The sequence below is a fragment of the Lissotriton vulgaris genome, chromosome 4_1 (genome assembly GCF_964263255.1).
Source record: "Lissotriton vulgaris chromosome 4_1, aLisVul1.2, whole genome shotgun sequence".
NCBI lineage: Eukaryota > Metazoa > Chordata > Amphibia > Caudata > Salamandridae > Lissotriton > Lissotriton vulgaris.
In genome coordinates, this window is record NC_141691.1 from 785,126,420 (window position 1) to 785,198,508 (window position 72,089).

A 72,089-nucleotide genomic window follows, 5' to 3' on the forward strand; every position below is an offset into this window, starting at 1 on the left:
TTGTGTGATTGTATGCTGAGGAATAAAGACATCTGTTGCTGAGCTCCATGTGCGGTGTATTTTTTTGCATGCTCCAGGGCTGGGGAGGTTGTTGTAAATGGCAATGAGTCGGGGATACATGCCCTGAAGAAACAAGACTGCTCTCCCTGAGAGTTTGCAACAGTACAGCAAACTGCTTATGTATGCCTTGTGTGCCAAACCGGTAAAACGCAGTTTGAAGTTGATGTACGCGGAGTTGAAGTCCAGCTCCAGCCCAGACATGGCCCTTGAAGAAGGTGAAGGCCTTGTAGAGGAACACTGTTGGAAAGTCTGCCAGAAGCAGCTTGTAATGCTGAAGGGAGAGAGATTGAGCTGCTCCATAATATGGAAAAATGACTTGCATGAAACAAAAATACGACTGCAAAAACAACCAGGTTTGAGAAACAGAAAACTCACTCACCGTCAAGAATGAGAGAAGTGCTAATCGACCTCCGAGTGGGCATGAAGACCCAAGCTCGAGCACAAGGCTGGTGCGTTTAGAGGTGCTGATTCAGGTGCACAGTAAAAGCCATTGGAACAATACATACTCTCAATGGCAGTAGAAGGGATCGCGAAATGCACAGCAGCTGTGTTCCTGAAACTACCACTGCCGTTTGACACCACCAAAAAGCAGACTATTGGAACCAAATGGACTTCATTTATTCTGGTGTTCAATGGCTCCGTAGGTGGCCTGGAAGAAGTAGATGATAAGAAAATCATTAAATACTTAAAGAAACTTGCTGGTGATGGAGTAAAAGAAGAGCTGAATAATATCTTGCAGACTAATGCAATATCGTACCATCATATCAAAGAAGTATTCAGATCCAAGTTCAATCCAATGCCGAATGTCGACTATGAAAGGTACATTTTCAATCAAGTCAGACAGCAAGATGATGAAACGATGGATGAGTTTGTTGAGAGACTTGACCTGCTTATCAAACACTGTAAGTCAGTTTAATGACGAAGAAGCCATATGCCTCAGAATCATCATTGGCTATCTTTCAGACTCATTCAGTAGATGCATGTTAAGAGAGACGCTCAGTGTGGAGAAAGTACAAGGGCCGAAGAAAGACCAGATTGACAAGCTGCTGATATGGGAGCTGGAACAAAAAAAGTGATTCAGGGTTGGTCATGACAAGCAAGCACAAGTACAAGGTAAATACACACAAGTCGATCTCCAAAGAAGATAAAGTTGTGTTTCGGATGTGGGTTTTTGTTTCTCCATGAAGGTAAATGTCCAGCCATAGGACAGTCATTCAAGGGTTGTGGGAAGGAAAGCCACTTCATAACTGTTTGCAAGGCAAAAGAGAATCCAGCAGCGTCATTGCCAGAAGAGAAAATGGATTCCAGAAGACTCCGGAAGCAATCTTGTGATGCTCACAAGGCCAAAATGCAACTTCAGTTATGACAAGTAGAACCCCTATGGGGTTCCTCCGGGATCAGTTGTGAGTCCCCTGCTGTTTTACCTGTACGTAACCCCTCTTGCCCAGATTGCGGAAGAAACAGGTTTAAACATGTTTACTTATGCAGACGACTCACAGATTGTCTTTTCACTTTCTAAAGGAGATCAGAACGCTTCCTCTTGCCTTCAAATTGGCCTTAGAAAAATTGCAACTTGGATGAGTAATAACTTACTCAAGTTGAACGGCAACAAAACAGAGGTTCTAATTTTGGGTCCAGATCACCAACCTTTGGAACCCTAGACACTGGCCTCCCGAAATGGGTTCACTACCTACCCCGTCAAACCAAGTACGCAACCTAGGTATTATTATCGACAATGATCTAACTATGGAGCCACAGGTTAACCACGTAACTGCCACCTGCTTTACCATTCTGAGATGGCTCAGAAAAATTATCTGGATGCTGCCAGAAGACACGCAGAAGTCAGTGGTAAATGCACTGATTACCTCCCGTTTGGATTACGGCAACGTCCTATATCTGGGATCAACGCAAGCAGTCATGAGACGCCTCCAACTTGTCCAGAATGCCGCTGCCAGGCTGCTTTGCAAGTGTCCCAGAAGGGAAAGAATATCTGGACAAATCAAAGCACTCCACTGGTTGAAAATCGAAAATCGCGTTGTCGTAATTGGCCCGGCTGCATTAGCGATTAGCTGAACCTACACGTTGTCCTCCTTTAACTTGGCTATATACGATAACGCCATTTTGAATGTTGCAGCGGCCATCTTAGACCATGAGCGGCCTCGTGGCCGACGAGCCCTTTAGTCCTATGTCCATCCCACTGACCACTCTTGTCTGCCCAGCAACAGGCTATTTTTAGCACTGGTCAAGCCACACATGCGCAGTTCCCACTGACCCGTAAGCCTTCAGGAATGTGCCGCTAACTGACCAGTGGGTTTGAAACCCTCCAATGAGCTGGCAGTATTCCAAACCATGACCATATATGTCCCTAAAACTGTGTCTTACTTGTGCCGCCTATCTTTTATTGCCCCAAAATTGTATATAAACGGGGTCACACCGGTGTTCGGTGTGATACCTCTTGCATTACCGAAGGGTGCTGTTTGAGTGTACCACCACCCCATGGGGTCTTAATAAACTTGTTCTTTGCATTTTACAGTTTCCGTGCCAACAGTTCTTGTGTGTAAGTGGGTAATCCTCGGAGCGTGTAGGCCTTGAGAACCCCGAAATACTTCAATTGGCGACCACGAAGGGACTCATCGGCGACTCGGATGCCCGAAGGAGAGGTCGTGACGAAGGCTTGGAAACCCGCCATGGGCGCGCGCTGCCACGAGTGACCCGAGTCTTGGCTGCCACGGTGTTTTTTCCTTTCCTTCCAATCTGACCTTCCAGGTGGCGCCGGTCTCCGACTGAGTCTTTGAAGTGTCTGCATCGCTGCGAAAGTGCCGTTTGGCTGATTTGGCTTACAAGACCTTGGCAGTTGGAATCTGGACAGTTGGGAATTTGGTAAGCTTTGTGTTCGGTAAGGTAGTCTTCGGACGCTTACTGAAGTTCTGCGATTTGTGTTCGGGAAGATAGTCTTCGGACGCTTACTGAAGTTCTGTGATTTGTGAGCGGTGAGGTAGTCTTCGGACGCTTGCCGAGTCCTATGATCTTTGATTTGAGTTAGCTAACATTGTGAATTTGTGATCTTTGAACTTATATGTGTAGTGCACTTCACATAGGCAGGCATGTAGAGATGTTTCTCTAACCCTTTTTTCCCTTTGAGCGGCACAATCGTGTGGAGAACTGTAAGTGCCATTTTGTTCGGTGTCACGCTTTCGTGATACCTTTTGAACATGCCTGTTTTCAGTACACTCCGCGGAATGTGTTGTTTAGGAGAAGGTGCCTTAATTAGGTTAGCGGAATCACAGCCGGCTCCCCCAGAGGGAACTCCAAATAGGGACATGTATATAAAGTTTGGCCTTCCACCTATTATGTACAGTAAATTATGGCATAAGTACACCAAGGCCGATCCTGAATTGCAATGGCCCCTACACGGGTCATACGATTTGAGTAAAATACAATTTGTAGAGCAATGTATGTTTCAACGCAGGTCTAGACAAAACATGTTTGATTGTGTGCGAATGTGGGAGAAAGCGGCGCGTGAGCGAATGAAGCGTGAGGTTGCCTTGGCGGACAAAGAGCAGCGCAAGGCTGCTCGGGATAAGGCTTTACAGCTTGAGGAAAAGGAGGCTCAGGAGAAGAAAGAAAGGGAGGAACGGGAACGTAATTTGCAAACGACTGGTCAATTTCCTATTCGCCGACCGCTTTATCCTGTCCTTAATAATGAAATTGATGATTTTTCTTTGTTAGATCGGTCACCGCCTCCGTACGTTACGCCGACGGCTCCAGCTGTGGATTCTGATGATGGCGGACAGGATAAGTCGGGCAAGAAGGGCGTATCTGCTCTCAGGTTTACTGCGGAGAGGTCCTCTCATCTACGTAGTTGGGCTCGTAAAGTGAATAAGCGTACTGTTACTCAGGATCAATTGATATCAGAAAAAACAGGGTGGACGGATCTCGAATTGATGTATTTTCTGTCTTCCTTGGCTGATGAGGTTGTGAGCGCATATCGTGACCTTTCTGATACGTTAGAACCCAAAGTGTTGTCAGTATATTGTGAAAATTTGACTAAAGGTGATTTTGATCTTTCAGATGTTGATGACCTGTTTGCGCAATTGATCAAGCTGCGGGATGAGACAACTCGATTGCGGGAGGAGCGGAAAAGGAAACAAAAGGAGTCTGAATTGGAGCATGATGGGCAGGCCAGAGAGTGTTCTCTCCGTGGTTCAGATAAGAGTTCTGCGTTGCATGTTATGCCTATGCGTGAAGCTGCGCCTTTGTATGTTCCACCAAAAGGGGAAGGTACGGATGATGATAAGTTGTCGAAGGATGCGAAAGGGTATTTTGTGTATAATTGGGTATATACGCCATGGAATAGAGCAGATGTCATGGCATTGAAAAATTCTTTACCTGATCTTCGGAAGAATCCGGCGGCATTTTATGAAGGGGTGGAGGGGGCTATATCGTCTTGTGTAATGACTCTTGTAGATATAGATTTGTTTTTTGGGCTAATTTTACCACCCGATATGTGGAGGCAAATTCGTAAAACTAATGATGAAACGATTTTGGGGGGGACATGGAAAGAAATAAATGCTGCAGATTTAGATAGAGAACCAGCATGTAAGCCTTGTCAGCTAATATTAGACCTTCCGGCAGCTATTTTGGATAAATTGAAAACGCTTGTTCCCTCCAAAAAGATTGATTGGACTATGTTAACGTCGTGTAAACAGAAACCTGATGAAACGGTTTCAGATTTCTTCACGCGCTTCGAGGAGGCCTTTCATGATTACAGTGGTCAATCTTTAACAGACGATACGGGTCGGCATTTGTTTGTAGATAAGTATGTGGCTAATCTCCTACCAGAGATTGCAAAGCGATTGAAGTCGAGTGAAAGTTCCTGGGCCACGGCGACCCCTGCGTCCTTGTTAACTATGGCTCAGTATTATGAGCGGCAGGAAGTGGAGGCTAAAGAAAGTGTAGAGAAGAAGGCGAAGGAATTGAAAACGAAGGTGATGTTGGCACAGGTTCGGGGAACACAGGGTAGAGGGAGTGATAGAGGTAGACGAGGTGGTGGAAACGCATCGTATGGTCGTACGGATATTGCGGAGGATCAGTGTGCCTATTGTAAGGAGTTTGGGCATTGGGCGGAAGATTGTCCGGTACTTCGTGAACAGCGTAGTCAGCGTGGTCGAGGCAGTGGAAGGTCAAGAGGAGGTTATACTGGACTGAGAGGTGGCGGAGGTGATCGTAGACAGATTGAGGAGAGGGGCCGTGGCCAGGACGAACGAAATACGTTTGATAGACGGAATCAATATCAGATTTCGGAAGGAGAGAATGTGGAACATCAGGATTATGTGCATGCATAGGATTGCGTAGGATGGGGTAAAGAATCAGTTGAAGTGCCGGTAGATCAGCAAGGTCCATATGTAACAGCGGGTATTTTGGGTTCTACTGATCAATTTCTAGTCGACACAGGAGCTACTCGTAGCGCTCTGTCGAAAAACTTGGTTCCGAGGGCTCCCCTGTCTGGCGAAATGATTACGTGTGTAGGGTTTGATGGCACACCCTCCCCCAGCCCATTGTCCAAGCCCCTTGCACTATGCATTGACAAATACTTTAGTTTTGGGCAATTTTTGTTATCACCCCATACCCCAGACAATATCCTGGGCATTGATTTGCTTAAATACTTCCGAGCGACAATACGCTGCGCTCCAGAGGGAGTGCGGGTTATTCTGAACGACAACTACCCTGACCCTGATGATTGCCCTGACCCTGACAGATTTTATGCCATTTTAGATATCCCTGCTTTGGCCTCTCTGCCGCACGCGTTGTGGGCGACATCAGATACGGATGTGGGAGAGATGCGCATTCCACCAATACACATTACTGTTAAGGAGGGGGCCCCTCTACCACGAGTACCACAGTATAAGATCTCGAAGGAAGGTGAAATTGCATTGACACATATTGTTCAGGATTTGATTTCTGCAGGGGTGGTGGAGGAGGTCCCTTATAATGTCTGTAACAGCCCTATTCTACCGATTCTTAAGAGAGACTCAGATGGCAAAATCTATCGGTTTATTATTGATTTGCGTGAAATAAATAAAATTGTCATTCCCCAATACCCAGTGGTGTCCGATATCACGACTTTGCTTACTTTGGTTCCACCGACGGCCACCACCTTTAGCATTATTGACTTAAAGAATGCGTTCTTTTCCATTCCTGTTCACCCAGATAGTAGATATCTGTTTGGTTTTACGCTCAATAATAAATCGTATAGATTTTGTCGTGTTCCCCAAGGATATACTGAAAGCCCTAGTATCTACAGCCAGGCTTTGAAACGACAACTAGATTCCTTTAAATTGCAGTCTGGCGTTGCGCTCATCCAGTACGTGGATGACCTTTTGCTCGCCGCTGACTCCTATGCGCAATGTGAACAGAGTACGCTTGCATTGCTTTCCTTTTTGGCACAAAACAATCACAAGGTTTCCAAGAAAAAACTTCAATACTGTAGACCCCAGGTGACCTACCTCGGTCATCTGTTGTCTAAGGAGGGGCGGGCATTAACATCTGACCGAATTCAAGCAATTTTAGACACACCAGTCCCCCGCACGCAGAGAGATGTGCGTGCCTTCATAGGGTTGACGTCCTTTTGTAGGCAATGGATCATGGGTTTTTCACATATCATAAAGCCTTTGCTAGCATTACTGTCCAAAGCCACACCGATGCCTCTTGAGTGGACAGATGAATGTCAGAGAGCTTTTGAACAGTTGAGGCAGGCCCTTTGTTCCGCACCCGTGTTAGGGACACCAGACTACACGAAACTTTTCACATTATACGCACACGAGAATGATGGGTGTGCGTTGTCAGTGTTAGTGCAGTTACACGGGGATAAGCAGAGACCATGTGCATACTTCTCTGCCATTTTGGATCCTGTAGCACGAGGGCTGCCTGGGTGTTTTCGAGCAGTAGCGGCAACAGCAGTAGCCATACGACAGAGTGAGGGCATAGTGTTATCACACAAATTGTTGGTGTTAGTCCCCCACGCGGTAGATGCCCTGTTAAACCAAACAAAGACCCAATACCTCACGAGTGCACGACTTACAGGATACGAGCTGACACTCTTAGCGCCACACATAACATTGAAAAGATGCGCTACTTTGAACCCTGCGACTTTATTGCCCTATCCGGCCGAGGAGGGTCAGGAAGAAAAACATCATGATTGTGTTTTCCTGACTGAGGAACAGACAAAGGGTCGTGTTGACTTACAGGATGTGCCACTTCCAGATGTGGATGGGGAACTGTGGGTGGATGGATCGTGTTTGAGGCTGCCAGATGGTACGACTTCCGCAGCATATGCGATCACGACTCTTAAGACGGTGGTCGAAACAGCTAGAATACCACAAAAATCGGCTCAGGCAGCAGAGCTGATAGCTTTAACAAGAGCCTGCGAATTGAGTGCTGGCCTATGTGTGAACATATACACGGACAGCCGGTATGCCTTTGGAGTGGCCCATGACTTTGGGCTTCTCTGGAGGGAACGCGGGTTCCTGACATCACACGGGGAGCACATTATGCACGGAGAGCTAGTGCGTGATCTCCTGAATGCGTTGCTCAGTCCTAAAAAAGTAGCGATAGTAAAGTGCAGTGCCCATAAGAAGATTATGGATAAAGTGGGTCAAGGAAATGCCTTTGCAGACAGCATAGCAAGGCAGACGGCTATGTCCCGAACTAGCTCCCCTATGTACGTGGTACAATCACAGGCTGAGAGATGGAGTGACGCTAGAGCAGAGATACGGGATATTCAAAAATCAGCTACAGAATCTGAACTTGCGGCTTGGGCAGCAGATGGGGTACTAGATGACGAAGGTTGTTGGAGAAGCAAAGACATGGAGAAGTGGAAATTGCCTGCGGCTTACTTACAGGCGATGGTCCAGATGACTCATGGACTGGCCCATGTCGGAGCTCTTGCAATCACTCGTCTTTTAACACGAGTTTGGGAACATCCTGAGATTGCGAATACTGCAAAGAGAGTAGTGCAGACCTGCCTGGTATGTTTGCAACACAATCCTGGGAAGGGGACCCATACTCCGAAAGGAGGGTTCGTTCCACCTTCTGCACCGTTTGAAGTGCTTCAAATGGATTACATCCAACTCGAGCGCTGCAACAACCTGAAGTACGTCCTAGTGGTGGTGTGTGCGTTTAGCAAATGGGTTGAGGCCTACCCCACGAAAGACAATACGGCTTTGACAACAGCTAAGGTGTCGCTTAAGGAATTCTTTCCTCGCTTTGGAGTTTGTAAATTTTTGTGGAGCGATAATGGGCCCCATTTTGTTGGAAAGATTGTGGAATATGTACTGAAGGGGTTAGGGATTCAGCAAAAGTTCCACGCTGTATTCCACCCTCAGTCAGCAGGTTTGGTCGAGCGGTACAATGCCACGTTGAAGCTTAAGCTGGCCAAAATTGTGGCGTCTACATCGTTGAAGTGGCCAGATGCGTTGCCGCTAGCACTGCTATCTCTCAGATCAGTACCCCACTCACGAACCGGCCTTACGCCCTATGAGGTGGTGTTTGGCCGCCCTATGAATATCTGGGGGGTGCCCAAGCCGCGATTAATACATGATGTGCCTTGTGTTATGATGAATGATTATTTGGCACGATTAACAAATGATTTGCTCTCTATTCATCAACAGGTTCGAGAAGCGCTCCCTGATAACTCCACTGGAGAGGGCCACGATCTTCGTCCTGGGGACCATGTAATGGTCCGTTCGTTTGAAAGAGCAAGCAGTTTGGAGCCCAGGTGGAAGGGCCCCGAGCAGGTCCTCCTGGCGACCCGCACCGCAGTACGAGTGACGAACAGGAAGCGGTGGGTGCATTCGACACATTGTCGCCGTGTCTCTCCGGATCTGGTGACTCCTGCTGTGTTGACTGATTATAAGGAGATCTTGGAGAAAGAAAAGAGCCCAGCTGTGACGTCGGCCGAAGTGGAGGGAGCCTTCCCGGACCAATCTGCTACCGGAAGAGAGCGTTACGATCTACGCCCACGATGAGAAGATTTTTGTTCCTTTTTAATGACTGGTTGGTTACCGCTCCAGGTATGTGAAACGGAAACCGGGAATTCCAAGGGGGGGGGGATCAGTTCTGCCAGAGTAGCGACACCCGTCTTGGCCCGGAGAAGAAAACAACGGCTACCTCAGAGTTCAGCACCGCATTTTTCTTTTTTTTTTTAGGTATACACGCACGTGTATCTGAGACAATTTGTGAAAACATTGTGAATAATTTGTGCCGCTTGAGACTTTGCACTAACTTTCTTGAACTATGGCACCAAAGGCATCTCGTGACAAGAAAATATTGGGTGCCTTTCTCTTTGTCTTGACCATTGTGGTGATTGCTGTTATAGCCTGGGTAGTCGAACTTGTGGTGCCTGTACGTGAACATTTGCTGCCGACTACCCCGGCACCGTCTGAACATTTCCATTTTACATTGCCTTTCCATGAAGAGCGCCATCGCCAAACGTACTTAAATAACAGCTTCATTCAGATTCTTCACCACACGCATAATATGACCAATACCTCTAACTGCTGGGTGTGCGGAATGTTGCCTGGGCACCAGAAGAGAGGGGGCACCCCACTTATTCCACTCCCGTTTTCACACAATGGGTCATGCAATGCCTGGTACACCCTCCTCTTTACTCTGAGATGGCCAACCAAAGGGGGGGTGCTTTTCCGTTTGAATAAAGTATGTTCCCATGACAAGGATGGGTTTCCTCGGGCTGAGGGTACACGTTTCGAATGGGAAGAGTACAGGCCTGACAACGTATCTGCTCCACGGGTATATAGCAATTAGCGAAATGTGAATGTATCTAGCGCTCATGTTATAAATGTTATTGCTACAAAAGCCGATTTATGTATTAGAAACAAGGGCACGATTGCAGTGGGGAAAAGCGAATGTAACATTACTCTCACGTTTGATAGCCCGAATGGCATTTCATTTGTTGCATCTCGAAATACATACTTTATCTGTGGAACGAAGGGGTACCATCAGCTTCCAGTGGGGTGGTTGGGCACGTGCTATGTATCGTTTGTGCTACCTCCTGTATTCATTGCCCCTCCAATGTACCACAACGATTACACATTGTACCACGATTTCGTTTTGAACAGGGTTAAACGAACTGTTGCCCTAGAGGACATTGATCAAACGGACACTGCATTACAACAGTATGTGGATTTTAATTTGGGACTATTCTCCTTTGTGGGGGCTGCATTGAACAGTCGGAAAATTAGACGACTGACACGCGTTGTCGAGGCTGTTGTAAATGACACTGCCGTTGCCCTGGGGAATATTACCGAGGAACTACAGATTTCCAGAATTGTCACCCTCCAAAATCGAATGGTTTTGGATGTTGTTTTGGCTGATCGTGGGGGGGCATGTAGAATTATCGGAAGCAGCTGTTGCGTTTACGTCCCGGACAATTCCCCATCTGTGTATGATGCTATTTCCAAGCTGCATAAAATAGCTGCCGAAATACACCCGGACAATGGAACTTGGACACTTTCAGGATGGTTCTGGTCCATGATTGCAACTTGGGGCTGGAAACGGTTGACAATTCTCTGTATACTTGTGGGAGCAATGTTTTTATATGCTTATGTATTCAATGCGGCCCAGCTTTATGTTCAATGTGTCTATCAACTTGCCTACCATCACGACGAGCTCTTGCTCACGACAAAATAATGCTACACAAAGAGGTGACACAAATTATGTTAATAGACGTCGAGGACGAACATCCTGACTATGTTCATTATGAGGTAGATTCAGCTAAACGCTAAAAGGGTCGTCTGTCGTAATTGGCCCGGCCGCATTAGCGATTAGCTGAACCTACACGTTGTCCTCCTTTAACTTGGCTATATACGATAACGCCATTTTGAATGTTGCAGCGGCCATCTTAGACCATGAGCGGCCTCGTGGCCGACGTGCCCTTTAGTCCTTTGTCCATCCCACTGACCACTCTTGTCTGCCCAGCAACAGGCTATTTTTAGCACTGGTCAAGCCACACATGCGCAGTTCCCACTGACCCGTAAGCCTTCAGGAATGTGCCGCTAACTGACCAGTGGGTTTGAAACCCTCCAATGAGCTGGCAGTATTCCAAACCATGACCATATATGTCCCTAAAACTGTGTCTTACTTGTGCCGCCTATCTTTTATTGCCCCAAAATTGTATATAAACGGGGTCACACCGGTGTTCGGTGTGATACCTCTTGCATTACCGAAGGGTGCTGTTTGAGTGTACCACCACCCCATGGGGTCTTAATAAACTTGTTCTTTGCATTTTACAGTTTCCGTGCCAACAGTTCTTGTGTGTAAGTGGGTAATCCTCGGAGCGTGTAGGCCTTGAGAACCCCGAAATACTTCAGCGTCAAATTCAAGACATTGAGCCTCATGCACAGAATCAAATGGGATAATGCCCCTATATATATACAGTCCCTCGTGCAAGCTTATATGCCGGCTCGCTGTCTCAGGTCTGCATCTCAATGTCTCTTTTGCGTGCCGAAAGTGCGTAGAGCAAAGATTGGAGGAAGGTCTTTCTACCTGCTGGGCCCTAAGCTATGGAACGCTCTCCCACTGAACTTACGTCTGGAAACCTGTTACAACCATTTCCGAAGAGCCATCAAAACGTGGCTCTTTAATCAGTAAAGTCGCTCCGGCCCCCTCTCAGAGTTGTACAATCTGCTTTCTAATATTGTGTCTCTCAGCGCCGGGAAACCCTTGTTGGGTAGCTGTTGCGCTTTAAAAAACTAACTAATAAATAAATAAGTTCATCCTGCAAAGCATCATCATTATCAGGTGCCAGTGAAGAAGAAGCATGTGCAATGATGGTATAAACCAGATACTCACAAGCACATGTAGGTTTGGCTGCTTACAGAGAAGAATAATGGAATAAGACAAACCAACAAACCAAAAAACTAAATTAATTTGGTCACTGCCCCAAAATTACAATAAAGGTCAAAGGTTGCCCAATAACATTTATCATAGAAAGTGATGTATATATTAACATCATGCCAATCAAAAAGTTTAAAGCCTGACTTCTTTGACATGCTTCAACAAGTCAAACACAAAGTTATATATGAGGGCTGCCGCCAAACCGTACCAGAGTCAAGGATCATTCAAAACAACTATGAGACATCCATGCAAGCCTGCTCAGTTTTGCCGCTGCTGCTGACATGGGACGGATATCCCTCAGATATAATCTTCCTACTCAATTCGAAATTGTGAATCAGTTCCCAAAGTTGATTCATGGCCAAGGAAAGTTTTAGAAAATTAAAGTGCAAATCAGATTAACATTTGCCCTGTTGCCCAGCAGCCCAGCAGTGTCACTTTTCAATTGGAAGCAGCAAGAACTGGAAATGCTGTTGAAGAAGGATTTCATTGAGCCCTCAACCAGCCCTACGCCGTGTACCTTACCCATAGTGGTAGTGCCAAAAAAGGAAAATGGAGGTGCAGCTCTACATCTAGAAGAGAGGGTCGAAAAATGCTTGTTCTAAGGCTTCTCCTTTGATATAACCCAGGGACATACCACTACTCCAAAGGGCAACAAACATAAAACTAACCATGCCGCCCCAATCAGCAAGGAATTCTCTTTCCTCAGCACAAACTGCTGCTCTCTCCCGTATCACAAAGCCGACATTTTTGACCTTTTGGCCAATGAACAACCAGATGCCATATTTCTCACGGAGAAATGGTTGCATGAGAGTTCTGGCCCTGATGTCGCTGCCACCTTACCTCCTTACTACGTAAGTAGTAAGGAGTGTGGCTCAATGATTATAGTGGCAGACCCTGATGCAGAGGTCTAGCCCGGGACCAGGGTTCAATTCCCTGCCTCGGTGGGTCTTGGGCTCAAAAATACCACGTACCTGATAATTCTCTCCTCGGTGCCTATTCCAATCATGGAGTCCCACTCTGCAACTCTGGGCAATAGCTTGCTTAATCTCCACAACGGCCCCCACAACGCTAAGAATGCCTGGCCTCCACCTTGGGGGTGCCCAGGAGAGGACACCTCACAGGGAAAGCCAGGATGGGTTCCAAAGCGGTATTCGTACAAGCGCCTTGAGACCCTTGCGGGTGAGTAGTGCACTATACAAGTATCAATTTACATTTTATCAATTTACAATTTTTTTTACTACGCTATAGTTAGAAAAGATCGGGGCTCTAAAATAGGTGGGGGTATTGCCATCATTTTTTTTAAAGACTGCCAGTGTAAATTCAAAGATTTATTGATCAAAACTGTGAGGCAGCATTATTGAAGTTGGCCCTGACCCCGAAATGTACCCTCTCTGGAATACTTGTGTACCGCCCTCCTGGGCCGTCCACTTCTTGGACTTCATCATTCCCCGGCCTGATAACCCCTCTGCTTATGAGTACTGCCAATTATTCAATTTTGGGTGATTTTAATTTACACTGGAAGATCCAACATGTAAAATCAGTACTAATCACATCTCTGATTTGGCAGCCAGGAACATTACCTTACACAATTCTGGCCCCACGCATGTGGCGGGCCACTTATTAGATCCCATTTGTTCCAGCTTATCTAGCATTCACTGCTCCCCAGCGCTTCCTTTATGCTGGTCTGACCATTTTATCACTAGGTTCCATCTGGTATCCCCAGATAACTCTGCGTCTGCTATTCCTACGTTGAGATCATTAACTAGAAACTGGAAAAGACTAGACTTGACTGCTTTAAATAATACTCTGTGCTCTAACATGGCCATCTCCAAACTAATGTTGGCCACTCTCTCGGACACCGTGCAAAAATGGCTTCTCAATGACATTGACACCTGTCTCCCTCTTTCCCAAAAAAGGATCAATAATCATTGTACCCCAGTGCCCTGGATTACTAAAACCCTGAAAACAGAGAAGGCCAAATGTAAGGCGCTGGAAAGAAGGTGGAGGAGGAACTATGTATCCGACTCCAAAACTATTTATAAAAAGGTCAAAAAAGAATATCACAATCTCTGCATGTCAGCTTGCGCGGAGTATGTATCAACAACCATTTTTGGTGCTCTGAACTGCTCCAAAACACTTTTCAGTATGGTTAAAGAGCTCGCTGGTTTCGAAACCCAATCTAGGCCCCTCACTAAATAAACAGCAATGTGAGGATGTGGCTACTTTTATTGTGTTTTATCTAGGAACCTGAATCAATATTGCTATTTGATGCCCTTGTACGGCTATAATCAATAATATCCCTATAATAGCATAGGAATCAGATCCATATTTAAGTGAATAGCCCTTGCAGTCCAAAGCACGGCAGAAGCTACTTCCTTGGATTCCTAGAAAGCACAACGAGTTCTTTCGACACACCAAACCTCCAGCAACCTGAAAAATCCCCATTTGCTTTTGTTTTGATTTGTCATTAAACTCCTGCGAACACTACAGGAACAGTCAGTTCTTAGTGACATCTTTATTGACGTCTTATATCCAAACCTTACGTCAAACTCGGCACCTTTCAGGTATAAATATACCAACGTTGCCTTAAGCAAACACACGGTGGTGGTTTTGGAGCCGAGCTGCCATCTACTTGCCCGAGAGCCCAGCTGATGCGAGAGCCCATGGACGCTGCCCCTCCTCTTTGACGCACTGAGAGAGACGCTGTCTTTTCTCCTGCCGAGAAATCCAACTCCGGTGTTCTCAGCCGCCTTCGCGGGCTGCTGAGATATCGAGTCCTGAAAGAGAGATACCAAACCTCCTGCATTCTATTACCCAGGTACGGAGCTGACTAAACCCTTAAAGAGAATTCTTGAATCAGATTCTTGGCAAAACCAACTTAACTTAAACTGCTACTTACTTACTCCTTCCCACGTATTAGGCTTAGGTCAGGTACACCGGGGTAGGCGTATCTAGAAGCACCAGTTGAGTACGTTAGTCAATGTATATATGTATGTATATATTTTATCCATTTTAAAGTATCTTATGGCTAAGAAACCATATCAATGCTTTTACAGTATTATTTCATAATACTCTTTTTACTGTATGCACTTTACTTTACATTAAGTATTGCAATAATGGCAATTCACTTCTCTTGCATGAGAAAGAAGACTGCTCAATAAATTACACCTTTTATTGAAAACGCCTTTCACTCTTTTCTCTGCACTCTGGTGAAACTAAGTGCGCACAATGACTGAGTGAAATAGCTGTCTATTGTTGTCACACGACTCTAGAGATACACTCTTGTTCTGAGGGAGCAAAGTTGTCATGTTATATGGTTGTCGGAAGCTAATCCCTTCTTGTCTATCCAGGGAGGTTAAACTCCTCCTAGTTTATTCGAGAAAGTTTCTAGTGACCTCTGAGCTAGCTGGCAAACCTTAATGCTAATATAGTCAGTAGAGACCTAGTCAACCTCAGTCCTACGTCTACACTGCTGAATATATTATTCCAATGCGCAGAGCCTATTGGGAATATAGGAACTACACTACATGCCGCCCAACATTTGGAAAGGCGATAAAACTAACGCAAGACGTTAGAGTAACTCAGTCGTGCTTTTTCACACAGACTCTTTTTCCCGTAAATACTCCAAAAGACGTCTGGAGTGGGTAAAAGGTTAAAATCCGCAGGAACTTAGTAGGAAGAGATTCCTATGTATAGTTTTTGCTTTAGTCAACGTTGAAGGATACAATGTTCCAAAATATTGTGCACCTAATCTTTGTTTCCTTGAAACTTGATCTGCAACAAAAACGTTCGACCAGTAAAAATGGTGGAAAGTGAAGAAGATAGGGAGGCAGCTCGAATAGCAGCTCAACTCCTAGAGGAAGACACGAGTCTCCTACAGAATGACCTGAATGCTATACTCATTCCGGTCAACATAAGAAAAACTATAACTCTTAAACTTATAGAAAACGGACTGACACCACAAGGTGGTGCAGTCATATTCGTGGTAGAGGCCCATGAATATCGGCAGGCAGAGGTATTCTATTCATTGATAAACTTTCCAGCAGCAAACGCTGCAACACACGAATTCCACTATTACAAAATAGAGGAACCTCCGGATGAATACACTCCTTTCGAGGACGTTGATATCCCACTAAATTACCAAGAGCACCTGCTCTGGTTTAAAGGCGCCCTAAAACATAATAATCACATAACCAGGCTCGGTCCACTAGGTAGACCAGGAGCAACGTGGCCGGAACTAGCCAGCTACACACCACTTCCAGACATCGAAAAAACGTCAGACCGGGAACTTTTAGCCCAGCTAAAAGTACTAATTAAAATACATAGACAATTAGTCCAATATGTAATGCAGACTTCAACAGTCCAACCAGCTATTAACATTCCACAGCTGATCCCTCTTCAGGGAAACATAAACAAAATTACAGAACATACAATCATGTCTTGGTAAAATACCCGCAAAACGGGAACAAATTCCATTCTGGCTAGCACAAAAAATAACTCAAATAGAGGCGGTATTTCCGAATACTACCCCTAATGAGAAACACAGAATTCGGACTATCTGCCTTCCAATGGGGGTCGCACCACATGTGGAGGATTGTGACACTTGGGGCACAGTCTTTGCTTCCATTTACATGAAAACACATGGTGTTCCGTCCATGGTAGTAATACCAGATGTACTAATACGGATTCAAAATGAATACTATCCAGAACCTGCTTTAACTCTGGGTATGAAATTACTGAAAGACGTCAAGCAGGTCTCGGCTGTATTATTAGCCAACATAAAAGGAGAAACAGCATCTGTGGCGATCCACCAGAAACTGAAGGAAACAGATATAGCAGAACAACCATTTGAACTTGCCAGAATCATAGAAAAATCCTATGAAGAGCTAGGAAGAGACAGTTTGGGTGGAAAACTGGAAAACCCCAACTAACTGAAAATCCTGAGAAGATATTCATTAAAAATAATCTAACCACTCCAAAAAAGAGCTGGGATGGAAATAAACAATCCACTCCCAAAGGAAAAAGATTCCAGTCCAGAGGAAGGTCTCCACAGCGTAGAGAGAGACCTCCAGGCCGAGAAGACAAGTCTCCCCAAAGGGAGCCCTCTGAAAAAAGATACAACCTTAGAGATAGGGATAAAATAAGAAAACCTGACAGATATCAAGATGTTGATACACGTCCCTCTCGATCCTTCTCACTCAATCTTTCTCGATCTTCCTCACAGAAATCGGAAAGAAGAGGACGGTCAGAACTAAGAGAAGAGCACGTCAAGTCCAAAGACAAGGAACCTGCTCAAAGTAAAAAATTACAATTTCAAAGAAAGAAGGTAGCCAGTATTAAAATAATCAAACATGCCGAGGATACTGAGGACACAGCTGAAAAACGGAGAGTGGGCCCAGACAATGCTAGACAGCGCAGCAGAAGTGACAATAGCTCTCAAGATCCTGATTAATCATCTAAAGACAGTGAACACGAATGAGTACATTCAGGTGGAAACTGCAGATACCTGAGTTAGCAAACCTCATAAAATATATGAAATAACATTACGTATAGAGGGAGATAAGACTAGGAAGGTAAGGGGTCTGTTTTGGGATAACCTTTCAAAAGGCTATGACATCCTATTAGCTGAGAAAGACTGGCCACCAGAGTTTGTCAGGGAGTGCCCTTGTGGTGAAGAAATGATTATGCCTGCTTTCTCAAATCATATTCCAATTCATAGAAAATACATATATGTAAGAAAATGGGCAGTAGCTCAAGCTCCTGTATTATATAAAAATCATGTAGGACTCTCCTCCTCACAAAATTCAGTTAAAATGTCAACCAACTACACAAAGGCAGTACCCAATTAAGCAAGAAGCTAAAAAACAAGTCAGGGAGATCTTAGATCAGCTTGAATACCAAGGGGTGATCGAAACATGCAACTCTCAAATGAACAATCCTTTGCTTCCTGTCTCCAAACCAGACAATTCATATCGTCTAGTCTTGGACTACAGACACCTTAACTCATGTTGCAAGACATTTGCTGTACAAAACTCACACAGTGCAGCACTAATGAATAACATCGTTCGCAAAAAATACAAAACAACATTAGACATCTCTAATGGTTTCTTTTGTCAAAATATTGCACCTGAAAGCAGGTATTTAACTGCTTTCTCAATAATGGGGTCACAGAAAAATTTCTGTTGACTCCCACAGGGATTCAAGAATAGCCCAGGATTATTCTCAGCAAGGGGAACAGAGTTACTACAAATATATGATGATGAGGCATTATCGTATGTCGATGACATCTATCTCACAGATGATGACCTGGATACTCACTTGAAAAGAGTGAACACCATAATACTTGGGTTCGCAGCAGAGGGTTACAAATTCAACTTTAAAAAGTCACGAATTGCCCATATAACTGTCCTGTTTTTAGGATATGAAATATCAAGTGAAGGCAAAAGCCTAGCAGACAACTTCTTAGAGAAGTGTGCTGTACTCCAAGCACCAAGAACGCTGAAGAACTTACAATCAATACTAGGTTTCCTGAATTTCGGAAGAACTTACATTCTAAATTATGCAGAGAGGGTTAAACCTCTCTATGAATTAATAAAACCTGATTTTAAACCAATCAATTGGATTCAGAAACACACAGAAATGTTGAGATCATTGCAAACAGACATGTTAGCTAAAAGAAAATTACAAACTCGCGACAACACTCGCAACCTTGTAATCAGAATCATCCCAGGAAGATGCGGATTCAGGTACCTGACCTCTAATGAGGGAGAAACGGTACCAATAGCTTACAAATCACATTTGTACACAAAAGCTGAAAAAACATTCGGTCTTACAGAGAATATTGTAAATACGGTTCAAACTATTGTAGCAAAAGAAAGAGCCCAAGCCCAAGGCAAAAGACTAACTGTTTTTACAGCAGAATCAGCCCATGAGGCATTATTAAACCCAGTTAATCTAAAAACGGTGGCATTAGATCCAAAATGGATACAGTGGGAAAATTCTCTTGCTGCAAAAGACGTGACATACTATTTTGACCCGAACATGAAAAAACTGAAAGATCTAAAATATGAAGAAGAATATACTCTGCCAATCGAAATTCTGCCTATCTAACAGTACTCTTGTGTAATCTATATGGACAGACTTGCACAACATTACGATGTGGATAATAAATCCTACAATGCAGCATGCGCGATTGTTAAAGGTTGCTAGCGCTGTGGTAAATTCCAACCAAAAATAACAAAAACTGAATCACTGATAAACTGTTCGGCTCAGCGAGCTGAAATCAGATCTTTAAAGATGGCGCTTGAAAATGCCGATCGTGAATTCCCGACACTAATAGTGTGCAATTCACATTTCTGCGTCAAATCTTACAAAAAAGACTTGCAGAGCTGGGTTCAAAATGATTACAAAGATGACACAGGTGCCACAATAAAGCATAAGAAGCTTTGGGAACAAGTAGATCTTTTACAGAAAGAACTACAAAAGACTCATGTGATACATACACTGAGTCATCAACGTGATGGCGTTCAAGTTGCAGGGAATTCATTGGCTAATACAGCCACAGCGGAAGCAACTAAACCGGCTTCCGTAGTCAGAAAAAAACGTTCAGAAAAATACATAGATGGGGAAACCATGCTGGCGGTAAAACGTCTTCAAAAGGCGACTGTGCAGCACTACCCGTGTACTATCCACTCAATTATACATACATAATTGATGCAAACTCTGTTCCTTTTGCTCGAATCCCTGGAGTGGGGGATAGAGTAATTCCAAACACGAACAGGAGAGTCTTATTAATAGCAGACACACACATGGGTGAAGATCTAAGGCACCAAGAGATCAAAGAATCTCTGAAAGAATTACAATCAGAATACTGGTGGCCGGGGATGAGCCTGCAACATTACAAATTTGTAAAGAGCTGTCCAAACTGCAACAGAGATCGCAGGAGTGAACCGACCGGAGTGTTGCCATGGCCATTCTTGTAGTTAGCATAAGGCTATCTATATGTAAAATCCAGCGTCCCATTAATTTCATTTTTAAGACTAGATTCACTTAAAAATACAGACACCAGCGCTCGTCTGACGCCAGAACTGTTATAAAAGATTTGCGAGTCTATATCGGCACATACGCAATTGGCATGCTACATTCTGACCAGGGTCCTGCTTTTATCTCTCGAGCTTATAAGGAGGCCATGACCAGCATGGGCATTACATTGCGGTACTCTTGTCCCTTCCATCCTGAGGGAAATGGGATTGTGGAAAGAAAAAACTGGGACATAAAGCAATCTATAACGGCGAGGGTATTAGGTTCGGGTGATGGGTAGGTCCAACATTTAACAAGTGTCCAACGTAGTCTTAACAATCTGCCAAGAAATTCTCTTAAAGGTTTCAGTCCGTACGAACAATTGTTCGGAACTAGAATGCATATTCAGGACTTAGATAGTCAGACTTCAGTGGTAGAAAGAAAATGCTTTGACATCAAAGACCTGAGCAACATAAAGTTAAAACTGCAGCCAACAGCCACTGAAGATAAACCACCTGTCCCAGCAAGGCCTGTCTGGATTAAAAAGATTGGTGATCTGGTCAGAGAGAAGATCGCAGTGAAGAAGGAATTTGGGCTTATCTTAACTGTCAGCGGGACAAGATCAGTAGTACTACCGCCCCTTGCTGGTAAAAAGGAGAGCCGAGTTGTATCCATCGAGCTGGTAAAACCACAATCATGTGGCCAATAATAAGTAGTAGGCCCAGTGGACTCCCAAGAAATAGCAGAATACCAAAATTTGCTACAATCCAAGAGGTTCAAACTGAGAGACTAATCACATTTGATAAACCTGCAGTGAATAAAAAAGGACTATGTAACAATGCCATGGAACTTGTGCCTCTGGAAACCCAAATAGAAACAGTTCGTCATGAAACACCTGTCTACAACGATGTAGCCTCAGACTATGCTAATGAAAGAAAAAATTAAAAAGCAAAAGAAAATTCGGAAGCAATTCCAACAATTGACAGAACTGCATCTGGCTACTTCATCAATTTTGATAACTTTTCTGAAGATCCAAGCGAACCTGAAGAAATGCCAATAACAAAAACTTTCAAAAACAAATTAACTGAACTTTTTCATCAACTCAAAGAAACCTATCTGATTTCTCCATGGATTGAATTTTGGATTGTGTTAGGTGTACTTTTCCTCCTGCTTTAGCTCATCATGGTACTTTGTTTGGGAAGATTCATTGAGGGAAAATACAGTACAATGGACACAGCAAGTCAGAACATCAACTTGGTCCTAAAGCCACACAAGTAATCTCACATCGAGAAAAGAGAACTATCATCAGTGAATGTCACAGCCATTCCAATACACGGTGGTGTAGCTTGGGACAAAACGGATTACGAAATCTATGGCCCGGTTGAACTCTTGAAATATCCACATCAGTTCAAGGTTTCATTAAGTGACTTTGTAAAACCAAGTACATTCTTTGATGATTGGGACTTTGAAAGCATACATAATATGATGTCAGATTTAGTATTGTCAGCAAAATTTACAGAACATGATTATTTACAGGGTTCATCGAACTATGAACAAATGTACTGTTACAACCACTTTGCACATCACTATTTGCATAAATCTGCCCAACCTAGAGATGTTTTTAATTATAATCAATGGGAACATTGTGCAACTCCACCAAAAGTCAGTTCAAAAACATTTTATGAGAAATTCCCATACTTCTCATGGTTTAACACAAGTGATTCAGAAACGTTTTATTTTAAACTGTTAAATAAGACAGGGATGAAAACAATGTTGACAAATACTAAATTGATTTATTCTGAAACATTTTATGAAAAAATGATTACGTTTGGTTTTAATTTCTGGAAAGACAACATTGGAACAAAAACCATCTGGGGTACAAAAATGTGGCAGGTCCAAGGTTTAGAAGCAATATTTAGAGCCTGCATGATCCCCGAACAAATAATATTTCTGAATGACACCATCAACAGACTACTTGTCTTGGCCTAGCTAAGATTAAAGACTTAGGAGGGGGCGTGGCCAACAGCATGGCCGACTAGACGTGCCGTGCCGGAGCTCCGGCCGAGTTGCACCAATATCCGACTTACATCCCTGCCATCGAGGAAACAAGACATACCAGCCTGAAGCATAATCATTCCGGACACTGCAGAGCGAGCGGCCAGGGCGGCGGTGCAGTCTTTCCCTGGATTTCGGCGAACCCGGAGACTGCATCGGGGTGAGGACGGCCACGATGGCGGCCGCGTGGGGCGGAGGACGGCGACAACACTGAAGCTGAGCCGGACGGGCTGGCTGAAGGGTCGAGCGACAGAGCACCCAGGGACCCCCCCCCCCGAGGTCTGGGACTGCGACGCACGGCGGAGAGAGCAATCCGGTTCCGCACTGGACACTCGACGGAGCACTGTCCCATCCCAAGATGGCGGCCGGCGGAGAGCGTTGAGCTGCGGCGCTGCCCTGCGGGGACGGAGGTGAGCTACACGCCGGCGCGGGGCCCGGCCGGCTGCCTGAAGGATCGAGAGACTGAACACCCGGAGACCCCCTCCCCCCCCCCCCCCCGTGGTCTGGGACGGCAGCGTGGGCTGGGAGAGCAGTATTGATCCGCGCTGAATACTCGGTGGAGAGCATTCCCAACCTGAGGAGGCAGCCGGCGGAGGACTGTGGCGCTGCCCTGCGGGGAACGGAGGTGAGCCGGGGAACAAGCCGCACTTGTAGAAAAAGGTAGGGCTAGGACCTTTCTCAAGATTTGCCCGGCGCTAACCGCCCTTGTACCATTCAAGTTTACCAAGCAATGAGGCAGGCGCCGGAGACCAGAAGGCAGGAAACAGAAGTTTATTCCGACGGAGCAGAACACATCAGATCAGACAACAAGGTATCGTCTCGAGGTGCTCTAACAACTGAGCTGAGACTCAGCCTTTTATACCTTACAAAACACTTGGCATTACAGTCACAGCATTGTGAAACAAAGAAAAGATAACCCCATAATCCTCGTGTCCATCCTACCCCACATGTGTTCATAATAGGGACCCTTGACCTGCTGATAAGAGAGGGGGCAATGACGCAGCTGAATGTTCCGCTGATTATTTGGATGTGTGCGCCTGATCGTAGCCCAGGGGGTGGGGAGACCAGGATCAATAGTGGGTCCTTTGAAGAGGAGTGACTTCATACAATAAAGTGCAGTAAATGGTATCCTCTGGCTTAGGCGATGGCCTCGGACATGTGTGGTCAGTCGGACTCGGGGGAAGGGGTCATCAAAGGAGTGGTATTCATGCTGCGTGGACAATCGAGCGCGGAGGGAAGGCTTGTCAACAGAGGGGCATTCATGGAAGGGAAGGAGGTGTTGGTCAGGCGCGGCCGTGACTCCCAAGGACAGGGTCTTGCAGAGGAGGAAGGTTTATGACTTGTCCATGTGAGGGAGAAGGAGGGGGGTCAGGGTGCGCGCAGGGTCAGAGTCGCACAGAGAGAGAGAGGTCTTATGACCCGTACATGAGAGAACAGGGGCAGTCAGATACAGCTGGGGGGCTATGTCAGCTGAGGCGAAGGATGCTTCTTCAAGAGGGAAATGGGGGGGGGGTGCCTGGGTCAAGCAGGAGGGTTGCCTTTCATAGCAGGGTCGCGCAGAGTGCTGGGTTTCATGGTCTATGCATGTGAGAGTGGGAGGGGGGTGCTCAAATGCGCGCAGGAGAGAAGCCGGGGATTCCAATGGGTAAAAGGCCATGGTGCCTAGAATGGTTGTGCATATGCATATAGGTATGGGCTCTTACTGGCAGAGTGACACGGTCAATAGTTTACGGTATTCATGGTGCTCACAGGGAGAGGAGTGGGGGAAGAAGGGAAATGAATGCTGTTTATGTACATCAATTACTTCAATTTCCACAGTCGCCCCTTTTACATTACAGTGTTCATTTTTGCAATTGAGGGGGTTACAGATAGACAGGCATCGTTGAAGAATTAGCATTCGTTGATATTAACATTTTGGCGTACAATCATAGACAGTTGAGGTGATGGGCAGAATGCAGCACATAGGAAATTGCATTTCGTTGACAATTAAACGCACTACATAGCATAAATCTTCCTAACTTAAAAATGTGACCAATGAACAGTTTTGACCAGGTAGTTGAGAGCGGAATTCAGTTCAATACACAAGATCTCTTCGTCCCAGTGTCTTTTTATCAGTGAGCCATCACTGGTAGGCTCTAGTCCGGGTACTTTCGTTGGCGCTGTTGAGCACCGGCGGTGGAGCTATAGGTCCAGCTCGGTTCTATCCTTACGCGTTGCAGGGTGCGGTCAGTCCTCTGCTGTTAGACCACAGTCCTGTTCCCTAAACAATCCGTTTGGCGGCGCCTTATGCTCGGCACCTATATTTTCCGTGGCAACACCCTATTCCCATATGAATGCAGTTCTTCCTTTTGGCAAAAAGTCACGTGGAAAAGAAGGTGAGGGTGGTTCAAATAGTCGATAGGAGAGAGAGCGGAGTTGGGTCAGAGTTCCTGGGACACACAAAAGGGACCAAGGGAGCAAAGGATAACAAGCAGGCAGGCCCATCAATCGGGCCCAAAGAAGGGGGACGGAGACTCCAGGCACACGTGGGTTAGCAGACGGAGGGCTTCAAGGCGGCCCGTCATTTTTCATTTTCCACGTTGAAATTGCGGTCTCGTCCCGTATCTTGTTGCTCTGCAGCTCCACCTTTGGTCGAGGTCACACGTGTCCCAAGATCTGCAGTCAGGCTGTACGTCACATCTGACCCATCTCCTTCGGTGATCGTGAATCCTTGAATAGGTACAAGACAAGGTTTTAGAGAAATGGCAGAAGAAGATATCTACGCATGTGAATTCCTCCCTCAATTCTACGCATTGGAGAGTTATGCTCATCGGTCACAGTCAGAGGTCTATTACCAAGCAGTGCATGTGTCAGCATTCCTACTGAGTTTATGGCAGGTTTATTCATCGTCCTATTTATAACTCAAGTGAGGATAAATGAGATTCCCATCAACTGTGCATTACATCATATTCAACATTACGGAGCATTTCCCTTCAGGACTGGCTAACCTTTTCAAACAGGGCGGGGGTGCCATCATCGAGAGTCAGGCAAAACAAGGTTTTCTCGAGGGTCAACAGTTACTCATGGTCATCATGTTTATATCCGGGACAGCAACTGGGGTCTATCAAAATGGGGCGGGGATGCTTCGGGCGCTCGCGCTTGGGTGCAAAAAGGGGGTGGGGCAATCTGGGCATTGGGGGTCAATCTAGACGTTGGCGTTCGTCTCTGAAGAACAGACATAAGGTGCCATGGACATACAGTTCCCCTATAAATGGCCAGATTTGGGGGACTTTAGTCGTCTTACCTGTCCTTTCCTTCTCAGCCAATTCAAGTTCATTCATTTTGCAGAAAGGAGAGGCAGTAATATGGCGAGATACAATCATTTTAGTTTCGGTCAATTTCGCTGAACACCTTCGCGTTCAATATGTATCAAATCAGACTGGTGCCGGTGGGGCACAATTTTACCAAAAAGAGGGATAGAAAATATGGAGACTCTCATAGAGAGTGAGAGTCGTCCGCAATCTAAACGAGCCATTCGGTACACGTATGACATGTAGAGAGAGGGAGAGAGAGAGAGAGAGAGAGATAAGGGGGTGGTGAGAGAGAGAGAGAGAGAGAGAGAGAGAGAGAGAGAGAGAGAGAGAGAGAGAGAGAGAGAGACGTGTACGAAAATAGGTCATTTAGTGCGCTCACAACACAGAACAGCAAAGGTCAGGTAACACGCAAATACAGACAGAGGGAAGACATAAATCCGTACGTTACACACACACAAACTCAGACAGGGAAGACAGCACATGCATTACACATATATAAGACATTCACGACAAGACAGGAAACAATTGTTAGCCAACAAGATCTGTTTTGTATCCTACGTATCTTTACTATCCTATTTATCTACGTGCTTAGCTCTTTTTACCCTTCCCTCCTTTTCTTTCTCGCCCGTCATCTCTGTGAGTGTTCTCAATTGCCAATACTTACACCTCGGTTGATCGGTCAGAAATTAACCTGGTCGCGCTATTTACCCATGGTTGGATCTTAAACCATTTTTCAGTTCCTTCCTTTGGTGGGAAGTTCTCCAGGCTGAGGCAACGGCAAGTATTGATCGGGAGAACAGTCGGACAGCTTGGCTATATCTATAAGAGTGTGAGAAAGGGGGGGGTAGTGCATTTTGAACATCACCAACATTTCTAACTTCCCAGACGGGTGGTGCCATGGTAACCCTTACCCGTATATTTTTCTTTGTCCTTTCCCTACCTAGTCAAACGTCCAGTTACATTATTTAACGCGTCATTTCTAGTCAATTTTTCGTCATTCAGTACCTGTCCAGTTTCTATATCAGTCCATCCTCTCAGTCGTTATGTCCTAAGGAGGAACAGTCATGTTAAGCCTACGTCTTTTTAAAAACTTATCGTTATAACGACTACACACATATTCCCTCTTTCCCTTTCTCGTCGGTGGTCCGACCGTCGCTCCTCCATACTTCAGCCGACGTTCTGACGTGACCTGCAGAAGGGAGGAAAAGAAGGGGTGGGGGGGCAGCATTCAAAGCACATCATCATGCGGTAATCCGAAAATGTTTTTACCTACCACATACTCGCCCTATCTCCTCGTACTGCATTCCCTTGCCATCTCGGCGTTTAAGCCCAGAGGGACCAGTGGTGTCAGATAGATAATCATTGACGATCTGCGTATCTACATGAGCTACTTGGTCGTAACCCTCTTTATCGGGTGCAAGGGTGACGGTCAGGTGGCATTTCTGTGGTGTCATTTTAAGGGTGTCTGAAACACTTTTCCGGCTGCTTGTGACACATAATGTAGCTGCTAAATATCTGATCCCTTCTGATCTACATCCTTCATCATACTTATTCTTCGCTCACAGTAGTAAGGCATCCAAAACTCATTAATGCAACTGCTACAACCATGCTTTCTTCTTCAAAATACTTTTAATAAACGAAATTGGTGGCAGTTCATTGCATAAAGTGCAGCAGTGCAATAGAATCGTATTAAAATTTTCTTACAGAGCAAGTATGATGCATGTCAAGAATTCAGTTTTAATTAATTCATAAATTCATTATCCGATACTCATTCTTTATCTAAATTACACCAATTCATTTTCCAAATCGTAATCAGTACCCACCCTAAGTCAGTTCATTATCCAAGCACATACTCAACATCCTTCATATCTACTTTCATTATCCAAAAACTGCATATAGATCTCGGGACAACAAGCTGCGCAATCAGGGTGCAACAAAGTTTATTCAAAACGTCTCATTTTGTGTCGGCGCCATTTTGGGAGGGGTCAGGCGAGTTCCAGCATAGTCAGAAAGTCTCTAGTCTCGCGTGGTTGGCCCAGAACTTTCCGTTGGCAGTTCAAAAAGTTTTGTGCTATGTGGTTAACAGTCTATCAAATATGGACCATGAGTCAAAGAGTGGGAAGGGCGGCAACAATTTTCCTACCGGGTCATCCTGGTGTTCCTCCGGAACTGAACAAGTCTGTCCGCGGCTGCATTTTAGCCATTTCCAATCCGAGGCTGGTGCCGGCAGGAGTTGCACCGGTGTCGTGGTTCCCAGTGAAGGGGGCGGGGGCACCCATGCGGAGGGATCGGGGTGCCCCCCGGCTCTTATAGAATCTTCAAGGTTGAGGGGAGAAGGCATGGAGCGTGTGCCCGTCCTGGGCAGAAGACCGCTTTTTGATGTTGACCCTCTTTAAGTAAGAGCATTGGGGTGTCGCTGGAAGCCTCCACCTGGAGGGAGGTGGGGGAGGCTCGTTCGCGTCACCTCCCCCTTCCAGCGACCCCGCGCCGTTCCTCGGCTCCGTCGCTTCGATATTGGCCGTGCTGGCTATTGAAGATGGGGGGGGTGGTCGGCGGCTGAGGCAAGACAGCCCCCCCTTTTCTCTTGACATGTGGCGGGACTACCTGGAACTGTCCAGGCGTCGACATGTGGCGGCACTACCTGTAACTATCCAGGAATTTGACATGTGGCGGGACTACCTGTAAGCGGCGCCGTTCTCGCTTTTGGCTTCGGCCTTCTTTGCGGGTCGGACCAGGCGAGAGACAGAGGGGGGGGGGGGGTGGTCGGTGGCTGAGGCAAGACAGCCCCCCCCGTGGCCTGCAGGGCAGCAGAAGAGGAGAGGAGTAGAGGCCATCACGGTTTTCTGGGCCGTCCGCCCCACAGCCTCCCCTTCCGACTGCGGCCAGACGAGCCCTGCACGCATCGAGGCCTCGCCTTCCGGATGGGCGTAACCGCGGACCTGTTGTACTTCGGGAGCTTCCGGAATGGGGGTAGGTACCTATTGAATTGTTTCTATTTCATGTGACCGTTATTTGGGCGTGGTGGGCAATGAGGCAGACATGTTTAGGGCAGGAATAGGCAACGGAATCTAGCTACCTCGTGGCTTGCCTGCTGTCAAACTTGTCTTCCCTCGCCATTTGTATGTTTCTTATTACGGGTTGTTTCTAGCGTTTCTTATTTTATTTTTAGCGAAGTTGATAACTCCTCAGTGGCCTACTGATTTCGCTCAACTCCTTTTCTTGTATTTTTATGCCATAACCTATTATAAGCTAAAGCGACTAGTCCATGCTTAGTGAACATGTCCTTATTAGGGGTGCCCTCCAGTGGAGCTGGATGGTTCATCTCTAATAAGCGGTCCGGGCTAAACAGGCTACCAACCAGTGGGGAGAAGACAGGCATGACGGATTACAACGGGGACAAAAGTCTGCACTACCTATCTTATCACGGCGGGCAAAGACTAGACAGAATATTTCTATTCTCCGTTGTTTGCCGGAGGTGAATACCTCAAACGAACCAATACCGAATAATCGGCCAATCAAACAATTCAGTGGGGAGAATAAGTGGGCACGAAAAGTTATCGCTACCCACTCTTTCTCTACCTGCAAAGAGAGACCTTGTTCTTCCCTGTTTGCAGACAAAGAATCTCCAGACAATAATCCACGAACGACAGTTCGGGAAACAGTGGGGGAGGAAGATAGGCACGACGGATTACAACGGGGACAAAAGTCCGCGTTACCTATCCTTCACTGCTTGCAAAGAGAGAGCCTGTTTGTTTTTCCCCGTTTGCAGACATTGAATCTCCAGAGGTTTCAACAAAGCGTAATACTAGTATTATCCAAACAAAACAATCTTTTCTCAATTTGTCGTGTTTACACGACCTTACCCGGACCGCGTGGACGGTTTCCTGTCTCCTGGATCCAGCGCCTGATCGTCCTCTCTTCTTCGTGATGCCCGTGGCACTCCTGATGGTTCCCAGTCAGGACCGTGGATCACTCGAAAGAGGTCTGTTCAGAACTAGTGAAGGTCGGATGATCGGCTGTCAGACGAGGGTCTATCGGACACGAGCTCTTCCCGATCGTTGCAGTCGTTCACTCTGTCATCGGGACCTCTCCCACTGGATCCACGTGTCGCTGATGGGCCCCACGCTTTGGGACGCCAATTGTAGAAAAAGGTAGGGCTAGGACCTTTCTCAAGATTTGCCCGGCGCTAACCGCCCTTGTACCATTCAAGTTTACCAAGCAATGAGGCAGGCGCCGGAGACCAGAAGGCAGGAAACAGAAGTTTATTCCGACGGAGCAGAACACATCAGATCAGACAACAAGGTATCGTCTCGAGGTGCTCTAACAACTGAGCTGAGACTCAGCCTTTTATACCTTACAAAACACTTGGCATTACAGTCACAGCATTGTGAAACAAAGAAAAGATAACCCCATAATCCTCGTGTCCATCCTACCCCACATGTGTTCATAATAGGGACCCTTGACCTGCTGATAAGAGAGGGGGCAATGACGCAGCTGAATGTTCCGCTGATTATTTGGATGTGTGCGCCTGATCGTAGCCCAGGGGGTGGGGAGACCAGGATCAATAGTGGGTCCTTTGAAGAGGAGTGACTTCATACAATAAAGTGCAGTAAATGGTATCCTCTGGCTTAGGCGATGGCCTCGGACATGTGTGGTCAGTCGGACTCGGGGGAAGGGGTCATCAAAGGAGTGGTATTCATGCTGCGTGGACAATCGAGCGCGGAGGGAAGGCTTGTCAACAGAGGGGCATTCATGGAAGGGAAGGAGGTGTTGGTGAGGCGCGGCCGTGACTCCCAAGGACAGGGTCTTGCAGAGGAGGAAGGTTTATGACTTGTCCATGTGAGGGAGAAGGAGGGGGGTCAGGGTGCGCGCAGGGTCAGAGTCGCACAGAGAGAGAGAGGTCTTATGACCCGTACATGAGAGAACAGGGGCAGTCAGATACAGCTGGGGGGCTATGTCAGCTGAGGCGAAGGATGCTTCTTCAAGAGGGAAATGGGGGGGGGTGCCTGGGTCAAGCAGGAGGGTTGCCTTTCATAGCAGGGTCGCGCAGAGTGCTGGGTTTCATGGTCTATGCATGTGAGAGTGGGAGGGGGGTGCTCAAATGCGCGCAGGAGAGAAGCCGGGGATTCCAATGGGTAAAAGGCCATGGTGCCTAGAATGGTTGTGCATATGCATATAGGTATGGGCTCTTACTGGCAGAGTGACACGGTCAATAGTTTACGGTATTCATGGTGCTCACAGGGAGAGGAGTGGGGGAAGAAGGGAAATGAATGCTGTTTATGTACATCAATTACTTCAATTTCCACACACTGGGGTCCTGACCCAGGAGCTAAGATCACCGGTGGGGGTAACTGCTATTCCCCCCCGAACCCCCCCCCCTCGACCACTCGGGCTAGATGGTGGAAGACAGTGCAGTGGCAGGGTGAAGCACAGCGCCCAGGCTCCGAGACCGAGGAGCAGCACCGAGGGAACCATACTGGGACTGAGATACGGTTGGACCCCCCCGGGTGGGTTCTGGAGATTGACCCGCGCCTGGCCGGCCGTCGGGTTGCGGGGGGTGCCGGGTGAGGAGGCGGTGAATTGAACGGTCCCCTGACACCCTTGGACTCCACGACCCCTGCGGAGCGACCGGCCTGAGGCCCCCGCCCACGTGGAGAGCATGGGGAAAAAGGAGATGGCTCCCAAGAACACGAGGCAGGGTCCCATGGACAATTTCGCGGCCCCGAAGGCCGGGACTGAACAACCGGGCACCCGCCCGGATATGGCCAACCTGCTGGAGGCCATCCAAGCGTCCAGAACGGACATACAGGCGTCGAGATCAGCTCTAGAGATGAAAATTGGAGAGGTCGGGGCGGAGGTCACGCTATTGCGCCAAGACTTTAGGAACTTGAATGAAAGGGTGACGGCCGCGGAGGACAGGCTGAAGGAGGACGGGGAGGTGATCACTACACTCAGGAGGGACATGGCGGAACTCCAAGCTGCACATCGTAACCTCCAATGGAAAGTGGATGATGCGGAAAACAGGTCCAGGCGCAACAACCTCCGCTTTGTGGGGTTTAGAGAGGGAATTGAGGGAAAGGACATGGCAGCCTTCCTGTTGAACTGGCTCAAGACCACCTTCCCGACAGCGCCATTTTCTCCCTGCTTCATAATCGAACGAGCGCATAGAGCGCTCCTGGCCAAACCCCCGGAGGGTGCGAGACCCCGGCCGGTCATCGCGCGCTTTTTGAACTTCGCCGACAGGGACCTGATCCTCAGGGCAGCCAGAGTAATGGGGGAGATCCGACTGGAGAACGCGACGATAATGATTTTCCCAGACTATAGCCAGGAAGTATCAAAACAACGCCGCTCCTATGACTCAGTAAAGGCTAAGCTGCGATCCCTGCAAATCAGATACATGCTTCTCTTTCCCGCAAAGCTGAAAGTGATCTATAAAGACAAAGCGCTCTTCTTTACTCATCCGGAGGACGCATGGCAGTGGCTCGAGGAGCGCCCCATCCTGAATAGCCGCGATGTGGCCAGCCGGGAGGCGATGGACAGGACAGTGAGGAATAAATCTCAGTGGGACTTACCGAAGCCGCAGAGACAGAGGTCACGGAGACCCCAACACAAGGCCTCAGCGACACCTTATAGGACACGGGGGTCGGCAAGCAGGAGGGTCGGCAGATCGGAATCCCCCGACACGGCACCAGGCTCCAGATTTAGTGGACTCTGGAAGGGCGCACGCTCAGAAGGCGACGACGTGGAGGAGTCTGAGGGTCCATCGTCTGGTGAGGATGACAGGGAACTCCTGAGTGAATCCCTACACCCTTTGGCGAAGGAGATCCATCAAATGGAACAAGACCTATCAGGCCACGGCCTGACCACGGACACACAAGACTCCCATTCATGACCTAGAACGGTATCTCCCACTCATGAACATTGCTAATGTGAGACTCGATAGAGATGGCAACTCGGCGCATTAGGAGCACGCAAGTTGGCACGAATCCCCTCAAGTACTTTACTCTTTCTTCCTCAGAGTTCGCTCTGACTGTTGTTTGAGCCGGGGAGGGATGTGTGGGAGGGCGACTGACCTGCTCCCATTGATAGTATGGCCCCATGTTGGGGCGCAGCTAGAAGGGGAGGGAGGTGGGGTGGGGGTGGGGGGGATTTGTTGGAACTGTTATTGCCTCACGTTGTGGTGTTGGTTTGTTGAAGGGGGGGGGGACAGCACAACACCAAGCAGCGGAGTCGGGGTGGGTCACACTTACTACCATCCGGGCCCCGGAGCCCGGCCTTGGATGATCACCGAGCAACACAATGGCAGGTACACTAACTGGACCGACCCAAGTCGGCCCCGGGGTGAAGGCGCTCACGTGGAACGTGAACGGCCTGGGCTCCAAAATTAAGAGGGGCCTGGTCACGGCCTACATTAAACGCGCAGCGCCAGACATTATCTTCCTTCAGGAAACACATTTGAGAGGGAACAGATGCGCTTTCCTGGCACGAGGCCAATACGTAGTTCTAGCACATGCGGGGTACACCATGGACTCACGGGGCACGGCCATACTCATTAGAAAAACGACCCCTTTCACTGTAACGCGCACATGGTTAGATCTGCAGGGAACATTTGCAGGGGTGCAGGGGACCTGGAGGAGACGTGGGTATACGCTGCTGTCGGTTTATGCCCCACCCAAGCTTCAGGCACGCACAATGCAGGAGGTCACCAACATACTACTGGACACAGCTGACACGGTGCAAATCATAGGGGGGGGATTTCAATGATGTAATGTGCACGGCACGAGATAGGTCTAGCAGCTCTCACACAGTAACAGCAGACACGGCGCTTGCACGCCAGATGAACACACTCGGCCTCACTGATGTTTGGAGGTGGCTCCATCCCGCGCAGGCCGAATATTCTTTTTTCTCCGGGGCACACAAAGTCTTTTCAAGATTGGATTATATCTTCACCTCGAGGCAGGAACTATCATTGGAGGACCAGGCCGAGTATAGGGCGAGGGGCATATCGGATCACTCCCCACTGTTCGCACACATAGGACGAGGTGGGGGGAGAGGACGACCTCACTGGCATATGTCGGCATGGAATATCGAAATGGTGGTGGGAAGCACACCGTTTTTCATCAAACTTTTTCAACATATGTTTTACTTTGTTTATCCATGATTAATCTGTAAATGCATGCGTCGTGGTTGTCATGCCTGCCCCGGTGGCACCTCTAGTAACAACGAAGAAGGGTGGGACAACTCATGCTGCCCCGAAACCACTCGCACAGCACTGTTTAGCCACTGTTGGCTTAATTTAATCCATAGTTCATCATTTTTGACCATTATTAATCCATATTTTCCAACCTTCAATATATATTCTTTCAAGACTGTGTCTAATTCCAGCTCAATTCCACACACGGGGTTCATTCTGCCATTTTTCTAGGTTTCTAATGTTCAGACAGTGCCCACCAGGCCTCAGTTCAAAACACGATATATGCAGAAGTTCGTCCACAGCAATGTTTATTAAAATCCAATGCATTTCGGGCACCACATTGCCCTTCGTCAGGGAACACTATAAATGAAAAATAAAACACCATATGTATACATTTTTACATTATCTAATTGTATATCCAAACAGTCATCATATTTATGCGTTTATATTTATGCGTTAATTTACCTATTTCCTCAAACATTTCTACATAACCACCAATTTGCGCAATGTAAAAAACAATAACCCTGTAGTTTTTCCAGGTTTAACCAAGACCTTGTTGTTAACCATTACCTTCTTATATTCCCCAAATGTCACTCAATTTCGGGTGTCAACTCTTATCCTTCCCTTAGTGTGTAAGTAACGTCTTTAAACATCCCCTCTCTCTCTCTCTCATTGTTTATTCGTAACTCATTTCAACCCATGTCCTCCCCGTTTACTCCCTTCTCGTGCACACTATTGAAACCATAACTATCATGCTCATGCTACAAGCCTTTTTCATTATTACAGCTCCTCACTCGGTTTCATCAACTCTGTTCCATATCGCTTTTCCTTCCTCCTTACTAACATGTTTCACATACCTGCTTAAGACGCTAAAGTCGCCTCACTCTCCTTTCAATGTAGTTTAGTAATGTGGGCGGTTATTTTTGAGGGCGGAAATGGGTGGGAGTAATGAATTAATCAGGTGATTGACTTCAGGAAGAACGAGATTTTAAACCGAGGTGTTGCAATAGGGTGTGGAACTTTTACCGGAACGGAAAGGAGAGTGAGGCGACTTTAGCGTCTTAAGCAGGTATGTGAAACATGTTAGTAAGGAGGAAGGAAAAGCGATATGGAACAGAGTTGATGAAACCGAGTGAGGAGCTGTAATAATGAAAAAGGCTTGTAGCATGAGCATGATAGTTATGGTTTCAATAGTGTGCACGAGAAGGGAGTAAACGGGGAGGACATGGGTTGAAATGAGTTACGAGTAAACAATGAGAGAGAGAGAGAGGGAATGTTTAAAGACGTTACTTACACACTAAGGGAAGGATAAGAGTTGACACCCGAAATTGAGTGACATTTGGGGAATATAAGAAGGTAATGGTTAACAACAAGGTCTTGGTTAAACCTGGAAAAACTACAGGGTTATTGTTTTTTACATTGCGCAAATTGGTGGTTATGTAGAAATGTTTGAGGAAATAGGTAAATTAACGCATAAATATAAACGCATAAATATGATGACTGTTTGGATATACAATTAGATAATGTAAAAATGTATACATATGGTGTTTTATTTTTCATTTATAGTGTTCCCTGACGAAGGGCAATGTGGTGCCCGAAATGCATTGGATTTTAATAAACATTGCTGTGGACGAACTTCTGCATATATCGTGTTTTGAACTGAGGCCTGGTGGGCACTGTCTGAACATTAGAAACCTAGAAAAATGGCAGAATGAACCCCGTGTGTGGAATTGAGCTGGAATTAGACACAGTCTTGAAAGAATATATATTGAAGGTTGGAAAATATGGATTAATAATGGTCAAAAATGATGAACTATGGATTAAATTAAGCCAACAGTGGCTAAACAGTGCTGTGCGAGTGGTTTCGGGGCAGCATGAGTTGTCCCACCCTTCTTCATATGTCGGCATGGGACATACAGACTCCTGAGATTCTGGGTGGTATCAGAGCAGATATTCGAGTGTTTGTGGCAGAGAATGAGGGTTCGGTACAGTCTAGGGTTACACTGTGGGAGGCCATGAAAACAGTCCTGAGAGATCGATTCCAATCCAGGGTGGGTGAGGCTAGGAGGAAACGTAATGAGGCTATAGCAACTGAAGAGGCGACCATACTGACTCTGGAAGCCGAATACCACAGGTCAAAGAGGGAGGTAGACCTTAGGAAACTGTTAGATGCTCAAAAAATTTACAAGGAATTAACCACGAATGAGGCACGCACGCAGGCACTGGCCACCCTCCACCGTCTCTACGATGTGGGCGACAAATCAGGGAAACTTATGGCATGGTTGAGTAGGCGGGAGAGGGCGGCCAGGTGGGTGGACGGGATCGGACTCCCCGGGGGCGCGCGGGCGTCCACGGATGACTCCATAGCGGAGGCCTTTGCGGCCTACTTCGAAGACTTTTATAGGGCTAGAGACCTCGGGGACGCGGAGGTAGTGCAGACGTTCCTGGGTGATATGGAGGTCCCACAGTTGACCCCCGAAGACAGCGAGGCCCTGGAAGCCGACCTATCCCTCGACGAAATCACGGAGGCGTTAGCACTATTGAAGCCCGGGAAGGCGCCGGGCCCAAACGGTTTCCCGGCGGAGTTTTTCAAACGGACGGGGGACCTCCTCTCCCGCCACCTGAAGGGATTGTTTGTCGAGGCGTTTGACGCCGGGCGTCTCCCGCCAGATTTGACCCTAGCCACCATAGTCCCGATTTACAAGGAGAATAAACCCAGGGAGGAGTGCTCCTCCTATCGTCCGATTTCTCTCCTTAATATCGAGACCAAACTATTGGCCACCATTTTGGCGCGACGCTTGCGACAGGTCATTACAGATCTAGTGCACCCAGACCAGTCTGGGTTTCTCCCGGACAGGGCCACCAAACTCAACCTACGGCGTACTCACAATTGGCTCCAGGAAGTTTGTGACAGGGATGAACCCCACTGGTTCCTCTCCTTGGACGCAGAGAAAGCGTTCGACGCGGTGCATTGGCCCTTCCTGATGGGCACCCTTGAACGCTTTGGGATAGGGCCCAAGTTTTTAGGCTGGGTGAAGCTGCTATATTCGAACCCCAGGGCGAAGGTGCGGGTCAATGGAAGGCTCTCCAGGGAGTTTGCGATAGAGCGGGGGACACGGCAGGGGTGCCCGCTCTCCCCGCTCCTTTTCATCCTCACGATTGAGATCCTGGCGATCCGCATTCGGCATAACCGGGATGTGGTGGGGTTTCACTGGGGGGAGTCGGCCGCGGAACAGGAGAAGATCTCCCTTTACGCTGACGACGTTCTGCTGTATATCACGGACCCGGCTAGGACTATCCCTGCGCTATTTAAGGAATTGGGGGACTTTGGGGCAGTAGCTGGACATACCATTAACTGGCACAAATTGGTCATGTATGACCCGCAAGGGGCCCCTAGGGGGGAGTGCCTGCCCGACCACCTCCTACACACCACAGAAGGCTTCCGATATCTGGGGGTCTTTATCACCCGAGATGCACGTCGATCATATACAGATAACATAGACAGGGTTCTGGTGGCAGCGAAGACGGAGATGGATAGGTGGAGACAGCTTCCACTCACCATCCTGGGCAGGGCCGCCCTATATAAAATGATCCTCTTGCCGAAGTTTTTATACGCCCTCCAAAACGAATATTACCCTCTGCCAACTCCAACTATACCGAAAATCCACGCTGACCTCCGCTCCTTCTTGTGGCTGGGGAAACAACCCCGAGTGGCACTCACGACCCTGCAGCGCCACCAGTACAGCGGGGGAATCTCGCTACCTAACTTGGAGGCATACTACTGGGCTGAACACCTGGCCCCCATTAATGAGTGGATACATGCCCCTGCAGACCACCCCACTTATGCACTGGAAAAATCCAAATGGGGCGCTAAGACGGTGCTCCACTTCCTCTACGGAGGGAAGGGAGGACGTACGCTTCTCCCGGCGACTAGAATTACCCTGACAGCATGGCGTAGAGCCACGGTAAAAATGGGATGGCAGGAAAGACCCACCCGTCAAACCCCCCTGTGGTCGTGTAGCTGGCTGGCCGAGCTGCACAAACTACGGGGATTCAAAAAGTGGGATGACATTGGTATCTCTACGATCGGGGATGTCATAGCGAGGGGGGAGCTAAAGACCTTTCAGGCGCTACAGCAGGATTTTGGCGTCCATAACACCCAATACTTCAGATACTTGCAATTACGGCATGCATGGGGGGCACAAAACATCTCCCTTACTGACATTCCCCAATATGCGCCACTCGAGGGACGCCTGCTCCAGGAACAGATACACAGAGGGGCAGTGTCCATGACATATAAAACACTGACAAACAATATGTTGGGAGACTTACAGGCTCTGAGGGAGAGATGGGAGGGTGATGTAGGCACACTAGAAAACCTGGATTGGGAACTCATCCTCATGCACCCTCGAGAAGTGGCCATAAAGTCGAGGCTTCGCCTCATCCAGTTCAAGGTTCTACACCGGGCCTACTTTGACAGGGCAAGACTCTTCCAGATGGGGAGGGCTACTAATGCCTCCTGCCTAAGATGCCAACATCCACTGGGTGATTTTTTCCACATTATTTGGGGTTGTTCCGTGGTCCAGGAATATTGGAATGAGGTCTTCACTGAATTGTCAGCGGTATTGGAGGTGGACATTCCCAGGGACCCCAGGCTGGCACTCCTGGGCATGTCAACTGAGGTGGATGTCACGCGGCACTCACTCATCTTTTTGTTGCTGGCGTTGGTAGTAGCCAAAAGAGATATAGCGAGAATGTGGGGGGCGCCAGGAAGGCCCAATCTGGATGACTGGAGGCGAGGCCTGGACATGTACATGGCGGCTGAAAGGGTTACGTATAAAGCGCGGGGATGCCCGAGAAAATTCCGCAAAATCTGGGGCAAGTGGCGGCACTATCACGGACTCGAGTAGGGGGGTGAACCGGAGGGGGGGGGGAATGCGGGGGGCGAAATTGATCACTGGGGTGGTCTCATGTGTGACTGGTCTGAACCTGTTGAACATGGAAGGACTGGGGTGATGAGACGACATATGTTCACGACACATGCCTTGAGGAGTGAGGAGGGCACGGGGATTGGGTGGTAGAGTGCAGGTAAAGAGAACGAGCTGCTTGGGGGGGGGCAGGGGGCGGGAAGGGGGGCCTCAAATGGAGGTCTCTCAGTTGCCCGGGGGTGTTTACATGGAGGTTGGGGGGGGTTCGGGGTGAAAAGACGAAACACACCTTGATTATGTCATGATAACTGCCATGTATTGATGTGTTCCAAAAGTTGCGCATAATACGGGGGGTGCGGAATGTTGACGCTCCCCCGTGATGGCGTAATGCTTTTATTGATGATCCGCATGATGCAACAATAAAAAGAAATTTTCAAAAAAAAAAAGATTAAAGACTTAAATAAACCGTCTATTCCAAAGCCGATACCTGATAGTAATACCACTACAGATGTTGAGATAGACGTATCCCATATTTTACAGCAAAACAGAACACATCCTGATTGGAAAAAATGGTTGATCTGGCCAACAGACACAAATAACTGTCAAGATAGATTCCTGAACAAAATACAGGGGTTAAAAATGACCAGACCAGACCCTAGATACTCCCAGAGACAACATCCAGGGATAGTAACAACATACAGTGTAGGGAATCTATGCCTTGAATGGCTACAAACATCCACACTGGCTGAAATTAAGCAACACTTGACTTTACTTAAAGACGGTGCTGACTTGCGGGATTTCATAATGGGACCACGCAAACAGCGTCAAAAACGTTTCATAGCGGCTGGACTATACGCTGCGTACAACGAAGCTTGGAAAATAATGCAAATTGAGACAGCAGAAAAAATACGAGAAATTGATCGTATTAATTTGGAAAAATCACTTTCTGTTGTGGACAATGGGATAATGACTCTGTCCTCCAGAATATATTCACTGGACAGTATTGTATCATCTGCTATCGATATAATATATCAGGACTTACTAATGTTACACACGGTCAGTCCCAATTACGTTCTATTGTTCAGCTCGGCTGGACATTACAAAATCTTCGTTCAGGCTACGTGCCATGGTGTTTGATAAACACAACGTCTTTATTCTCTATCTTTAACCTTACTGATAAACAAATCAGTTTGGCACAAAAAGGAGCAGACTATACGATTCTGAGCATTGAAAAACATGAGAGATTACCATTGACAATGTCAGAAAGACCTGTCATTGAATGGATAATACATGGAAAGTTGCAATTCTGATAACAACTTTCCAATTTAAATAGTGCCAAGAGTATATACCAGCGGGCCAGTATGAAAGGTTGGGTAAAGGGTACATTAAATCATCATGGAAATTGCCTTACACACACATGTTATAGTGAAAGGAAACAGAATGTATTTCTTAGTGGTAACAATTGTAAACAATCACTGTGCCAAGGTATTAATTTACATGGGGCCTGTGAGGGGACTTCAAATACCCTTTCATGTCACCAGCACGGCACACCTGCAGCACAGATAGAGCCATTCTTTAGACGGCTTTCTAACAGGAGCTATATTCTAATAATGGACCACAGCTGTTGTGGCATGGTGCCATGGAAAGCCTATCTCGTAAGCGTTAGTTCCATGGTCACTTGCTGTATGCAAGTATTGCATCCAAACAGCTCTCCAGATACGGAGGCGACGATTTGGCCTTCTTTGAAAATCTCTTCTTTACGAATTGATACTTTAAGCAGAATGAAGTCTGTTTTTTTGCAGACAACAGTGCCTTTAACGTCATCAAAAGAAACGTATGATCTCCTAGTTGCAAGGACAACAGCAGAGATACATACCCTTTTATCAACAAATTGCCCGTGCATTTCGTAGAAATGCTAAGCCAAATCCTAAATATGTCTGATGCCAGTGGTATCCCACATATATTTAAGACAATTTTTACGGGACTGCTAACACCCTTCGAAGCAGTTCTGGGCATCTTTCCCGATTTTGTCCATTATATCTTTGCCGGCCTACCACTACTTTTGGGACTCGTAGCAGGAATTATATTTTTGACCCTTCTGCTCTGATATGGCAAGCCAAGTCGCAGACAAGACTCCAGCAACGATGGAAGAAACGATCCTAGCTATACACTATCGGGACGGCATAACTAAAGTCCTTGGATTAGCCCGGCTAAGAGATCTGAATATGACCTGGTTTCTTTCATTCAGACCGATCTGGCAAAATTGCATCTTACCTGTGCTTCGATGTATGCTATGCGGAGAAGAATGCGTGTTGGACGTCTGTCTTACACTACCATCAGCAGTACCATTGGATACAGATACTTTGCTAAGTCCTGTAACGGCTCATGCATCGTTTTGTCCCCAGCGGCTACCCATTCTGATGACGGCATTCGTTGAGACTTCACCACTATGATTAGGTGGCAGTGAAGTACGAGATGAGAGCAGCATCACCCAGGTACGACCTTCTGTGAGCATTGCTGATCCTAACATCGATGATAGCAATCATTCTCACGACTGCACTGTTGCGGCACTTTCAAACTTGATCGAACTTTCACCTGAATAAATAGACCAATTTTTTGCGAGTCTGCCTGAAATTATGTTCTCCCCTGAACAGAAAGAATAACTTTTTTAAGCAACGAGTACACAGCGTTCCCCTGAACTCTGAATTCGGCCTTCAGCTTTGATAAAGAAAAGCTACTGAAGACATTTGGAACAATTTTTTTCCCCTAAAAGCGAAAAAAAAAAATTTTAAACTTCCAAAATATTTACCTTTTTCTGGCACATGTACTCTGCTTAAAGTAGAACTATTCTTAAAGAACAGAGCTTCTATTTTTAGGAAACTCTAGAGACAATATATTACCTCAGCCTCTAGCACATTTACAGCAACTGTATTTATATGTGATGGAATGGTCTCCACCTTCTTTTCTGTATTAAGAGTGATTTCATGTGTTATTTTCGCAAATTGTTCAGCTGATATACATAAGCATGTTTAACTGAATGATTACACTGCTTGAAAAGCGTACAGTACCAATAATGATTTTCGTGTATTCTGTATACACCATTTCAAATGCATAAAATGTATTTTGGGGTGGGTTGAAATACACATGCTCATGTAAATGTTTACTATTGCTTAGTTTTAGTAATGCTGGACATTAGATCGTGGAGTGGGTATTGTGTTTTATCTAGAAACCTGAATCAATATTGCTATTTTATGCCCTTGTACGGCTATAATCAATAATATCCCTATAATGGCATAGGAATCAGATCCATATTTAAGTAAATAGCCCTTGCAGTCCAAAGCACGGCAGAAGCTACTTACTTGGATTCCTAGAAAGCACAACAAGTTCTTTCGACACACCAAACCTCCAGCAACCTGGGATATCCCCATTTGCTTTTGTTTTGATTTGTCATTAAACTCATGTGAACACTAAAGAAACAGTCAGTTCTTAGTGACATCTTTATTGACACCTTATGTCCAAACCTTACGTCAAACTCGGCACCTTTCAGGTATAAATATACCAATGTTGCCTTAAGCAAACACACGGTGGTGGTTTTGGAGCCGAGCAGCCATCTACTTGCCCGAGAGCCCAGCTGATGTGAGAGCCCACGGACGCTGCCCCTCCTCTTTGACGCACTGAGAGAGACGCTGTCTTTTCTCCTGCTGAGAAATCCAGCTCCGGTGTTCTCAGCCGCCTTCGTGGGCTGCTGGGATATCGAGTCCTGAAAGAGAGATACCAGACCTCCTGCATTCTATTACCCAGGTACGGAGCTGACTAAACCCTTAAAGAGAATTCTTGAATCAGATTCTTGGCAAAACCAACTTAACTTAAACTGCTACTTACTTACTCCTTCCCACGTATTAGGCTTAGGTCAGGTACACCGGGGTAGGCGTATCTAGAAGCACCAGTTGAGTACGTTAGTCAATGTATATATGTATGTATATATTTTATCCATTTTAAAGTATCTTATGGCTAAGAAACCATATCAATGCTTTTACAGTATTATTTCATAATACTCTTTTTACTGTACGCACTTTAAATTAAGTATTGCAATAATGGCAATTCATTTCTCTTGCATGAGAAAGAAGACTGCTCAATAAATTACACCTTTTATTGAAAACGCCCGTCTCTCTTTTCTCTGCACTCTGGTGAAACTAAGTACGCACAATGACTGAGTGAAATAGCTGTCTATTGCTTTCAAACGACTGTAGAGATACACTCTTATTCTGAGGGAGCAAAGTTGTCATGTTATATGGTTGTCGGAAGCTAATCCCTTCTTGCCTATCCAGGGAGGTTAAACTCCTTCTAGTTTATTCGAGAAAGTTTCTAGTGACCTCTGAGCTAGCTGGCAAACCTTAAGTCTCTTATAGTCAGTAGAGACCTAGTCGACCTCAGTCCTACGTCTACACTGCTGAATATATTATTCCAATGCGCACAGCCTATTGGGAATATAGGAACTACACTTCACTTTCTTTTCCAGCCAGTCAAGAAAATATACTCAGAAATAGCGAGCTTGCTGTGCGACAACCCTCCCCCCACTGCAATTTACTAATTCCCTCCAACCAGTATCTGCACTATCCTCAGCTGGCAATACCCATCCTGATCAGAATAGGGCACCTTGTGCACCGTCTAATAATCTGGACACATGGCCCTTACTAAACAGAGCCTCTTTTAAATGTCCTTTAGACTGCGTTAAATCAGGATCACCCAGGATCTCTTCCTAGCTCTGTGCTCAATAGCTTGAGCAGCCATCTCTGCTTGTTATTAAGGACCTTTTAAATACCTCCTTACAGGAAGAAACAGTTCCACCAGAGTGGAAGCATGCCATAGTGCTCCCCCTTTTGAAAAAGGCCAACGCGGACCCTGATTTATCTTCTAACAATCGGCCTATTTCTTTGTTACCGGCCATCTCAAAAATGTTAGTGAAACATATCTACGCACAGCTCTCTAATTTTGTTGAAATACCAAAGTTCCTTCACCCATCTTAATCGGGCTGTAGAGCTGTTTTCTCAACTGAATCAACTCTACTTGGGGTAATGGAAAGCTTGGGTCGTCATCTGGATGCTGGAGACATGGTGGCCCTTATTTTGCTGGACTTAATGCAGCTTTTGACACGGTGCCTTACACCGTGTTAGTGAAAACGTTAAGATCATTAGGCATCTGCGGCTCAGTTCTAAATTGGCTCATCTCATTTCTTGCCAATCGCACCTTCCAAATTTTTCCCCAACAGTCAGCTCCGATACCCATCCTTCACCTTATAGGGTACCTCAGGGCACCATGCTTAGCCCTTATTATTCAATCTATACGTTAGACCTTTAGCTGATGTTGCAGAAGATGCTGGGTAGTCCCTGTTCTCTTACTTGGATAACTCCCAGATTATTTTCTCCCTTTCTATGGATAGTGCCACTGGGTCTTCCCCCCTCCAGCTGGGCTTGGGTAAAATTGTATCATGCATCATGGATGCAGGCAAATTACCTTAAGCTCAACGGTGAGAAAACTGAGGTCTTGATACTTGATAAAAAAAAATCTCTGGAGCCCGCAACATTGGCCCAGTGAGATAGGAGCACTTCCTTTACTCTCCTGTCAAGTTTGTAATTTGGGTGTCATCATTGATGACTTGCTAACTATGCATCATCAAGCTGTCAAGGTGGCCGCTACATGCTTTACCAACCTGAAGTGGCCAAAAAAGATCATCTGGATGCTGCCTGATCCCTCCCAGAGAACAGGAGTCCAGGCCCTAATCACCTCAAAACTGGACTAAGCCAATGTCCTTTACCTAGGATCCAATAAGGAGGTGACTCGCAGACTTCAGATGGTTCAGAACACTGCTGCAAGACTACTTTGCCGGGTTCCGAGAGCCACCTCTGTTTCCAGTCACCTGTGGGACCTGCACTGGCTCAAGTTCAAAGCCCTGAGCTACATGTTCAATATTAAGATGGGTGTCGCCTCTCAGTATCTGCAGTCTCTCGTCTTCCCCTATGTGCCTCCCTGATGCCAACCACTCAAAGGAAACTCTCTGTGCCCCGAGTCAGACTATCTTGGATGGGTAGAGATCATTTGCATACCTTGGTCCCTCAGTCTGGAATTCCCTTCCCACAGCCATTCGGAACAAAACGGTATATGCCCAATTTTGCAAATAATTGAAGACTTTTTTACCAGTAATCATCTAAGATGTTACACAATCTTCGGTCTGCTCTGGCACCGGGAAACCCTTTTGGGTTGCTGTTGCACCTTATAAATTTAAATAATATTAATAATCTGTGTTGATGTGCGCCAAGCCAACAAAGCAAATGAGAGAGAAAAACATTTTGGTTCACACATAGTGTACATGATAATGCAGCTGAACAGAGCCAAAGTCTTCTCCCGTCTTGACCTGAACAAAGGATACCCTCAACTCAAGCTGGAAGAGAACTGTGAGCACATTACTACTTTATAGACTCATGTTGATTAATTCAGATACAAAAAGTTGAGTTTTGGAGTGTCCTCGGCAGAAGAATTATTTTAGGATGTCTTAGATCGAATAATTCAAGCTGTTACACATGCTTTTAATTACAGTGATGACAAACTGATATTTGGGACAACGCAAAAAGAGCATGACAAGGTTCTTACACAAGTGTGCCAGCTACTTGCGGATGCAGGTCTCACTCTGAATGCAGCAAAGTGGGAGTTTCACAAGACCAAACTTAAGTTCTTTGGGCACATATTCTCAGATGTAGAAATGACTCCTGACCCAGATGAAGCGCAAGCTTTGTCAGCTACTTGCCCCTCACAAGTTGTCACCTTACTGCGATTCTTCTTTGGCATGGCCAATTATTGCTCAAGGTACATCCGTGACTTTGCTACTTTGAGTGTCCTAAATAAGGCAATCAGGGCACAAAAGAAAGGCACTCATTTGTCAGGGAGATACTCCATTGCTGCTCTGCGAACAGACTATAAAAAGAAAGTCTGGGCCCACAAAAAACTGCAGACTGAACAGAATTGGTTGACTGTGTTCTCCTTAATTAAAGGTAATGACAATAGCAAGCTTTGGCGTTTCATTAACAGTCTGACCCCCAGAGGAGAGCAAAAGGAAAATAGTGTTGCAGGGAAAGTGTGGGAACAGTATGCCAAGGGGCTGTATACCTGCGAGTCAAATCAGGCCACTGCAGGAAGCCGTGCGTGGTCCAAGGTGGCGGCGGAAATTATCGAACCCGAAAGAGCTACGTCAGAAGGCGTAAACTCGACCTGCACCGGATCATTCACAGAAATGGAGGTACTAAAGTGCATCAAGGCCATAAGAACTGATGGCGCTCCAGGCCCAAATGGGATTCCGGCCCAGGTTCTGAAAACCGCCTCAGCCTTTTTTGCATCCAGACTCACCCCTTTATTTAACCATTCTTTTGCCACGGCAATGTTGCCATCCTCTTGGAAAGGTTCTATTCTATTCCCCATCCATAAAAAGGGGGACCACACGAACCCGGCCAATTATAGGCTTATAGCTCTCCTCGACATAGAAGCAAAGATATACGCCCGCCTTCTTCTCAGGGATCTGGAGGATTGGGTGGACAAGAACGGCATTCTTCCGCCCACACAGACCGGCTTTAGGGCCCATAGCTCCACTCTTGACAACATCTTAGCCCTTTCCTACCTCGCGAAGAAGGCCAATACGAGGAACAAACCGCCCCTGTTCTGCTGTTTCATAGACTACTCCACAGCCTTTGACCGAGTGAACAGGGGCCGGCTCTGGGCAAAACTTGACTCGTGGGGGCTACCACAGGCTCTGCTAAAAGCTATAAAAGCGCTCTATGAGGGCACCTGGGTCAAGGTGAAGCTAAGCCCTACAATAACAACCGAAAGAATTGAAACCAACTCCGGCCTCAAGCAGGGGTGCGTCTTGGCCCCCATGCTTTTCAACTTGTATACTGCGGACATGGGGACAGCTCTGAAAGATGCCAACTTAGCACCTCCAAAACTGGGGAGGCTCGTCTTGGGAACACTCCAGTATGCAGACGACACGGTGATCATGGACCACACTAGGGTGGGGCTCCAAAGAGCCTTAAGCAGTTTGGCCCTATACAATAAGTCAAATGACTTACGGATCAACGTGAGCAAGACCAAAATCGTCATTTTTGGCAAATACCCCCACAAAAAAGAAGCTTTATGGTCTCTGGGGGAGCACCGTATCGTCACTGCCCCATCCTACAACTATCTGGGCACCTGGGTCTCTGAGAGTGCCTCTGCAGTCAAACATCTGAAGGAGCTTAAACCTAAAATTAACAAAACCATTCTGTCGCTAAGACGCTTATGCCACCGCTTGGACAGTCCCTCAGCAGAACCAATGTTGACAGTGCTCCGGGCAAAACTGATCCCTGCCATTGCATATGGGCATATAGCCTACCCTGGTGCATTTGACAAAGTGGTAAACGCGGCCCAAGCGAAAGCCTATAAGATGGTGCTACAGGCCCCTAGATACGCAAGGAACACTAGATTAAGGCTAGAAATAGGCCTTAAGCGACCTGAGCTGGTATTACTGGGGGACCTTTTAAAACTCTATATTAGAGTATTGAAAGCACCAGAACATTCGCTAAAGCACTCCCTAAAATCAATCTTTGATGAGGTGGGCTCCCCCTGGTACTCAAAGGTAGGACAAGCTATTGCAGCATTGAAAATCGAAAGAAGGAGTTTGCCCCTGCACGAAATTCCTTTCTCAGCCTGGGCCCAAGCAGTTAAGCGCCAAGTCCGGATCATCTCCTTTGGACTTGACCTTGCATCTCTTCGGCAAAATCCACTAACTCAGGCCCTGGACAAATCATATATTCCAGGTAAACCCCAACCTTACCTGCAAGATCCAGTATCCACTTGCGCGAGAAAGAAAATTTTGTACTTTCGACTTTTGGCCCTCAGGATCATGGACTTCAACCCCAAATGGGCCCGTACGGATGGCACCCTGGCCTGTCGTCTATGCAATTACCGCAGAGAATCCTGGCTGCACTTGCTGTGCTGCTGCACAAAGCTGGCCAATGATCGCCATCGCTTGCTGCTTCCGATTTTACGGAATACGGACTATAGAACTTGCAGAGAGGCTTCAGACTGGTGCCTCTCAGTCTCCACGACCTGTTTGATAGCCAGAGTTGCGAAATTTATACACCAGGTAAAAATGGCACTCGACTCCCACTTAACGGCATTGTCTGCAAAGTAACTGGAAGCCCTCCGCCCCAGTTATCCAACCTGGGCTGGTTTAAAGACCCACGAAGAATCCATCTTTCGTCAACAGCTCTTGGTACATGAATTGACTCTACCGAACTTTCATGTGCCTCCCCTTATCAGTTGGGAAACACTGGTACAACCTATACATCACTCCTTTTAAAAGAACTCTGCTTTGGACAGCTAATCAGGACTAATATGTTAATGTTTAACCCAAAGTGACTTTCACTTTTATGTGTGGATGGGACTTGTGAGGGGGTGAGTCGGGACGTTCATAAAGCTTCTTTTTTTTTTATTTTATCTTATACTGTAAAGATTTTAAGTAATCATGCAGTTTATTAATAAAATTGTCAAATTGAGTGTCCTATTGTGAGACTTTAATAATTAAACATGCGATTGAGAATGCAACCAAGATGGCCAATTTTGCCCTCAAGTTACATTCTAAAATCACAGAAAATGCATGCCCGAATGGGCATCCGAATGCTCAGAGACACATTGTGGCTTATGCCAGTAGGAAAAACTAACAGACTGCTCTACCTAACTGTTTTAAAAAACGCAATAAAGTTGTTTAATAGATATGCCAATAGAGCTAAGCCATGCGTTCAAACAAAAACATAGATCAAATTATTTAGACAACATTTTATATTTACTTCACTGTTATTCAAAGAAGACAAATCAGTGCATAGATCATATCTTTATACAATAAAATACCATAAGTACAGCAATGACATAGAATAGTCAAGTTGCTATAATGAGGTTCAAGTCTTATGACATAGTACATCAAAAATTACAAAAAAAACTTTTTATAAATAAATTGAGAAAGTTCATTAGATCAACATTTGTTTGTCTTTACAAAAATCAGACAATGAAATACATATGTAAGGGACCAAATAGATCAAACGAGCCAACGCGCGTTTCGGTTTTCCAACCTGCTGTCCGGGGTATCACCTTCTTCAGGGTGTGAGGGAATATTCAAGTCCAAAGTCAATGGGGTCTATATAGTAGTGAAAATAATTAAATATGATCTAGTTTATTTTGTAAGCCCATTGATAATTTTTTACATTTCTCATCAAAATACTGTACAATTGCATGTGTTTGAAATACTCATGGTCTAACAATAGAGTGCTCAAAATGGTAAAATATTGCAACATTATATGTTTACACTGCACATATATCAAAAACCCATAAGAAAGCAAAAGAAAACAATGTAAAAGAAAAACACCAGAAAATGAAGAACGAAGAATGTGAAATAACAAATAAAAAAGAGATTACACAATAAAGATAGTAACTAAAGAAACCCTAATTAAAGAAAACTATTTTCAACTTAAGTTGCTCATGACAGTAAGATCGTTCTTCTATACGACTACAAATGATGAAATGTGACCGCTCAATTTACCTGCCGAACGAACTTGGAAGCCAGAAAGAATTTTTTATCAACACGAGAGAACAAGCAAGATGGTGGGGCTGATGGACGAATCTACAGAGGAGAACAAACAGACAAACTGTTGAGCAATCGAAAAAATTATGCAATCCTATATGGCAAGGGCTAGAAGAAATAGCTATCCATTTTTTTTACTTACCTGAACAATAATTGAAGAGTGCCACAGGGAAAGCGGTAAGGATTAGAGCGAATGAGTTTGTGTCACTGCACCCATCCACCAGGTGGAGTCGTGGGCCTGGAGATGGAAACAAGATAAGGTATCGTACTGAATTGCGGTAATTATCCAGAAGGGAATTACTTAAAAGATCCTGTGGTTTCCCCAAGTGGGGGTAAACACCGGTTAGATTTTCCCAATGATAATTTTAAAAGTAAATCACACAGGAAAACTATTCTAATTTGGTCTCAATAAAGAGGGTTTAATCACGGTCGAACCAGGAATCTAAATAAAAGGGATGCAGAAGTGAAATGCCTAAAGATTTGAGGCTCTAAACGCTCTCCAATCCTCGTGGTTGCTAAGCTACTGATTAAAATATTGATAGCGTACAGCAGGTGTGGCTCTAATACTGATGGCAATCAAACTGAGGAGAGTACAATAGTCTACCTGGGAGGGGCGAATACTGGCCAAACGCGTGGAAGGTCTATACGGCCGAGACTTCTCAGAGAGCAAAGATCCTAGATTATAGATCTAAAAGGTACAAAATAAACAATAAAGTATTAGACAAAATAAGATTGAAATTACCCAAAAAAATAATAATAAAGCTGACGAACAAATGTTGATCCAATGAACTTTCTCAATTCATTCATGAAAGGTTTTTTGTAATTTTTGAAGTACTATGTCATAATACTTGAACCACATTATAGCAATTTGACTATTCTATGAAGAAAAAACTCGTCTTATGTTACATATGGATAGGGATCTTGAACTATTACCGAGTACTAATTGTGATGAATGTTTAGTGTGCTTTCATGGTTTGAATGGTTCTATTTGAGTATGAGATTGTATGAATGGTTTGAATTAAAGGTAGTCCATGGGAAACATCACCATTTGGGCCATAGCAATTGTTGTACATATGTTATTTTATTTTATAAAGATATGATCTATGCACTGATTTGTCTTCTTTGAATAACAGTAAAATAAATATAAAATGTTGTCAAAATAATTTGATCTATGTTGTTTGAACGAATGGCTTAGCTAGAGTGGCATGTCTATTAAACAACGTTATTGCGTTTTTTGAAACAGTTAGGTAGAGCCGTCTGTTAGTTTTTTTATGCATTGATTTTCCCCTATTGCTCTACCTAAATCTTCTCGGGGGTTCCCCTTATACTTAGTGGTTATGCAGGTAGAAACCTGTGTGACACAGAATGTGCCTTTTCTAAGCTGGTGAAGGAGAGTCTGGCTGCAGAATGATCCTGCAAAGATTTGTTTGTGTTTCTATGCGGAAAGCATTGCACTATCATTACAGTCCATCAAGCGTTCCTCACTATTTATGAAAACCCGATAGCCAAGATGCCCCCTCCCATTTAGAGGTGTGGGTTGTGACTCCAAGAGTGCAACTACACAATTGTACACTAGCCTGGTAAAGATCAGAACCCTACTGGGTACTTTTCACTAGTGCCGCTACATTGTCACATTTCAGCAGCCAAAACGGCTAAGTAGAACATAACTTTCATTGTGAGGTCCAGCATGCTAGCACTTCTCTCTGATGAACAGATTATTGCTGCTACTAATGCCAACAACAACATGCTTATCCTCAAAGATATAATTTCAACTCAGTTGTGGAATAAAAGTACTCAACCTTTTGCTGATGATGTTGAATTTCAGAAATTCAAAAATGTGCAGGATGAGCTGTCTGTTACCAGGGTAGGTGTTGTATTGAGAGGCTTGAGAATCCTCATACCTGAGAGCCTAAGACAGCAAATCATAGAAATAGCCCATAAAGGACATTGTGGCATTGTAGCCACCAAAAGAGCCCTATGAGACTGAGTGTGGATCCTATGCCTCGATGAGCAAGTTCATGGGGAATTAAAAGAGTGCTACCTTTGCAACTGCATTTCCCCCAAAGTGATGAAGCATCCATTGACAATGTCTGATCTTCCTGAACATGCCTGAGATAGAGTTGCAGTTCTTTTTGCTGGGCTATTAGGAAATGGGCATCATCTCATGGTAGTCACTGATGAGTTTTCAAGCTTTTCTTTAGCAGAGGAGTTATCATCAAAAACCCCTAATAAGGTCATCGAGTGGCTGGATGACACTTTTTCAGGGTGTGGTATCCCTGTCATTCTTAAATCTGACTATGGTCATCTATTCAGTAGCAAAGAATTCAAGGAGTTTTCAGTCAGACTCAATGTCAAGCACCAAAAGAGTACATCTTTGTGGCCACAATCCGAATCCAATTGTATTGTGGAACGAATTATGGGTACCCTCCAAAGAGCAGTTTTACAAGCTTCAATGGAGGTAATCGAAATCAATAAGGCCCTGTGTCAAGCCCTCTATGCTTATCATTCAACTCCTCACTCCACAACTGTTGAGAGTCCTGCCAACTTGCTATTTGGGAGAGCTATCAGAACCAAACTGCCACAGTGGACAGCTGACCGATTCATGAATGCGGATAAGGTTTGTATCACCGACACTTCTCTGGAGTGCAAAATTAAAACATATGTTGATCGGCATCGATGAGTTTAGGAAACAGTCTTCAATGAAAGTGACTGGGCCTAGTCAATCAGATCGAAAGTGGAAAACAAACATTCTATTTGCTATCGATCCTCTGAGGTTTGAGACGTGCAAAGGCCATCTGATGCCGGGGCGCCTTCTCGGAAAGTCCATCATACGGGACTTGTCACACTTTAAGCATCTACCTCGATGTTCATCATCGATGTCCTACAATCATAAATGAGGCTACCCCACCTAATAGTCCAGATCAAGCCTCAGAACCAGAGCCATCAGTGCACAATCAGAGTGCATCTTAACAACCTCATACTACTTGATCTGGGCGACTACTGTGAGGGCCTCAATGACTGATTGAAGAACCATGATGTGACTATTGTTTATACTTTTTATTTAACAAAGGGGGAGGTGTAGTGTTGTAAGACTATGCGTGCTAGGACTCTTGTGGTTTTGAGCAGACTTATCAAAGGAATTTAGGGCCATATTATCAAGAAAGGGTGATACATTATAGCCACTTTTATCAGCAGGAAACTGCCGTTAAAGCGGGGATAATGGGCTTGATAATATGCGTTTGTGAATTCCCATAGAAGCCCAGGTTCTGTGGTGAACGCAAATGCGATGGAGGGCAATGAAATTCATAAAAACAGGTGGTGAATCCCCACAGTGAGCTATTGTGACTAATTGCCCCTGTGGACATCCAAGTGGTACAGCAGAAATGCAGGACTGGACTCACCCGATTCAGTATAGTAACCAGGCTTCAACAGTACCCGGTGGTCCACGCATAAGGCTTTGCTCCTATGTGTGTCGGACTGGCGACGAGGGAATGAAAAAGTTAAAGAAGGCTGGTTCTTGTAAACTGCAGTGAGGTAAAGTAAAATAAAGTGGAGCCAAATTTGAATCACATCAAGTTCAACTAGATAGACAAAACACACAAAGGCTACAATCTAAGTTAGATACCATAACGCTGCATTAGGTACATCTCATAATTAGAGTTAATAAGGGGACCACCTCAGTTTGGACCTCAGTGCCCACCCCAGTTTGGACCCCAAGGCATGAGCCAGCCTCTTTTAGGCAGAGGTTGGGGCAGAGGGCGCGGGCGAAGAAGAGGCAACCAAAAGGAGAAAAGGGTGCAATGGGAGGAACCACAACAAAGGAGGGTGGAAACCAGGAGTCACACCTCCAAAAAGCAAACTTAGTGGTCAACCTATTACCGTGACAACTGACAAACATAGAAGAAAATGTCCTTCAGATTGGCTCCAATCCGCCTGAAGCAGTTACTAATGGAAGTTGCTCGAGTATTCACTCGGTTTGCCGACATCACTCCTTAAAGGAAGCGGCAACCAACTCCTAAACGTCCCATCATCATTGTTAAGGGATTATTCACAAACCATTGCAGATTCCCGGTTTTCCTATCTCGGCTCCCCGGCTCCCGATTCAGGCTTGAGAAGTTTCAATTTTCAATTGTTTTTACATTGAACCACAGAATAACACGCTTTGTATCTTTGTTACTCAGTATCTTGACAAACATGAATTACAATGTTTACACAAAGGCATGTTTATTTTCACTGTCCTGAAGATGATCCCATTATTCTCCCTTAAGGGATCAAAACGTCGTTGACACCATATGTACCATATCTTTCTAATAGTTCTGGATTTCAAAATGCAATGGTACTTCTCTGTAAATCAAGTCTAAAATTCTATTGTACACAGTTTTCATGTTCTTGCCTGAAACTACCCTCTCCCTTCCCTCTTATGTTCCCCATGTATGTTCTTGAGTTGGATGCAGGTCGCATTCCATTTGAATTTGTTATTTGATCCTTTTGCCTGAACATTTATTAATGAATAAAAACTGTCTGGCTGGACAAAGAACATATTGTCTATTGAGCGCATGTTAACCAAGTGCTCTTTAAAACTATTTCCTGTCTAGGGACCACTGTCCTAAGTAAAAAACTGCTATACAGTAAGCCACTTGCTCAACTCCGATTAAATGGTGCATCGACAGCACCTTTTACTCTCTCACGTGGTATGAGACAGGGTTGCCTGCTGTCACCGCTGTTGTTCATTTTAGCCATGGAGCCACCAATTCGACACTTCCAAGAGAAGCACCTGCACAGGGGTTTGCAATAAACCACTGGCCCATTGTTAGTATCGCTGTATGCTGACGATACTATACTGTATGTTCGTCATCCCCAGACTAATTTGTATCCCCTTATTAGAAATTCTGCGCTTTGGCATACAGTCTGGTCTAGGAATCAACTGGCACAAGACAGTGATTTTTCCACTCACAGACAGCACTGACAAGTGGGACATGGAGTTCCCATTTGAATGGAGCACGGATTCGGTTAAATACCTGGGTATAACCATACACCTAGAGACTGAACAAATTATTCGCTGCAACTACGGGACAGCCATTTCCAAATTAGAAACACAAAAAGAAAAATGGTTTAAGCTCCCACTGTCCACGGCTGGGAGAGTTGCCCTCATAAAAATGGTTGTGCTTCCCAAATTTTTATATTTTTTTCAAAATATCCCGGTTCCCCTCACAAACACATTTTTTTCTACTCTTCTTTCCCACCTAATTAGATTAGTATGGGGAGACAAAAATGACAGGGTTAGCTGGCAGGTTATGACACTTCCTTATGATAGAGGAGCGTACAGAGTCCCTGATTTACAATTATACTATCTGGCTGCGCAGTACAGTTTTGCTCAGGTATGGTACCATCCAGACGCCAGAATTCCCTACCTCTGGCTAGAATCTAACCTAGTTCTGACGGAGATATTAGCGGCCATTTTACCTAAGGGTTTCTCAAGAGACCCCAGAGATATTTAGCCGGTATCCACCACTAGCTGGACTAGGGAGAAACTACGGCGCGTCACACACATCATTGCTTTATGCTTTCGATCTCCAACTTCCAAACGCTAAATGGCTACCTATCACTGGCAAACAGATTGTTCAGAAGACCCGTGTTAAGTTAAATATTCCGAAAGTTGGCGATCTGTTTCCAGATGGTCATATCTTTGATCGCGATAATGAGTCCTCCTCCCCTGACCCCACATTTATGGATTGATTCATACTACTGAGGCTCCGTTCCGCCTTGCGAGCTACACTCCCCGACTATCCTCTAGAGCCTCCATCCTTCCCGCCACTCACAACAGTCATAGGCAGCGAGAGAGGGGTACATCTTATGTCTCAACTTTACAAGTCTTGTGCTGACATTATGCCATTTAACAATGACAAAATACGTAATGCTTGGGAGGCAGACTTGGGCAAACCAGTAACAGATGAGCAGTGGGCAGCCTGCTACGCTGTCACGAAAAACGTATCCCTTAACAGACAACACAAACTGATCCACTTTAAGTTCCTACATAGGATGTATATTACCCCAGCCAGACTACACAGGATAGACCCTACCAGAACGCACCGCTGCGCAAGATGTAATGCTTCACCGGCCGACTTTGCTCACTTCGCCTGTACTTGTCCGCGTATACATGCATTCTGGGTAGAGGCTCACAAGATGATAAGTGACATGGTGAAGGTACCAATGACTCCCCTGCCCAAAATTGCCCTGCAGGGGTACGTAGTGCAGTACCCTCGGCAATTGGTCAATTTGTTGCAGTTGGTTTGCTGCTGGCTAAAGGGGAAGTCTGCATCCACTGGGGGGGGGGTGCAGATCAGCACCTACAGTGGCGGGATGGCTGAGGAGTGTATCATCTTGCTGCACAAACCGACCTGTCTGCAACAACTATCCTTCCCACTTTCAGGTCCAAAGATATATGGGGTCCTTCCAGAACTTACCTTGCTGCGCAGCAACAGGACCCCCCACACAACAGGAACAGGATTTAGTCCCTACTGGGGTAGATTGGGCTGTCCCACTGTGTGTGAGTGTGTGTCAAATTTGAAGAATGTTCAACATATTTTTAACTGACGCTAATGCAGTTATATATTTTATAAGTCATGCTGTTGAGTACTGTTTATGTTCAACGGAGAAGAAGGCTGATATTACTGAGAATATATTGGAAGACACAAGGACTGGTGTATGTTATGTTAAATTGGAACAAACCATAGACTGAGCCTGTGACAACTCTTTTTATTATGTTTACGTTTTGCGTACCAACTAATTTGATGTGTCCTGGTGAACTGCTTGCTGTATACTAAAATGCAAAATAAAGCTAAATTAAAAAAACACTCTCCTTATTCTGTGAAGTGGGTAGTTCTAGAAGCGAACCCAAGAACATCGAAACAGAACCTCTTCACAAAGGAGCAGAGATGGATACATCTCTTATCCTCAAACGGCAATGGCTTCAATGAGGAAATACAGTGGAGCTAGATAAGAACCTAAAACTAAAACCTATATGAGGCACCACTTTTTCTTGAATTGCCAACACGTGCCATGACTACCAATTGTGTTGTTGTATGTCACTTCAGCAAATCAAGGGGGGAAACCAGTGGGCTTCATCGAGATTGTACACGCATGTCGAGGAGCTACCTGGCACCGACATTGTTTATAAATGTAGAGGAGCTAATACAACCCCTTCTACAACGCCACGAGAGAACTTAAACTACAAACACCCACAGACCATTCCACTATCACAATTGTGTAAAATATGGGACACCTTACTAAAGGCCACCCTGCACGTGAGTCACCATTGATTCACAATTGTGTAAAATATGGAACCCCAGAACCGCTTTACCTCTTGCTAATGGCCGCTCTGCACATAAGTCACCAGTGATTGAGTGGTTTTGTTATTTAATTAATGCACCGTAAACAACCTTACTGCGGTTTTGTAGGAATCAGGGTTGCCCCGAAACCACTCTCAGATTGGCCAATGGCAGATTCACTTAAATATAACACCTCCGCAGAATCGGTAACCTTTGGCCACATTAGGTTACCTTGCTAGTACTCTGTGCACCGACCTTTTACCGAAGATGCATCGGGTTATTAAAATGACACCCCTTACAATACATACCGTTTTCAGTGACACTGCATAGGGCTGCGCTGTTTACAGCGATCATAATGCACATTAACACGATTACAAAGATGACACAGGTGCCACAATAAAGCATCACTGATGACATCATGTAGTGCCAAAATTAAGTCCAAAGTGGGTGCGCCCGTTTCTTAAACAATAAAACACATTAAATCCACCGTGGGTTGAAGCAAAGTTAGAGCGGGGGCATGCCTTCCTTTCCAGATGCCTTTTTGAGCATCAAGCAGGTCGCTCCCTGCAAAACGCCAGCTTGCATTCCCTCCAAAGATCCAAAACTCGAGTGGTCTTAGAACGGACGTGCTACAGCAATGGGCTTTCTCTCACGACCGTTCAGGCCGCATAAATCCATCTAAACAGGAGCCCCATTAAGAGAAAGCCAACAGGAACTTATATCAACTCGCTCTTTATTTCCTCTGCAGCTTACTGGCAGGCCTACTCGCCCAGAAAGAGTTTTTTGATAGTGTTCTATTGTTCACTTACAGCATGTATGAGGGAATCTACAGGTAAGTGATTAGATGTGTGTATACATCTAGGAATCACTGAGTAGGTTTTTAGATACTTGTATTGCTGTGTCAATTGATTCAAATATGATACTCTGTATTTTACAAAGAGTGATGGAAGATTTTACTAGTGTATGAAGAGGTGTATGTGATTGTCACATGAATGATGTCATCAGTGATGTCCTCAGTGATGTCATTTGAGATGTCATCAATGATGTCACTGACCATGTCATGAATGATGTAATATGTGACATCATCAGCAGTGAATTGCGGGTGTGTGAGATATAGTTAGTACAACTAACTATATCGGAGGAATTTCAATGGTTTAGTATGAGTGAAATGTCCAGCTAACTATAACACCCCTAAAACCTATTGTTTTTTCAGTGAATTTCTAAGGTTTTTTAAATGCTAATTCCTAACTATATCAGGCCTGAAACATATGTTTTTTTTCAGTGAATATATATATATACACATAAAAAATATATATATATATATATATATATACACACTCATTTTAGACTTCTCTACCCAGCAAAGACATACGCAACGTTTTGATTGATGGCACTGAGAATTTTGGCAGCGCCACCATGCACAGCGAAATAAATTATTTCTTGGAATTCTGTCTGATTTATTTCCGAAATGTCAACAGAATTAGCATGCCCTATTTTGAAAATATATAACTTTCCTTCAAAAACGCCGCCCTGGTTACCGGCCTAGAATGCACTCCTCGGGTGTTGTCTGCCTTTGATGAATCATCTCATCTCCTCTCATTCAGAAAGCTTTATCCAAGTGATCGCTCCGATGCTAACTTCCAGAAGCAGATAGGCTTTTCTATTCAGAATCTCTCTATCCACCCCTCAATCTTTTGTGCTTCAGGCAAGTGGTATCTTCCCTAGAGGCGTTTGAGCTCTCCTGCCGCAGAACGGCTTACATGCCGGATAAATACTCTGCAGCACTACTCCAGTGAAATGTAATAAAGTCTCAGCACCCCGGCTTTGTAAGGCTCGCCATCCAGCAAAACACATACAGTAGTGGCTTTCGGACAAGGCCCCTTGAAACACGTGTGGAGCAGAGACCATGAGAAAGCACCTGTTCCACAAATCCAATTCTCTAGAGATTTATGGACATCGACAGAAATCTGTGCTTCAAACCCTGGACAGAAAATTGGCGCCGTAGAAGCACGCTCACGTCACATCAATGGGTACATTCGATTTCACGCTTTACCACTCCAGACCTTATTGGTTCATAAGACTGCGTCACATATTGAAAAGCGAACGAATGGGTTAAGGGAGGACAGCCTAAGCTGTATTCTCTTCCTGGCAATTTCATAATGTGCCTCTTCAGTAAGTGCAATGTTGTTGTTGTTGCAGTTCTTTGGTTAATTTGTTGTATGAAACTAAGCCTGTCTGGAAAGGTGAATACATAATTTTATATCGTTTCTCCAAATTGTTTTTGATATCCGGAGAGGAGATTCATAAAACAGTTTCTGCTTATTCGTGCTTTATAAGGATGAACAATTTACCATCGACACAGATTTCAAATATCCTCGTCTTTGCAATCAGGAATCAAGATGAATTATGCTTGCTTGGTTGATAGAGCAGGTGTGTTGCCCCGTCTTGTTTTAATGCCTTATCCTATTACGTTCAATCCTTTGTGATTTTGAAGCATGCTCCATTGGAATAGTCTCTGACTAAGATATACGTGTGAGCTTCACTTTTCCAGTTATTTCCAAGATGTCCGACTTTATAAGTCCTCTGCCACAAAGAGCTCAGCACACCTGGCTCCATCCCAATGATGTTCCTCTTGTTTCCTGTTAGTCCAATATTTCCGTCTTCCATTTTTAATCCCAAGTCGGGGTACGACAGGATCAACCAGATCACAAGGGGCCGCCGAATGTTTAGTGGAAGCCGCTTATGCCTTGAATACATCCGACCACGTCTCCTACCCCACCTCTTTACTGGGGTAAGTCACAAGGCCCTATTCTCGAGGAAGTGGCGGAGAGAGGTTTTAGCCTTCTTGGCTTAACGCCTCTCTCCGCCACTTCAGAAACGCGAGGCTGCACCCTATTCTCAAGGATACGGTGCAGCCTCGCGGTTTTGCCCTGTGATGGTGCTAAGTTTCACAACTTGGCGCCAACGCAGGTATCCTTGCACAAGAGTGCAAGGGTGTCTGCAAGCAGGGAGGTTTGTTTATGTACAGGAAGGTGTTTCTTCCTGCATATAAACAAACCTTAAATGCCAGTTTGTAACTTACATGTGTGCTACTTCATGCAGCACACATGTAAGTTACAAAACGGCATTTAAAAAAAAGGTTTGTTTATGTACAGGAAGGGACACCTTCCTGTACATAAACAAACCATGGCCTTTTGCCTTTTGCATGTGTGCTGCACGTTACATTTCCCACGTAGAAGCACCTCAGATCCGAAATGCATATGGCTCTGTAGTTCAAAATGTATCGAACGTTCTTCATTGCAATCATTTTGTCATGATTTAGTGAAATCACCGCTTTGTGAATATGGTACCCTTTCATGTAGTTTTCTGCGTGTAAGGGGTGTTCAATGGGTGTTTCTGTGGGCCCTCCACCGCAACACCCAACGGACCCCGCTCCCCCAGCGCCTTGAGACCCCTCCGGGTGAGTAGCGCGCTATACAAATGTTATGATTGATTGATTGATTGATTGATTTTTGACACTGCCCCAGATTCACAAGGATGTGTAAATCTGAGGCAGCGCCAAAAGCTTGCAAAAACAGGCGGTAGATTGGCGCGAGCCACAGAAATACTTTTACTTCTCCTCGTTTTTTCTTCATGAGCAAATTGCCCTTAAAGATTGTTCATGTGCAGGAATGTGTCCCTTTCTGCACATAAACAATCATTCCCAGCAGCATAGAAACCATTGTGCCATAGGGCAAGGGTGCCAGTGTTACAGGAAATCATCCCTGCAACGAAGACACCATTGCACTATTGCACACATTTGTGTAGTGTCCTGGCACAAGGCAGCTATTTTCAGGAGCCTGCACAAGGGAGAACACAAGGGTGCGCTGTATTCTTGTGAATATGTCGCATACCTGCGTTTTTTAAATAATGCAGCGCAGCACTGCAAAATTTGCTGCAGCTCCATGCTGCACCATTTCCTTGTGAATATACCCCCAAGTTTTGCTCCTCAGTGAAAAGCAGTGCAAACAGAAGCACTGTTCAATTTCCAAGTAATGAAGTCTTGGGGTAATAATATTCACAAGGAAATGGCGCGGTACTGTGGTCACATTTTGGAGCGCCAAGCAAAAACGCAGGGATGAACAATCAAAATGCAATGAGTGTTGCAGTTGAACGCCCACAGCACCATCCACGGAATGCCCCTTTCACGCAGACAACTGCGTGAAAGGGTACCATATTTACAAAGCGGCATTAATCCACGCATCAGTAAATATGGTGCAGGGCATTGCGCTACCGGAACATCGAAAAAAGTGATGCTCTGATGGTGCATTCCCCTTGTAAATATGCCCCTTATTTTGCTGATTATAGTTAACCCATGTGCAATGCCAAACTGCTTTGTGCTGTGAAGGGTCAATAAATGAAAAGGGGGTGTATCTGGGCTGTGCCAGAGCCAAATCCCTTAGGTCAACTATCATGGCTTGTCCTAGCTGCGCACCACATGCTAATGGCAAGTGAAACTAGGCACAGATGAGGGGACAAGTGGTACCTATACCCTTCAAGTGTGCTTGACGTGAAGGGTGATGTGGCGTCCGTTCGGCAGCTTTTCTGCGTAGTGAATGGTATTAGAGGTTGTCCCTTGAGCCTCTTGTGTTACTAAGCTAAGGGCATCCCCAATTGCTCATCTTTAACCATGGCACAAATCCGTTTGTCGTGTCAAGCTAAGCAGCTATTTTCTGCACAAACATCTCTAATGATATCCTCAGCAAGTGACTCTCCGGAGAATGGATGCTGAGCAGGTCTGTATTGTCATTGTAATGCAGCGCTTCTCTACTCCACACCGCGCGCCATTGCCTGAAGGAGAGTACGTTTGGACCCTAATTTGCAGATCTGTTTTGTGTGCAAAATCCTCTCATGAGAATAGACAAATCAGTACATGCTCATACTTTTCTGATGTCGTCAGCCACTATCAGGGGTGGGGGAAGATAGGAGTTTCCCTGGAAGTGTGTGTGGTGGTGGTGGTGGGGGGGGGGGGTGCGTAAACAGTTTGAGAACAACAAAATCACAATTTTGTGGGAATTTAAAAATATTTGCATAGTTTTCCCTAATTGTGATTAACAAACGATTGCACAAAAGATATGTGATGCAGTTAGTCTACATATGTGCCAAATCTGAAGCCATATTTTCTGGTTGTTGGTGAGCAAGGGGAAAACTGCACAAGCAGAAAAAATGGGACATTAAATAGTCTTGAAAACACATTACTCTAAAACTCAGGCACACGTATTGCCCACTCTGCAGATACTTGCCTGGGTTACCGGAAACACGAATAACCCTGGAAATCTGCAAAGGTAATTAGGCCAGATTCAGAAAGATTTGGCTTTCATTTGCTCTTGAAGTACTACGGACTTACTCCTGAGTTCAAGGAGTAAACCTGTAGGGATATCTGAGTCACAAAACAGTTGAAAATTATGACAGATCATAGCAAATACACATTCTCAATGAGATATGTTGAAATGCCCCATTCCTTTCGCTGAGCATCGTAGGAGTGTGGGCGAATGGACGACACATTGGCTCTATGCCCAAATCCATCTTTAGGTAAATGATATTGAACGGCATTAGCACCAAGAAGCAGAAAAGGGTATCAAAATATATTGTTGCTGGAGGTACACTGTGATGTGTGGGTTAGGCATAGCAAGAAGTCGTTTGTGGGACTACATACATTTATACAATAAAAAAATCCAGAATTTAAACTCAAGCGTTCGAATTCCGAGGCACTTTTCATAATTACACAGCTATTCATCCCTGCTTCCATTTACAATGCAGCAAAATGATGTATGTCTATGGAAAGCAATTGTACTGACATTAGTCACCCTAGATGTCCAGACAAGAGTTGTCTTAATATTACAGGTTTACCGGCCTTCTAATGCCAATGCCAAACCACATGGTGAGGTATTTCACGAACACATACAGAGCAACATTCATAAGATAACATAATAGGTGTATTTGTTAAGTGCACAATTACCCGTAGGTGTTCTGGCGCTGAATAACAGATGTTTATTGTTACCCAACTCAATGGTACTTATTTTATCGGCCTCAGATGGATGAAAGGCTGAGTGGACCCGCTGGGATTAGAACCTGTGACCATGGGGTCGAACACAGGCCCCTGCAGTGGCTGTTGTAGTCAGGGCCGGACTGAGAACCAAAACCGGCCCTGGCAGAGTGCTCGGACGGCCCCCTGGGGGTGTGACAGAGCTCTTTGGCAGGGCCGGTTTTCGGCCGATGTTGTTACAGGGCCGCTTTTGCAGCTATGCTGCAAAAACGGCACTGTAACAGAAACGGCCTCCTGGGACCAAAACCGGCCCCCACCCTTGCGGCGCCCTGGGGGATTGCCCGGTGCCCGCAACGGCCAGTCCGGGCCTGGTTTTATTCCACTGAGCCACCAGACCTGGCTCAATCACGTAAAATACCAAGGCACTAGAAGATGATAAATGCCGGTCTTCTAAGGACATCAACAGAGGCATATGTCATGATTTACTAGGGCAGTGCCACTTGGATCCCTCATTTATTAGGTGATGCTTGTCATACAGGACCTGATACTTTTTTTTATTAATTTTTTAATTATTTTTACACATAAACACAATAAGATCGCAGTCATTGAACCAGAATATTATTGTAGTAAATATCATAATTTCCCTGTCATTCACCACATCTAGAGCGTGGTATCCCCCCCATCTGTCCCAAATTTTCTCGAGTTTGGGGGCCAGCCAGGGACTTGTATATCAGTCGATCATGTTGGGCTCACCACTTCAACCCCCCCCCCCCCCGCCACTCCCCCATTGAAAGAGGATTCAGTTACATCCAAATATGGGCAATATCCCGTTTAATAATGAGTGTTGCAACCCCAATAAAAACCCCAACAAAGCAACCTTTGGGGTAAGAGAAATCTGGTGGTCTTAAACCGCAGACAGTTCTCTACGAATCACCTGGCAGAAGGGAACCAGCCCCAGACAGTACAAAACTAAGGGAAAGAAATCTGAGTCTGGTAGGGAACACTTAGCATGGCCGGCCTGGGAAGTTCTGCTGGCCCGGCAGAGCCATAGGGGGGTCATGTATGTGACAAGTAAATTAAGGCATACAGAGATTGTGAGCTTACAAGGGGCCATTCTGGCCTCAACCACTCTGTGTCCTCCAGCTCTCTTACCCAGGCCTCCCACTTCCTTCGCAGCCTTAGGAGTAATTGGGGGCCTTAGTATTCAGAGAGCAGTAGATCAAGGAGATTGCCCCTATATGTAGCTTCTCCATCAACAATTAGGCCTAGAGGGGACTCAACTCTGGGATTTGAGGGGGCCATTAGCAAATAGGGAAGTCCACAGTTGCAGGAATTTATTAAATTCAGTATGTGATAGTTGCTACTGCTCCTGCATGTCACGTGGGCACCCGTCCAGATGTCCCCAAGATGAGTAATGGCTATCCTGTCCCACTGCACAAAGCGGTCTAGACCTGCAGAATGGTGAAGCCAAGTCCTGTGCCACAGCTGAGTATGTCAAGTGAGTCGGCAGTCCCATCCCACAAAACAGATTGCTGCCCTCCAGCACATCAACACAACAAGGGTGGATTCAGGGAGGGACCAGGGAATTAGGGCCCCATAAAGTAGGCCTGTCTACCTATTAAGGCCAAGAAAGTCCAGTTTCACCCGGTAAGCCGGGTTATCGCACCCCCCCCCCATTAAACCAGTCAATCACAACCAACTGAGAGGCCAAATAATAGCCATGTAGGTCTGCTATACCCATCCCTCCCTCATAGGGAAATCAGCTGCAGTTAACTAATGCCACATAGAGGTGGTCACCAGCCCATAGAAATGTATAGATCCTCGAGGCAAGGGCCTGAAACCACCTCCTGGGAATTAGATGGGGGAAGTTTAGCAAGACATACAGAAAATGAGGCAAGACCATAATTTTGAAAACAGCCACCTTCCTTAGGATATGCAATGGTAGATGGACCCACTTCCTCAGGTCCTCATTCAATCTATTGACAAGAGGAGTCAAATTAAGACTCCAGGTCAAGTCCAGTAGACATGAGACAAAAATGGCCAGATATTTGAAAGAGAGGTGGCACAAAGTGATCATGGACAGCCAGGCACAGATACTCACATTACCAGCAATGGCGACCAACAGGGACCTGGAATAGTTTACCTATAGTTGATGGCCTGTTAAAGTGCAGGATATTCAAAGAGTGGAGGCCTGAAGTCTGCAGTCATTAGGAACACCAAGATTTCACCTACATACAGCGCAATGTGCTCCTCCATTGTCAGCATCCCAGGACCACCCCGGGATGCGAGTGTCGCACTGAATGAGGCACACCAGTGGCTCAATCGCCAGAGCGAATAAAAGAGGGGAGAGAGGACAATATTGTTGAGTGCCCCTGCAAATAGGAAATGGGAGACAAGACCCAATTGACCCTGAGCTGTTAGGTTGGAATAGAGAAGACCAATAAGAGCACAAAGGTGGGCCTCCAACCCAGCTCTCTCTAGCACAGCACTTAAGAAGGACCAATCAGCCGTGTCAAAAGCCTTCTCAGAGCTGCTGAGTCAAGGAGGCGATGGGCCTCAGACGGGGCTACCTGGACTCTACGAATACAGTGCAGAATGCCGCAGGCTGGCATGAAGCCACATTGATCCAGTTAGATGAAAATGGGGAGGGGGCAGAACAGTCAATCTGCCAAAACTATGGCAACACCTTAACTTCAGAGTTAACAAGAGTGGTATCTGGTATGAGGAACATCTATCCCGTGGTTGGCCCGGTTTAGAGAGCACCACAATTGAGGCCATATCGAGTTCTGCAAGGAATGACCCCAAGCAGCCGCCTTCTTGTACAGCACCGATAGGTGAGGGAGTATGAAATTCTAGAATCTCCGCTAATATTCCATCGGGAACCCATTAGGGCCCGGAGCCTTCGCGAGTTGACATGTCCGAGAGTGCCTTCCTGAGCTCTTCCTATGTGGGCATTTAATCTAAGTCGCTAGTAGTAACGGGGGGATTGAGGGCAGCAGAATGTAGTGGAGCCAGGGACTTGATCTCGGAGGGGGCCGGGGAGTATTAATATACAAAGCACATAGAAACCTGCAAAAGCCTGTGCAAGGGCATTGACCTCCTCACAGAAGCGCACCAGCATCCGTAATCGAGGGCTTCATTTTGAGGTGACCTCTCCAGTGGCCAGCCAGTAGAGAAGCTTCCCTGAGTCATCCCCATGCTCATAGACCCTTTGCGTCAATGCCCTTCAACACTTACTAGCCTCCTCCAAGGAGATCTGACGCGGGTGAAATCGAGCCCAATTTGGAGCAAAAGGGGTTTGTGATCGGAAATCCCTCTAAGGGACGACCTAGCACTCCAAGAGTTGGAGAACATCCACCGTAAAGAACCAGACTAGGTCAATGCATGACAGTGTATTATGTGCCACCAACATGTGGGTGTAGCTGCTGTCACAGGGCTGCCACAATATCCAAGCTTCATACAGAATCAGGGAGTCTGCCCAAGTCGCAAGGTGACAGAACTGTGAGTGACAATCCGGCTTCGAGGGGCCAGAGACATCCAATGACAGCATTAAATTCACCGCCACCACTGTCACACCATGCAGAGAGGAACCTAGAGAGTGCATCGTGGTTTTTCAGCAGTTTTTTGCCGATATCATCCTTAGGGTCCACTTGGGAAGTGGACACTGCAAGTTGAAGATCCCTGTACAGCAAGATTGCCACCCCATGGGATTCCCAGTAAGACTCGCATGTTAAACCGTGCCATAGCCAAAGCAGCTAAGAAAGGAGGAATGTGAGCCAGGTAAGTGACTTTTTTGGAACATAGGAAGTGCCTTCTGGAATCGCTTAGCATATTGAACGATTGCGGTCTCTTAATACGATCCAATGAACCGTTCACATTCCAGGATATAGCTCAACCATCACCATGTAGGCTAAAGGACAATCTTGTCAGACCCAGGTACATATAGTCTGTTGGACCCAGTGAGGGCACAGGCACACCTGGGGTGGCAGTGTCGCCTTTATGGACAATGCATGCTGAAGAATGACTAAAAGTGTGCATGGACTGCACAGTCAAAAAACTCAAAACAAACATAACGTGCCATCCCTAACTTCCCTCACTCCATACTTCTACCCTGGAAGCATCTATTGCCCTAATTCTACACATAACAATGTCAAACATGGCCAATGATCAACAGCCCCTACAACCCCAGGAGCTCCCCTTATCATTCAGATGACAGGGCCTGACAACAACACTAATATATTTGCATAGCATTCCTACAAGGGTTAGCATGCAAAGGTGAAGAGTGCCTAGTGAGAATGTACAAACTGTTGGCACCGGGAGCGTTAAATTCATTCATGTCTCATAACAAATTATTAGTGCTTGAAAATGGCATATGCGACATTGTGTATGGACATGCAATGGATGCAAGCATAATTTAGGGCGGTGGAGACAGTCATGTAATGTTCTGTACAGTAACATTGGCAAATGCAACAAAAAAAATAAGTGCCATGTACAACACTTGGTGACACTTTGATATGAGTGCAAAAGTACCAAGTATATGCCTATCTCTGGATATATAGGCCATACAAAAATATCCCTCATAGGAAGCCATTGGTCAAAGCATATGTTTATAAATTATAGGGATCTTGGTTATCACTATCATGCTCTTTGTAATGAGTTCCACAGGATGTTGTCATTTAGGCTATACAGTTGGGTGGATAGGCGGTAAACCCAATGCTGCTCTTTTTCAAGGAGCTTGTTCTGTAGGTTGGTTGTACCTTTGTCCAGTTGTTCGATTATGATCTAACTCATGTCATTTGTGGTGTGGCCCACCTTAAGAAAGTGTTACGTCATTTTTGTGGTGCTACGCCGGCAGCGGATATTGCTTACATGCTCACAAATCCTGGTTTTTGTTTTGCGACTGGTCATCCCGATGTACCGTAGTCCGCATGGACAAGTGATGAGATACATCACATTGACTGAGTTGCAGTTAGTGTGTCTCCTGATTTGCCATGTCTTGCCTTCTTCTAGCTCCAAGGTGTTTGCGGGTTTTGCTAGGTGGCAGACACTGCAGGTGCCACAGGGAAAATAGTCAGTGGCCTTCACGAATCTTATTCCTGGCCTGTTTTTAAGCTTTTTTGTTATTCTTTCCGGGTAACCTCTGGTTTTCAATTTCTTAGTTAAAGCAGTGGGCTGTTCTTTGTAGTCACCGGTGTTGCTGCAAATTCGACTAGTCTCAAAAGTTGTCCCTATGGCAAGTTCTCTTGTAAGAGTCGAGGATGAAAGCTTTCAAAGCATAGGAGAGAATTCCTTGCTGTATGTTTGAAGTGTGTTTTTGTGGAGAGGCCGCCCCCTTCTGCTGTGATATCTAGATCAAGAAAGGTGATGCTTTCTCTACTTACACTGTGGGTAAACTCGAGGTTAGGGTCTTGTTCATTGATCCATGTGAGAAAATCTTGTAGTCTTGTTTTGGTGCTCTCCCATATAAGGATTACATTGACGATGTATCGCTTATAAAATGTGATACTTGTGTGAAATGGTGCAGCGGGGTTTAGGAGATTTTTTTTTTCAAAATTAGATACATAAAGACCCGCTGCACTGGGGGCGAATGTGCTGCCCATAACAGTACCATGTGTTTGTAGAAAGAGGTCTCCCTCGAGTTCAAAATAGTTCTCTGTCAGAGCAAGTTCGGCACATTGTAGTACAAATGCCTTTGCGGTCATTTAGTCCCAGGTGGTGGAGTCCAAAGCAGCACTTAATACTTGTAAAGTGTCGTCTTGTGGGAGGCAGGTATACAGTCTTTCAAAACTGACCAGCAAAGAAGTCATTGGGTTGAAGCACAGGGTATGTAGATGGCCAAGTAGGTCATTTGTATCTTTTAGATAGGCAGGTGTTGTTTGCACTAACGGTTGAAGATAAAAATCGGAGAAGCGTGAAAGAGGTTCAAGCAGTGAACTTATGCCCAACACGATGGGGTGCCCTGGTTGGAGTGATCTGTTCTTTTGAATTTTGGGGATGGTGTAGAAATATGGAATTTTATCCCCCCCAGAAATCAAGAACTTGGCTTCTTGATGACTGATGACTCCTTTTGTTTCTGCATCATCAACCAATGTTTGAATTCTTTTCCTTAAGTTCTCAGTGGGATCTTTGTCTAGTCCTTTGTAATTCTTGATGTCATCAGGTAATCTTGGGCATTAGGTTCGGTAGTCATCTTTGTCCTGTAAGACAATCCCCCCTCCCTTGTCCGAGGGTTTTAGTATGATCCGGTCATTGGTTTTGAGAGTGTGGAAAGCGGTATACTCAGCCCCACTGGTATTCCTAAACTGTGGTTCTTACTGGATCTTTTCTATCTCCTTGTAGATGGCCTGCTCAAAAGCGATGATCTTAATCAGTATGGTATGTAGAGGTGGTGTGGAAAGGTAGGGCCGGTATGGACAGATAACCTTTAAGTATTGCCTGGCGTTAGCCGCCTCTCATACCACTCGAGATTATCAAACAAAGAGGCAGGCGCTGGAGACTGGAAGGCAGGAAACAGGAGTTTATTCCGATGGAGCAGAACACGTCAAATCAGACAACAGGGTATCTTCTCGAGGTGCTCTAAACGCATCTCTGAGGCCTGACCTCTTATACACAGGTTTATTGTCTTTATTACAGTTTATTACATGTGCCACATTCCTGCAAACACTTTGAAGTATGGAAAGACATCCTCGGAATCCCTGCTTCGAGCCCGTTCCCACATACATTTACAGTAGAAAGCCCCAACCCGGTCACAGTAGGTGATGACTGTCGCGCAGCTGGACATTCCGCTGGTTCCCGGAATGTGTGCGGTTGATCGGATCTCATGGGGTGGGGGCTTTGATCAGTTGTAGATCCTTTGAAGAGAGAAGCTTCTTACTGTATGGGGGCAATAAACTGCATCCGCAGGGCCAGGTGGCAGCCTGGGAACGAGCAGGACAATCGGGCACTGAGGAAAGGGGGGTTCATCAAAGGATGTATGATCATGCGGGCACAGAGGAAAGGGGGGTTCATCAAAGTATGTTTGTCATGAAAGGGATGGAGGGAGGTGTTGGCTGGGTACGGGATGTGGTTCCGAGGCAGGGTTGCGCTGAAAGGGAGGTTTATGGCCCAAGCATGTGGGAGCGGGGGCTGTCAGCGTGCGGGGGATGCTTGCGAGGTTAGAGGGAGAGAGAGAGAGACGCGCTGGCTATCGGCAGTGGGCAGAGAGGCCATGGCATTCAAAATGGCTGCTACTTACGCGCACATATATGAGCCTGAAAAGGGACAAGATGGCGCCGATAATGTTGATGTCGCAAACTAGATTTCAACAGTCCTCCCTTTTCAACATATCTAGCCAGCTTGTCAATCTATGTCTATCCCCATTATATTACGGACTTCGACCTCGTACATGGCTCTTATGCGTTCGGCTTCAAAGTCCAGAGTCTTAGGGCAGATACAGTTTGCACAAAGTGAGCACAGAGGCGGCAAGCATTGAATACCCAGGCAGAACCCACACATTACGACAATCGGTATCAATACGATCATAAACAACCTCCACCCCCAGTTCTTTACTGTACTCCAGAACCAACTCCCAAGCGACCATTCTTCTTGTTCCTGGTGAACCTCTGAGGAAAGTCTGTGGAGGTGTTCAATGGCTTTGTACACTGAGGGTGAATTGTCCCGTATGTAGGTGCAACAGCTGGACCCAATGATACGGCATGCTCCTCCGCGATCTGCTAGAACCACATCTAGAACAAGGCGGTTCTGAAGAGCCACCAGGTGGACCGCCTGAAGCTCGGCTGTATTGTTTGTGAGGATGCCAGCTGTAATGTTCATTGTCGTTTCAACTGCCTGGGTCAAATGTCGGATGGCACGGCTGTTCACCATCGCACCCCAGAGTGGAACAAGTCCCTTCAAAGCGTCCAGGAACTGTGCTCCGGTGGAGTCGGCTTGCTCAATGTCTTTTGCTCGTTTTTGTTGGTGATGGTTTGCTGGAGCCACATAGGTCGGAGGAAGGATGAAGGCAATGTTGCAGGTACCCCCCCAGCCTTTGGGGAGCCAGGTGTAGGATTTCGTACCACAAACAAAGTACATGTTCGGAGACGTGACAAAAGAGGGTGGATCAGTTGAGTCCAAAGTTCTGGTGATGCGGCAAGCTCTGTGGCCTACCAGCTGTGTCCCAAGGCCTTCAATGCATACAAGGCCCGAGACATTGACGACAGATAGGGCCACAGTCAGGGTGGCAGCTGTTCATTTCCGGAGGTAGGAGAAGGTGGGTCTGGCTGGGTTGTTGAACACCTGCATCTCAATCCGTTCTTCGGCAGGGATGTCCATATGAATAGAGTCGTTGGATGTCAGAGGGCAAAAGGGGGCAGCAGTTCTTCCTGTTTTGTTCTGCCAGACCCCATGATAAAAGTGTGCCATAGTTCTGCTGGAAGTGGCATTATCTCTGTAACTCTCTTGCAGGAGAATCAGCCAAGCGAGGCAGGAACCATGAACAGAGAAAGGTGAAGGAATGAAGGGGATGGAATGTCCGGTGGCGTGGGGTAACAACCCACAGATCCAGCAGTTTGTGGCATTGGCGGCAAGGTTGTGTTGGTGCAGCAACTGCACGAAGGAGTTGTTCCAAAACTCCTTACGTCTTTCTCGGAGTTGTGGTGAAAGAGAGACCAGGTAGTGTTCTTTCATTGTGGTAGGCTGTGCAGTGGTTAGAAATGTCTTATGAGCTGGTGCGCTCTCTTCCACGATCCAGAGGGTGGTCATGAGGAGGAGGCAAAAGAGAAGGGCGATAAAGAGTGCAATAGTCTTTGAGCTGTGTATTTTGTCAGTCTTTCGGTTTCTGTAGTGGGTCTTTGGATGTCCGGTTGCTTCCATCATCTTCGTGTCGGGGGCTTCCATCATCTTCATATCGGGCGCTTCCATCACCTTCAAGGGGCTCGGTAGCGCGCAGAACCACGAACTTCGTTTGGCTTCTCTCTTGGCAGCCTTGGTAGTGTTAGGCGACCGCTCTGAGAATTGTAACTTAGTCAGTGGTCTGCTTAGCCGAAGCTCCCTCCTTTTGTCGCAGGTTATACCCTTCTCTGGATGGCACAGTGGGATCGGGGAATTCTGCCAGTTCAAGTGTCTCTTTATCAGGGTAACAGCTCAGGGATGGTCGGTCTTTATTCAGGAGCTCTTCTTGGGTGGCCACATCTTTGGTCGTCGTCAGGGTTGAGGAGATCTTTTTGCAGTGGTGCGCATGTAGCCAATTCCGCTTCCCTTCCACTCGAAGAGCTGTTCGGGTGGTGATCAAAACTTGCCAGGGGCCCGTCCACCGAGGTTCCAGACTCTTTGCACGCTGGAAGTTCCTGACTAATACATAGTCTCCGGGTTGGATGTCGTGTCCGGGGCCCCTGGAAGCATCAGGAATGGCATGCAGCACCTGTTGATGGATAACAGACTGTGTCTTAGTCAGATTGTACAAATAGTCAGACATTAGGACGTCCGGGACGTCGTGAATGGATGTCGGTTTCGGTGCGGACCAAATGCTCATTGGTCGGCCGAAAACCACTTCGTAAGGGGTCAAATGGTGTTTGGTGGGGGTGGAACGCATTGATAGCAATGCCAGTGGGAGGGCGTCTGGCCATTTCAGTCCCGTG